Source organism: Centropristis striata, chromosome 5 (assembly GCF_030273125.1).
Source record: "Centropristis striata isolate RG_2023a ecotype Rhode Island chromosome 5, C.striata_1.0, whole genome shotgun sequence".
NCBI classification, from domain to species: domain Eukaryota; kingdom Metazoa; phylum Chordata; class Actinopteri; order Perciformes; family Serranidae; genus Centropristis; species Centropristis striata.
Window position 1 is genome coordinate 22,198,732 of NC_081521.1, and position 69,883 is coordinate 22,268,614.

Below are 69,883 nucleotides of genomic sequence, written 5' to 3' on the forward strand. Positions count from 1 at the left end.
TGGTTTCAGCGGTCCATAGATCGCAGCTGTTGTCCTCTTGAGTTTTTTGCCACCAGTCTGCGCACGCAACTGCCAGTGAAGTAGCCGTGAGGTCGACTCCAAATTGGTCTATTGTATCAAATTGTATCATTGCAGACGTTTCTCCCATTATTTGTAAGACTGAGTCTGCAAATTATTCTAACTTTAGGTTTAATTGTCATTATTTTTGCATGTTTCTCACTACACAATTTAAAACATGATTGATAAGTTAATTGATAATTTAAAAAAAAAGTTCTTATTCGTGTTATACTATACTGTACTGTACTGATTTGACAGAACAATCATATAAGATCTACTAACCAGCTCATTCCATGCTGCAGCTTTTAAATGTGTCACTCTAGAAAAAGCGCCATAGATAATATTTTACAAACTACCCAGATTGCCCATATGGTCATATAGCTGAACAAATCTGTTGATGATCATGTTATACAGTAAAAAGCTCTAAAAAAACGCTGACCTTGATCTGGTATTGTTTCACCATTCCCAGGATCAAATGCACTTTCTTCTTTATCTCTGTTTTTGTGTTGTAGCAAATGATTGCACACAGTTGTCTTTGTATGCAGGTCAATTCTACTCCGTAGTGTTATGTAAACGGTTTATACAATAATCCCTGCATGCATTCTTGTAGCACAGTTTAACTGTAGCTCATGGAAGATTCTGGAGTTGCCACTTGCATGCCTTAACATAATTATTCATTTGTTTGGGTAAGTAGGATTTCTATACAAATTACTCAGCCCTGATGATGAATGTTGTACTCACTTTGTAGTGTTGTAGCAGATGTTGGTGCAGAAGTCAGTAAAGTGACACAAAGCGGTGAAGACATTTACATTGAGGAGTAGAATTTAATTGTTGCAACAACACAAAGCTGATACAACTGACCGTAATGTTTGCATCGGTGTGTGTCTTTTGTTTTAGGAAGCCCACCCTGTTTTTTTAACATGGGTTTGGGTAGAAATATTGTTTTGATACTCAGTGTCCAAGTCAACACCAGGCTTTAAACCATTTCCATCATCATTGTCATAATATCAGTCCCATAATTTAGCTTACAGAAATATACCATAATAGCACAGGGCCCAAAACTATAGTATGGAGTTTTTTCCCCAAACATTTTGGACATCCTATAATATGTTTGTTTTTTGTGGATATTGTGCTATAATATGGATCAACAGACTATTTAGCGCCTTTTTTTTTTTTTTTTGCGTTTTTAGCAATTTAAAACATTGACCCTTTATTGACAGAAATCGACATACTATAGTATAGCTAGTATAGATAGTTTTTTCTTTTGTTTTTCAAATTGTGGACATCCTATATTTTGGGTATTTCTGTAATTTCTTGACACATTATGCTATAATATGTATCAACAGACCATAACAGGGCACCTAGGGTTGTTGTTTTTTTGTGTGTTTCCATTTTGGACAAACTACACAGTGACCGTTTTTTGTTTGTTTGTTGTTTTTTGTGGGGGGCGGTTTTTTCCTTTTTGCAAATTGTTTTTCTATATTTTTGGAAAGTATAATATTACCGTGATCAACTACTAATCCAAAGCGTTTTATTACTTGCATTTGTAATTTAAGATGGATAACTGCCAAGGGTATTCATATTCACACACCTTGAAAAGGTATAGGTGCATCTCAATAAATTAGTATATCATAGAAAAGTTTATTTATGTAAATAATTCAATTCGGAAATAACTTGGAAATAACACATTATATAGATCCATTACACACAGAATGAAACATTTCATGTCTTAATTTATTTAATTTCTTCTAATTATAATGATTATGGATTACATTTAATGAAGACCTAAAATTCAGTGTCTAAAAAAATAATAATATTACAAAAGACTAATTTTAAAAAGTATGATCAAAATGGGAATGTTGGCCTGGTACAACTAAAGGTACATTTGTTTGGACAAATATAATGATAACAAAAAATAGCTCATAAGAGTTTAACTTAAGAGCTGATAGACATTTTCCATGGTTTTCTTAAAATAACCAAAATCATTATCAAGAAAACCATGGAAAATAGCTAGACATCAGCTCTCAAATTAAACTCTTATGAGCTACATGACAGTTTTATTTTTCACATCTCGCACTCAGAGCACTCAAAGGGCTGTGGGAATCTAAGTCTGTTAGGGCAGATTTCCAAGGTTTGAAAAAAATAAAACTTTGTCATAGAGCTAAACCAAATAAATCATCGGAAAGGTCTTGGCCTGGAGAGTAACATATATCAATTTCAAGGTTCTATAATATTCTTGCTTTGAGATATTGACCTTTGAACCTTAACCCTGGGGCATATTTAAATGATTATAACTAAGAGACAAAAAGGGTTACAGACATGAGACCTACTGTTATAGAAAGGTGTTGACATGGAATATAATGTGAGCATAGTCACTAAGGGGTGGGAGTGGGGGGGCTTTAGGATATGCTGAAAAAACAACAAATCCCCCATTGAACAAGACAATATTTAAATTCTGATGCCAAAAATGTGATTGACATCCCCTCAAACCCCTGGAAAGCCACTAATTAAGTATTTCCAACTTCCAATTTGAGGGAAAAACCTGTTTTATTAAAAAAAAACTACAACTCCCTAGACCTCTCGTTTTGTAGTTCTTCCCTATTAGGGCTGTGAAAACCTATTACTACCCAATATATCGAATATCACACACTGTCTAATAAATAATTACACTGTATGTATATTATCTATGCTAAAAAAAAGACAACAATGTTTGTTTAATGAAGATATTTTAACTAAAACAGGAGAGCAGCGTCGGGGCCATTTACAGTGAAGCGCGATTCAATGAGATCGCACAGCACATCCGCGAGGATAGGACCACATCCGCTATGATCACGGTAGATTACAAAATAAAACAGATTTCAAAATAAAACACAGCGGATCGTCTTTTTCTGGCGAGATCTTCGCCACAAAGTGATTATGTACATTCACTGAGTGAATATTAAGAACATAAAACATATATTTCTCGCTAGAAATGTAATCAAAATCCATTTTTATGCAGAAACAAAGTCAAAATATTTATTTTTTTTCACTAAAAATGAGAGAAATGTCCGCCAGTGGAATGCCGTAAAACAAACGAATAAAAGTTTATTTCTCAGAATCGAAGGAGAAAAAAATGATACTGAGAGCCACAACATGAAGCTATTTTATTGTTGAATTATCAGTGAGACTTTGATGTGTTTGTGTTGAGAAATGTTGACGATGTCATTAAAATAAATCCTTAAAATAGGGAGAAAAATACTTCCGTGCACAGGGTCCTCGGTTCTCCATTCAGATTGTCGCTGGCAGCGTCATGGAGGGCCGTGGTCGGGATATTATTGGAGTGAATAGACGGCTGTAAGCCTCTGCTCTAGCGTTTCTCAGCGCCGCGAGCGGGTTTATATTGGAGTCAATTGAGAACCCAGAGCGTTTCACACAGACGTGGAAGGGTACCCTTTGCGCCAGTATGATACGTCTAGGGGTGTGACAAATCGTCGGTATATTACGGTTCAGAGCGACCGCCCACCTCCTCCGCCTGTCCCCTCAGCTAGAAATCAGAAACTTCTCCTCCTCTCTCTCCCTCTTTCTCTCTTCAACCAGCGCTCTGCAGCAGCCGAACATCTAGTCGCCATCAGCCACATTTGGTCTCCGAAAGTGTGTAAAAATGACAATGAAACTGGCTTACTGGGACATCCGCGGGGTGAGTGAATGCAGCAGTCCTTTTTTATAAACTAGCTCCTGTTTGTTATCGGCTGCCGCTGGACATCCACCAGACAGACCGCGGTTTGAAACGTAACACCGCGCCGCTGCTTTCAAACTCTTTGTAGCTAACTTACTACTGAAATTAAAAGTGTACTTCACCTCGTTACATGTGTTTTCACAGTTATCTACGCAGTTCAGGTGTTATGTAAGTGATAAACCCGGGCGGCTGCCCGTGCACGTGCTCAAAATGTTAGAATTGTCGGGGACGTTAAAGACGAACGTTACAGCCGTTAAATCAAACATACTGTTGCTAACGTCAGCTAAACTGTTAGCTAACATGTCCTATTTTTAATTAGAAGCTGGGTTAATTATTAGCCTGCTTACACAACTGCAGCTGCTCTCTGTGCATCAGCAGTGTCGCCAGTGATAATAAAAGGTCTGCAAAGTTTAGTCGGGGGAACAATCTTGTATTAAAATTGACCAGTAGATGTGGTTATGCGAGTAGTTAGCTACTTGCTAATGAGGAGAACACATTTCTTACAGTAGCTAGAATTGTCATAACACTAGGGTTGAACCGCTTCAGTGCTCAGGTATTTGTGCACACCCAGTTTAATTGTGTTCAAAGTGGTGAAAGGACAAGTGTCTTATGACAAGCTGCCAGGTGGGGCTGCAACAAACGACTCCTAGTTTTGAAATATTTATGTATTTCGATTAATCAGAAATTGTTTAAACCCTCCAAGAAAAAAAAAAATTATATGTAATCATAAGTGTGTAAAATATGTGCATTATACTACAATATGTAACAACAATGTTGTGAAAAATGTGATCTATAATTACTATGGTTAAGTGTGTTTAAAGTGCAGGAATAGTATAAATATTACTAAAGATGTACAGTATAAATGCAGTGTTAATGCTAGAGTATTGTGTGGTTGAATCAGTATTTTCCAGAATGAAGATTTAAATAAATGAAAGGAGAAATGGGTCTGATGACTCTAAAGGTGAGTGCACTGTGCTCATCCAGTACGTCATGGAGTGGGTGGGAGACATTGTCCAAGATGTGACATGTGACTTGGACAGCATCCTCCTCTCTGGCACTGACGCAAGTGTCTAGCTCCATCCTAGGGAGTAATATGCAATCACCAGAGTCCAGCTGGTATCTTAAAAGTGCTTTTTTTATGGGACCAAAACCAGTTAGGAGGCAATTGGGAGACATGCACAACCATGTGATTTTTGTAGGTACTGGGTAACTACAGGATGTACTGTAGAACCTAAATGTGATATAAAAGCTGAAAACGAAACCAAAAAAAAAAAACCCATCCTCTCTTCCAGCTCGCCCAGCCTGCCCGCCTGCTACTGGAGTATACCGGCAGCAAGTATGAGGACAAGTTTTACGTCTGTGGTCAAGGTAACTTACTATTTCAGTCAGATCCACAGCTGTCATATTTTTAACCAAAGACTTGTCCATTCAACACCATCCAACCCACATTTCTGTCACACAGCTCCAAACTTTGACAAAAGCTGCTGGTTTGATGAAAAACCCAAACTTGAAATGGACTTCCCCAATGTAAGTGAGTTTAACTTGTGAATATTAATTGCAGTGTAAACTTCAATTACTAATGGAATTACCATCTCACCATAGCTGCCCTACTTGGAGGATGGAGACAGGAAGATAGTGCAGAGCAATGCTATCATGAGATACATTGCTCGTAAGCACAATATGTGTAAGTATTGTGTTTTTATTCGACATATTCATACACCAGACAGGCGTCGTATCTCGTGTGTCTTTATTCCCCGAGAGTCTCACTAAATCTGATGTGGTCATAGGTGGAGAGACGGAGGATGAGAAGGTCCGTGTGGACATCTTGGAGAACCAGGCGATGGACTTCAGAAACGGATTTGTGAGGCTGTGCTACACTGACTTCGTGAGTATTATTTTAATAGTTCAGTTGTTAAATAAATGTCACTTTAAGTCTCTACTAATGCCGACATTGTCTCTCTTGACACCAGGACAAGATGAAGCCAGGGTACCTTCAGACGCTGCAAGGCACACTGAAGCAGTTCTCAGATTTCTTGGGAGACCGGAAGTGGTTCGCTGGTGAAAAGGTATGTCGGCCCTTAATCATGTTAGGCACATAGACTTTAGAAGTGGAGGTAGCCACAGTGATGGCACCCATTGGTGTGTGGACTGTTTTGAAACCTCAGATTTTAGATATTGGTTTTTGTCATTTTGTTAGGGGTTTTTTTGGAGCCAGAGGTGATCATATTTGGATGCAAAGTTGCTGTTAAGAAACTTTGCGTCCATAAACCAGAAACAAGCTCACTGCTATTTAAATGTACAAGGATAAGCGTTGCTACGCCTCCATCCTGATTGACAGGTTGCCATGTAAGCAACTTGTCCCAAGGTAGCACCGCTCTAAAACATACCCTGCTTTGTCTGAACATCATGCTGTATTGAAGAAAACTTGAAACTAACGATGGAGACCATAAATTTATTTAGATAATGTTTGAGGTAATAAATCAGGTGAGAAGTAGGGTTTAGATTTCAATACAGTCTGACTACTTTTTGCAACCAGTGGAGGCGCCCTCACATTTAACATTATGGGCTGATGAAGTAACATTAGCATTAACATTTGAAGTTGCTTTGATGAATATAACTGGGCCTTGAGCTGCTAGATGGTCACTAACTTTGTCTGTAACTTTGGTAGCGTACAGTCGATTTATAAGCTGTTTTGCTGGAAACATTCTTGATTTGAGCTGATGAAGCGAGACAGAACAGTAAATTTGTGGCGTTAAAAACCAAAACAATGAGCTGAGGGCGAACTGTACAGCTGATTGATGCTAATAGTGATGAACACTGATAATTTGTGTTAGTGCAGCTTTAAAGTCTAGTTTAAGCCTTTAAATTTGCTTCCAACATTTGTTAATATAACCTTTTTTACAACAGATCACTTTTGTGGACTTCATAATGTACGAGCTGTTGGATCAACACAGAATGTTTCATCCTACGTGTCTGGATGACTTCAAGAACCTCAAAGATCTTTTAGACCGTTTTGAGGTGAGAACACTCAGATACAAACTGCACATCATACACTCAAGCCAGGAAATGGAAACTCCTTCAGTTTTTACTCGTAATACTGATATTTTTATTGACATCATGTCATTGTAGGCTCTGGAGAAGATTGCTGCCTACATGAAGTCAGACAGATTCATGAAGACTCCTGTCAACAACAAGATGGCCAAGTGGGGAAACAAGAAGGAGTAATAGATGATGCATTTAGATGTAATGAAAATAACAATGTTCACAAGTGCAACTGACTCTAACTCGTTAATCAGGACTGGAAAATCATCTGTAGTATGTCTTTTTTATAAGCTGTATACTAGCTGGCTGTTTAGTTTGTGTCCTCTGATAACGTTACACTTTCCCAAACCATTTTTAGTTGAATCAGAATTATGTAGAAAAAATCCATGTTTGTTTTGATAGTAATGAGTAGAAACTTTAATTTGAGATAAAGCACTTAATTTCTACATTTGAAGAACATTTTCTGACATTAAAGTGGATCTTGTACTGAATTTGTTTCAGCATCACCTTCTGTACAATACATGACATGTATGCATCAATTGACAGAAAAATACGATGGGGGTATAAATTCATGCAGCAGAAGAGAACGTACTGTATGTTTAACAGTCATTTCTAATAATGAGGAACAACTTGATTAACTAGTTAAGAGGCAAACTGTTGGATTGAACATCTGCATACAAAGTTTTTGGCTCAATCAGTTTGGAAAACTATACACAACTTACGTAAAATAACGTAGAAGAAATTGCAGTAAAATGAGTATTGCAATTATTGCTGTTGGTCAAATTAAAATATAGAAGTTTAATTTAGTAAAAGTGCTCTCCCTTAAATAAAGCAAATCAATTATGGCAAAAAGGTGAATTAAACAATAATTCCAGATGTTGATCTGTGGATGAAAGTTCAGGAGGAAACAAACGGAGGTGTAGCAGGTGTTTAGTAGCGGCCATTGTACATGCCTGATGGTTCACTGGCGAGCTGTAGGAACAGGAGGAAGCATTACTGATGGGCTTAAGTTGGATGTCAGACTGTACCACATGAGTTATCACTTACTGCAACGGCTGCTTTAATGGCTTGGAGCTGGAAGAAGACTTTGCCTCCTTCCTCTGGACAGACAATCCGAATCTCATCCTTGCTCATCCCCAGGAGCAGTTTACCATTCAGCACCCCAAGGCTGGTCACAGTGCTGAACAAGAAACACAGAAAATCTGAATTCATCATGCAACACATGTCTTATTATTATACAGTACAGTGTTATTGTAGCTTCCAGTCCCTCTGTGTATTACTTCACTCACATTTTGGAGAAACCTTTGTACTCCAGCCAGGCTCTGACCTCTGAAGAGGAAGAGTTCATGTCCAGATTCACCGGGCCGCGAGTGTCCCGCTGTGAAAAACAGCAAAGGGAATAAAAACGTCACATGAAATATTTTTAACCCTATAAAGCCTGAACCATGAAATAATTTCCAGAAAATTCTAATTTTTTTAAAACTGAGGAGAGAGGTGAATCAGCAGAGGCCCCACAATACGATTTTATCCCAGTGCTTGAGTCACGACACGATATTATTGAAATTTTAAGCATATAGCGATATTGCGATTTAACTGTATTTTGTGTCCACAAAATGAAATGAAATTAAGAATTGTTTTGTCAAATAAGAGAAAATTCTCAGTCTATTGATCTCTCTTCAGTCATTTTATTTCTCCACAATGAGTCAAACACACAGACTGACCAACAACGCAGCATTTTATCAAACTTTACTCAACTTTAACCCGTAAGAACCCACGGTGACACAGGTGTAACAAACACTTTAAATCCAGAATTTAGAATCTCCAATATTCAGCTTTATGCTTCACATTAACTCATTAAGTCCCTAAGCGACACATACTCAACACCCTGGTGTGGTGACAGTCATGTGACTGTGACTAGAAGTGACTTCTCCAAAACGTGGCTGTGACTGGAAACAGACAAACATGGTGCTGATTAGACAAAAGTTTTGTTTCCCTTCAGCTTTTTTTTGTTTTTTAGCACCATGTATGTTTTCTCAAGTCCATAAGTCTGTTGTTCAGTGTTCTACAGCTACAGTAGCTTGTTGAGAAGCCGTCCAGTGAGGCAGTGTTATTTATATTCATATATTATTGATTTATTATTATTTTGTTACTTAAAAACAAATCTGAAATGGAATTTGTTGTTAAACAGCACTATTAAAGTCACAATTATGACATGAAATGGAGATGCAAACAAAAAGGCAAATTTGAGTTTCTGTTAGCAGAAAGTGTCTACTTTATTAATTTCAAAATAAGAAATATAAACATAAATACCATAAATGCCCAATGTATATGTCACATTACAGATCTTTGACACTGATGGTTAGTATTTAAAAAAAACATCATAAATGTTTTCTATGTGGTCCACTTGGTCTCATTTTGTGTCATTTTGTGTCTTTTTTTTACTCAATTTGTGTCTTTTTTTCATCATTTTGTGTCTCTTTTTTTGGTCATTATGTGTCTTTTTCTGTCTCTTTTTTTAGTCATTTTGTGTCTTTTTTTTGGTCTCTGGTATATCCCCCATAATTTTCCTTTAAGGATTACTGGGTCTGGGTTCTTATGGGTTAAGCTTCACTGCTCTGAAGCTTGTTGAATGAAACATAAAGAAAGCCGAACTTTGCAGCATTATTTCAACAACTTCCTGACGCACGTGGTGCCTATAGATTACTTAGATTTTCTAGTTTCATATAATATGTCCAATATATTCCTAAAAGTGAGCCTGCTCAGGCGAAAATACTGCCCGTCCATCAGAACGCTAAGTATTGATACTTGGCAGCCATGAATCAATATAATAGTGCCACGCAAAATATCGCGATACTATGCTGTATTGATTTTTTTCCCCCACCTCTAAAAATTGGAGGGTTTATTGAAACTGCTGACAATTTTTTTTTAAATGCAATATCAATTTGCATATATGGATTCTAATTTGTATCATATTTGATACATCAGGTCTTTTTGTGCAATTCGTTGCTCACAGTTTGTTTTTCTTGAACTAACAAAAACCTAACATTTTTATTCTATGAAGACTTTGACTTTCCTTTTAACATTTTCCTCAAACGTGCAAAATAACACAACATCATACATCTGTTGATATGAAGTTTTCACGCAGCAATGACTGATCCACCAGTGGAACCTGCATATCATTTTTGCTACATCTGGTGTTTTTTGTGCAATTTGTTGCTCAGTTTTTTTTTAATCTTCAACACATGTATACATCAGGTTTTTCAGGAAAAAAATAGCACGCTGATGATGTAGAGGTCTCAAAAACGTGTGTATCAAATATGATACACTTGGCTTTATAGGGTTAAGAGATTACTTTGCGTCTACTCTGTGTCATTTATCTCACCGGTATATCCTCCATTGGCCCGTCGCTCATCGGCTCTAGAACGTTCTGAGGAACGTTGCCTTCCTCATCACGGGCGTTTCGAACAAGCCACCATTGCTTGGTTTTCTGAACTACCTGTAAATAGGCAAAGAACCGAACATTTCAAACCAGTACCACTGAACATTAAATTACAAACAAGTCTGTATCCAGAGTAACGTAGTATAGATTTAGGGGGATCTATTGTTGATTAATTTTTGTTTTAATTAGTATATAATCACATGAAATTTAAGAATATAGCTTAGAATAAGACTTAATATCTACTCTAAGAAGAATTCTGGAAAAACTTTTTCTCGCATGCCTTTATGATGAACAGAAAATCAGAAAACAGTAAATCCTTGATGAATTGAAGTAATCATCAGATGAGTAGTGTCTGTTGAATGCACGTGTTTGGGAAGTAGTCCCATATGGCTGGATAATACTGCACAAGCTGTGTGCAAGAGTTTGTAAGCATTTACTTCAATTCAAAGATTTACTGTTTAAGGATTTATTTATTTTTTGCTTTGAAGCTTTTGAGACAAAGTTTTCTTCTCGGACTGAAGTTTACACAGTCTGAGTCACTGATAAACATATTACCATTCCTTTAAACATCTACGGCAGTCAAATGCAACATACACATTAATGCAGTAATATTAATGGGGAAAAAAAAGGTAAAACACTGACGGGGAACATTTTTCTGCATAATGAGTACTTAAGTGAGATCTTGAATGCAGGAGTTTTACTTGTAGTGGAGTATTTTCACAATGTGGTTTTTAGTACTTTCAATTAAGTAAAGGAACTGAATACTTCTTCTACCACTGGCAACTAATGTGACATCTCTTGTCTATGTTTCTTTCCTCTGATGCCAAAAAGCTTCATTTGCATTTTTGTCATTTGTTTATTAAAGTTTATGTTGAACAAGAACAAGGAAACAAGGCAAATGGACTTGTGGAGGTGGGTTTTTAAATGCCAAATTGAACTCCAGTGCCAGTTACTTTGGTATCTGTTGACACTTAGAAACTTAAATTACAACAGTCCAAAGACGATATTGTTCACTTACTACACAATGGTATTAAAACTTTTTTTTTATACAACTACAGTCTTTGCACTGTTTTGGACACGACGAGAATCAAGAAAGTTATTTTAACATGTCTTTCATCTCACCTGAACAACATCACCCTTCATAACACTGAGCTCCTTGTTGTTCCTGGCCATGAAGTCATAAATGACCTGCATGTACAGAGGCGGCTCACGGGGACGGGGTGCGAATCGTTGTTGGCCCATTGGACTGTTCTGCTGAGGGACTGGGGTCGGCATGCGTGCAGGAGGGGGAGGCGGCTGCCAGCCGTCGTAGAACTCTGGGATGAATAGTGGGATATTATCATCTGGCCATCTGGTTCTACAAGGGGACAAGAGGAAAGGAAACTGTCAACCAGGTTAAAAATAAAAAGGAAGGATTGTAGCACCCTATAATGTAATAATTTATAAGGTAACTCTTCCCTAAACGTACCTCTTCACAGATTTCCAACAAATAACTACCTCATGAAAACCACAACAAAACAACTTCCTGAAAATGTAATAAATAATGTAATAAGGTATTACATTATAGGAAAAAATGTTATAATAATATCAATCAGGATATTTTATTACATTATTGGTGAAGTTATTACATTATTGGGTTTTATTACATTTTTGATCAAGTTAAGTGCAAATTTTATTACATTTTTCAGGCGTTATTACAGGTGCATCTCAATAAATTACAATAACAAAGAAAAGTTTATTTATGTCAGAAATTCAATTCAAAAAGTGGAAATAACACAAAATATAGATCCATCACATTTCATGTCTTAATCTATTTAATTTCTTCTAATTATAATGATTATGGCTTACATTTAATGAAGACCTAAAATTCAGTGTCTCAAAAAATGTGAATATGACAGAAGTCTATGTTGGCCTCTGAAAAGTATGTCCATCTATATGCACTCGAAAATCAGCATTAGAGCGAATCACATGTACCCAGGTGATGAGGATACAAGGGCCTTGACATTGATCAAATAGTGGAAAGACATGATCAACAGCGTTTGACTTGAACTACTGGAAATGTAATTTTCTATGATATTCTAATGTATTGAGATGCACCTTTACATTATCAGGAAATTATTACATTATAGGGTGCTACAAGGATCTAATGCTGAAGTGACCTGTTACCTTCATGGAAAAACAAGAGCAAAACCTCAGGTATTTTAAGCAAGACAAAACACCATAACTTATCTGAGTCAGACGAGATTAATATGACTCATGCCTGCCAATATGAGACAGCAGATGCTTAGCAAAGCATAAAGATAGGGAACAGGAAAACAGCTGGCTTGCACAAAAAGGTAAATAAAAAAATAATTAGATTAAAATAATTCCCCTATAAATGTTGATATGATTTAGGTGTACAAGCAGGCCATAAAAGTGTTTGTAGAACTAATGAAGAACCAATGATACAAACTAAGTGGAGGAAGTTATACACCAGCCAAAGGGATTTTTCAAAACCAGGCAACCCTAAAGTTGTCCTTGTTCGTTTTTTATAACTGATCAGTAAAGGATTAGTAAATTAATACATGTGTGTCCTTCACTTATTGTCTGTGGCCAAACATGTTATTTTCTGATTTTCCCAGTTAGGATTCCTGCAGTGTTCTTCGTTCAGGAGGATTGTACCAGGTTTGTAGCCATATTATCCTCTCCAAAACAAACTGAATAAAGCAGTTCTACTTTAAAATCAAGGTTTCTCAGATGCAGTTTGGCAGCCAAAGGATGTCCTGGAGGGGCTGTGTCGACCTGCTGTCACAATTTGCTCAGCTTGTTTCTCTGATAAGCTTAAGATCCGGACAGCTGATGTCAGAATCCTTCATCAGTTAAAATATATAGGTAAAAAATGACTAAGATTGTAAGTGTATCATATTATGTGGGTTAAAACCGAATAAAAAATATATGCTGATGAATGTGTAAATCGGATATGACGCCAATTTCAGACCATTACCTTCATTACAGATTTCTATGGGTTTAAAAATAATTGAAAATATTTGGGATAATACAAGTACACAAAAATATATTGCATTTTAATGCAGAAATGTTAGATACAGTCATGGAAAAAAATATTAGACCATTGTTTTCTTCAATTTCTTGTTCATTTTAACACCTGGTACAACTAAAGGTACATTTGTTTGGACAAATATAACGATAACAACAAAAGTAGCTCATAAGAGTTTAATTTAAGAGCTGATATATATGGTTTTCTCGATAATAACCAAAATTATTCTCAAGAAAACCATGGAAAATGGCTAGCTATCAGCTCTTAAATTAAACTCTTATGAGCCATTGTTGTTGTTATCATTATATTTGTCCAAACAAATGTATCTTTAGTTGTACCAGGCATTAAAATGAACAAGAAACTGAAGAAAACAAGGGTGGTCTAATATTTTTTTTCATGACTGTATTATTCCCATATATTACAATATACTTAAGATCTTCAAAATGAAACTGGCAGTCATTTCCTATTCAAACACTACACTGTTTCATATATTTTCTATAGTACCTGTATGCAGAATTAACTTTGACCTATTTTTTTTACATATCAGCAAACATATACACTACACCTCAGGTTAGGGTGTGTCAGGGCACTTACAATCCCAGGACTATATATGAAACGTAAGAAGCTCAATAAAAAGACTTGTGTAAGTCTGTGAGGGTTATAAAAGTTGCCCTACCTGGGCACGTTCCAGCAATCTCCCAGAGACCTCCACAGGAAGTCTTCCTCTGCATCGACGACCTGACTGAGCAGCCGCACGGCCGCCTCCGTCAGCAGGGGTGACAGCACAGTGGGAGGCAGGTCTTCAGGATACTGGGGCAGTATCTGCAGAAAAATGAAGGAAGTATCAACTGTTAAGGTAAAGAAAAAGACACATACACACAAAGTGAGGTGTCATGATAGTCACTGTAAATCAATGGTGCGATGAAAGTAGATTCATCCAGTCGAAAACAAATTCAGTAGAACTCACCATGCCTAAACTATTGAAGAAAATGTGGACAAAGTCAGCAGCAGTGGGGCTGGTCAGTGTGCCGTCAAGCTGGCCCTGTAACACAAAGAGATATTCAGTCACACTTCACTGCTTCCTGATGCAATCACACAGTCACTGAGCCATGAGAGCACACCTGACTCAACTCTGTCAATCACCTGAACTCCTGCACTCAGTGGATTTGTTGCTCCTGTTTGGTTTGAACAGAAACCTGCAGCCACACCGGCCCTTTCATGGATCGGTTTGACACCCCCTTCATTGAAGCGTTCAACCAAAAACTTTCCAGAAAACCACAATTTATAATCTGTGGAGTTTTTCCACCGGTTTTGAAACAGTTTAACACCGATGCCTTGTAGCACCCTATAATGTAATAATTTCCTGATAATGTAATAACTCCTGAAAATGCGATAAAACTTGCACTTAACTCGATCGAAAATGTCATAAAACCCAATAATGTAATAACTTCACCAATAATGTAATAAAATATCCTGACTGATAGAAATCTCTATCACTCCAGGTAACTCTTCCCTAAACGTACCTCTTCACAGATTTCCAGCAAAACACTACCTCATGAAAACAACCACAAAACAACAAAACAAACTCCCAATAATGTAATAAGGTATTACATTATCGGTAAAAATGTTATTACAATATCAGTTAGGATATTTTTATTATTACTGGGTTTTTGTTATATTTTTAGTCGAGTGCAAATTTTATTACATTTTCAGTCGTTATTACATTATAGGGTGCTACATGCTACATTCTATATGACCTTCATGAAAAAACAAGCTATCAACTTTCTATCAACTAGAAAGATTGGCTATTTCTACATAATTATTCGTAATGCCTGCCACTGGGTCAGATTCCCCACAAAATCAGAAGAAATTATTTACAGCATGTGAAGAGTAAAATTCATGATTATGATTGATAATCATTCCTTGTATCAGTTATCTTTGTGTCAAACATTTATTATGTTTCAGTTAGCTTCACGTATTAATCATTTATTGAATATAAATCACCCTGCTAGTGTCAGCACGCGCTGTGCGTGTGCGGAAAACTCAGTAACCCCTTTGAGACGTGTGTGTCTCATGTGCCTGTGAGACAAGACAGAGATTGTGTGTGTGTGTGTGTGTGTGTGTGTGTGTGTGTGTGTGTGTGTGTGTGTGTGAGTGTGTGTGTTCAGGCTCTGGACAGTCTTTTGAGAAAAGAGGACTAATGGTCAGCTGCCTACTAAGACCTTGAGAAGGTGCCCATCAGATAAGCCAGCTGCACCTCTGTATGCATGCACACAACTCTAATAGTCTCAGACAGGTCAGCAATATAAACAAGTACATTAGTTGTTAAGAAGTGTCTGAGGATCAGAAAAGGATGAGCAAAAGTGTATCTAAGAGGGAGACCTTTCCCTGGGAACTGTGTCAGGGGTTTTTTTGGGTCTTAAACTTAGCAAGAAACTTTGTTGCCAGTGAATTTTTGAGTATCCCGTGGGGACTCTTTCAGCATCCAAAAAAGTGAATTTTTGTTACTTGTTGGGACAATATCTTATCCTAATTTGGCCCATGGTCGAGAAAAATTTGCCTCTACAACACAGGCCGGACAGGAAGAGCCTACAGTCATGGAAAAAATGACCCTCGTTTTTGGCAACTAAAACAAAGCTGCTAAAATCAACACAAAATGAAAGTTCCTTGTCATTGTTTTCATGAAGAGCAACCAAAGAAAATATCTGAAGAAGCATTTACCAGCAGATTGAATCCATATTTGATTTTCTGAAGACAGGAGACATATTCCTCCCAAGGTGGCAGACTGACATCTGGGGCTGCAAGTGGACAGGCACAAACATCAGTGCAAATATCATGTCAGCAACTATAGGAGGTCACTAAATTACATCCTGACTTATTATCATTATATGTGCTGTTGGAAAGATCAACTACAAAAAAGAAATATTACCATTTTTCTTTGATTTTTTCTTCTTAAATGCTTTTTTCTTCTTGCCCTTGTCTTCTTCTGGTAAAATAGGTGCATTTGCTGCAGCAGACACTTTGCCCATGAAGACCTCCATATCATTTAAAATATGGTTTAAAATGTCCTGTAAAAAGGAGCACACATATGAAGCAAAACATATTCAGCAACATGTGAACTGTTTTTAAAAACTGTCAATATAAGGATGTTTTTTCCTTAAGCTAAACTGGCGTTACGGACCGTGTTCCTCGCTTCGTCCGTCTGCTCTGCGACCTCTGGGCCAATTTGTAATTCATAAACCTCATGATGTTGCATCGGTGGTTCTTGTGGGGTGTAGAACTGTGGAGGCGGCGTATTTTCTACAAGGCAACAAAATGAATTGTTTGGTGACAAATATCAATGTTAACACAGTATTAAAATGTAATGAAGCCATCTTATTTGCACAGAACACATCCATAAACCTCTGAGAGTTGTGAGGAAATTGAGGAACTGTTTTCAGTAGAGGTGGGAATCAGCAGAGGCCCCACAATATGATTCAATCAAGATACTTGAGTCACGATACGATATACAGGTGCATCTCAATAAATTAGAATATCATGGAAAAGTCAATTTCCAGTAGTTCAAGTCAAATAGCCCCAACCAAGTATTGAGTGCATAGATGGACATACTTTTAAGAGGCCAACATTTCCATATTAAACATACTTTTAAAAATTGGTCTTTTGTAAAATTCAATTTTTTTGAGAGACTGAATTTGAGGTCTTCATTAAATGTAAGCCATAATAATTATAACTGGAAGAAATTAAATAAATTAAGACATGAAATGTTTCACTCTGTGTGTAATGGATCTATAAATACAAATATTTTTAACTGTTTAACTGCATTTTGTGTCCAAATCAATCAAGAATTGTTTTATCAAATAAGAGAACATTTTCAGTTCTGAATTGGGAAGCAGCCATGTATGTAAAGAGGAGACTTGTGGGAACCCAGAGAGCCTGATTTCATTGAGACAGCATGTCAGAGGTCACATGATCGCTTTGACAATCACCATGAAACATCATAAAGCAGCCTAATTGTGCAGCATTATCTCGAAAACTTCCCGACACGATATCGTGACATGGTGCCTATAGATTCCTTAGATCTTCTAGTTTCATCTGATACCATATTATCTCCAGTATATTAGTAAAAGTGATTCAGCTTCGGCCTCCGGAACGGCAAAAACGGTGGGCTGTCAGAACGCTTCATATCAATCCATGAAGCCATGAATCAATATAATATTGCCAAGAAAAATATTTCGATACTATGATGTAGGCTATGGATTATTTCAGTGGATTTGATCAGGCTGTACCTGGTTCTCGATTCCTCCACTGAGGGGGCGGCTGCTCCGGCGGTGCTGGCGGCGTTGGGCTCCATTCCTGTTGCACAGGACGAGGCCCAGCCTGCCGGAAACTTCCCGGCACATGTTGCCCAATGATGTTCTCAAGATTACTCCTGAGAAGAATGTCACCGACAGACAGCAATGCACTTTACTGTACAGTTTCTATCTCATTAATGTGTTGGGTTTTTTTTTAAAGCTTCTACCTCATTTTCATTGAGATTCTGATTCTCTTCTGATTCTGATTTTATCTCATTTTATAATAATATTAATAACTTTATTTATATAGCACCTTTTAAAAACAGCAGCTTACAAAGTGCTTCGACAGAGAGCAGTTAATTACACCGAGAATGATGCCATAAGGCTTCAAAAAAAAAAAAAAACAATTCATACGTTAAAAGAAAACAATAAGAGACAGAGCAGGAACAATCACAATACATTCTCAGATACACAGAAAAGGTAAAAGGAATAAAAAAAAAAGTACAAAGTGAAGAAATAAAAAGGAGCGGTGAGATAGTAAGCATTACATAAAGACAAGTCTATAAAAGTGGGTTTTAAGAAGTGATTTAAAAGAAGTTACTGACTCTGCGCGCCTTATCTCCTCGGGCAGCTCGTTCCAAAGTCGGGGCGCTCTGGTGCAGAAAGCCCGGTCAACTTTGGTTTTCAGTTTTGACTTTGGAACAGTCAGAAGGACGCCACCCGAGGATCTAAGGACGCGGGTCGGCTCGTATGGAGTTTATAATTCTCTTAACCCTATAAAGCCAAGTGTATCATATTTGATACACACGTTTTTGAGACCTCTACATCATCAGCGTGATATTTCCTTCCTGAAAAACCTGATGTATACATGTGTTTAAGATTTAAAAAAAACCTGAGCAACAAATTGCACAAAAAAACCCAGATGTAGCTAAAATGATACGCAGGTTCCACTGGTGGATCAGTCATTGCTGCGTGAAAACTTCATATCAACAGATGTATATGTTGTGTTATTTTGCATGTTTGAGAAAAATGTTAAAAGGAAAGTCAAAGTCTTCATAGAATAAAAATGTTAGGTTTTTTGTTAGTTCAAGAAAAACAAACTGTGAGCAACGAATTGCACAAAAAGACCTGATGTATCAAATATAATACAAATTAGAACCCATATATGCAAATTTATATTGAATTTTCTTTTTTTACTTGTCAGCAGGTTCAATAAACCGTTTTTTTAAAATATAATTTTCTGCCAATTATTTCATGGTTCAGGCTTTATAGGGTTAAATAGCTAGGAGCCAGATCTAAAAGACTTTTAAAAGTGATCAGTAAAATCTTAAAATCAATCCTAAAACGAACAGGGAGCCAGTGCAAAGAAGCCAAAATTGGGGTGATGTGATGTCATCTGTTACAACCGGTAAGAAGCCGAGCTGTAGTTTAGACTGTATTCATGTGATGTGCCATTGTACCTGATGTCAGACTGCTCTCTGCGTGGTTCCACAACATCACCTCCTTTTTGGACGGCCCTATCCAGATCACTCTTGACGAGCTTTGCCTGGTAAGACAAACTTGCTTTGAATCAAACTCCTACATGACACTGACAAAGAAGCAATTGTTGTGAAAGAACGATATAATTAATATTTTGACATATCTGGTGAAACGTGACTCACCCCAGTCTCCTCACACTGGAACATGTAGACCTGAGGGACGCGTTTATTGCGTTCCTGCACAGTTAATGCCAGCAGAGAGTTGTAGGCGCAGCTGTCCAGCACAGCTTTGGTTTTCAGGATGCTGCTCAGAGGCAGCGCCTCCAGCTCTGCCTGGAGAATCAGAATGAACAGGACAAATGTTTTGACTACAGGTTTATGGAATACAAATAATGGTCACAAAACTGAATTGTGTTAATAAGGGCCCGAGCACTCACAGTGATCCGTTTATGATAATGGCAAGTGAATTACGATTTTTGGGGCTTTATCATTTTCAAAAACTCACCAAACTAGAGACACGAAATTTGGTACATACATGTTTAATGGGAAGATGCACCAAAAAGTCTCAAGAAGCCATACCCAAAAATGAACAGGAATTGAAAATGGCATTTTAGACGTTTTCGCTATTTCCAAGCCACATACTTTAGCAAACTCCTCCTACAGATTTAATCCACTTCAGACTTGGTCAGTACCATCATAAGGCCTTTGAGGTCAAAAGTTATCAAAGGCTCTACCAACCATTCACACGACGTGGGCGTGGAATGGCGGCAAAATATGGCTGTATAACTTGACAATTCATTTTCCAATACGCCCTAAACTTGTCATGCATGATGATGGTTCATCACTGAAGAGTTCTACATGACAATATTTCATAAAGTCCCGCCCCTTATGCTTTGACCACGCCCCCTTTTCATAACTATTGAACCGTTTGTTGTAGAAACTTGTATGAGGTGTCACTGTACTCAGCAGAGACTGCCTAATTTGTTTGCACCGCTCATTGGCCGTTTATCGGACTTCCTAGTTCTTTGTTTACTTTTGCTCAACAAGGGGAGGTGATGTTTTCGGTGCATTTTGTCCGTTGATCAGCAGAATAACAGAAAAAGTACTGGCCCAATTGTCATGAATCTTGGTAGAAGGGTGTAGCATTGCCCGAAAGAGAACCAAATAAATTTCGGAGAAGATTTGTAATTTGTTATTTGTATTGAGAGATAGGACATTTAGTCCTGGCAGAGGTCTACAATCTCCATTCTAGATATCATCATTTCTGAATGTTGTTAATAAACCAATCACAGTTACTTAGATTTACTCCATCCTCAATGGAAAGTGAATATTAATGCATATATGCTTGCACAAATTTAAATAAAAATGTAAGCTTTGATCTCTTGCTTTTGCCAACTGTTACACTGTCTAAACTCATTAGAGATCTTGAATATTTTTCCTTCTTTAAGACATTTCCTCCAGCTAGACACTAAATATAACTGCACTTTTATGTGTCTACTGTGTCATTTACAGGTTTTCTTACACCTTTTCCAGTCAAGCCAAATTCAAGCACTTTTCCAGCATTAAGGAGCATTTTCAAGCTTTTCCAGCACATTACAGCTGTGGTAAATTACATATTCAAATACAGTACATACAATATAATAGCTATTTCCCTTCTTCAACGCATTCAATTAGATGTCATGTGCTGTAAACACCCACAACTGTGTTTTATGAAAGCCTTCTATAGAAGAGTGAAACCTCTTCCTTGGCTTTTTTAAAAAAAAATTTTTTAATTATTACTCTATAATTTCCTTTTTAACTCTAACTCTGTTTTTAAATTGAGTTTTTATTACTATTTAATTGTGTTATTGTTTTCGTATTATTTTATTGTATTCATTGTTTTTCATTTATTACTATATCTGTGTATGATTTTATTGTATTTCAATAACTGTACAGGACTTTGGTCAACTGAGGTCGTTTTTAAATGTGCTCTGTAAATAAACTTTGACTTTAATTGACTAAATTAATTAAAATAAAATAAATAAATATGATTCAAGCACTTTATTTAACATCCAAGCACTTATCAAACCTTGAAGACACCACATTAAAGTGTTTTCAAGGATTTCCAGCACCTGCAGGAACCCTGCATAAACAAACATATGGCACTTCAAACTTTCGGCTGAAGTGCTGTATTTTTAAATTTGTCTCATAACTTTATCGAAAGTTTGTATCGACCGACCTTGGTCTCGATGTCGCTGAGCAGCAGATATCCCCTCTGAACCTCCATGATCATGTCCTGAGGCCACAGACGACCTTTAGCGTCGAGCCTCTTGAGCTTAGCCAAGCAGTCATCTAACGTCTTCACCTCCTGGCCGTCCAGCTCACAGGTGAACAGGTGCTGCGGAGTCAATGTGGAGAACACACGGATGAATAGAGCTAAAGGTTTAACCCTCAGGGCCTGTTCAATTTTATGCACACACAAAAATATTATACATTATGATATTCTACTTTCATTGTACTGATTTTTTCCTTCTACATCTGCCCTAATTTTTTATATCAAACACCTATTGGTTTTTTAATAATATAACCCTTTATATGCCAGGTTTGTGTCATGATGCCACCATTTTTATAGACCTGGCTGCAATCACAGCTGTGTAAATATTTTTTTTTGTTATGAGATTGATACCAAGATTTGATAAAATGCATGTATTATGATTTATCGTAAGTGAGATCAAAACTTGCATTTAGAATGGGTTTCAATGGGGCATTTTACGCGCTCAACCTTAAGATTGTAACTATTGTTTGTAAACAGTGTATTTTAGCCTTATTGCAGGAGCTGAACTGGGAATAACAAGATCAAATAAAAATACACAATCTTGCCAAAATTCATGTCAAATGCATGAACACAGCCCAAACTATTAACAAATGATGAATGAAAAGCGGGTAAAATGCGTTCGATCTGCATATGAGGTTAATGTCTCTATATCTATACTGATGCAGATTTCACACTTACTTACCTCCACTCTGACGTTAAAGTTGTCAGGGTGTCTGTTCAGTGTCTCCGAGTACTCCTTTCTCTGCACTGATACAAAGAAAGTTCTGTTAAAAACATTATTTTTCCCATAAAACTGAAAACATTATCAAATGATAGGTTTTATTTATGTCTGAGCGTACTGTATATTGATTTTCCACTGGGTCTGGACATGTTGTTTCTCTGTAGTGGAGGACCCCTGAGATCATCTTGTTGTAAAGCTCGCCTCAGCTGAGGGAAGTCGTCCTGAGAGAAACCCCTGAGGTGTAATAAACAGAAACACAGTCATTCAAAGATAAACCACCTGCTGCACAGATAGTTGCCACAACATATCAGTGTTTTATCATGAAAGGGTGTGAGCAAGTGTGCAGTGTTGTAAAGAATCTTATTAGTGCTCCAAGGATGATGATTATAATACATCATGGTCAGATCAAGTATTCGTTTTTATCTTCCATCACAGCTGCTGCATTCCACAAAACAAAACAAGAATACATTCAACATAATGGTAATTAGTAATATATATGATCTGGGATCAAGCTCCATATTTAATTTAAGTATTGACTGGTGCACAAAATAGTGCTCCAATCTAACCTTATTAAAACATGGAACCCTGAATCAAGATCTGATCTTAACAATTTGTATTCACTGTTCGGGACATGGTTTGGTTCAGAGACAAAAGGCCTCTCCTTGCTTATTAGCCCATACCAAGGGACATACAGTCATGGGAAAAATGATAAGACCATTTTCCCTTTAATTTCTTGTTCATTTTAATGACAACTGAAGGTACATTTGTTTGGACAAATATAATGATAACAAAAATAGCTCATAAGAATTTAATTTATGAGGTGATAGCTAGCCTTTTCTATTGTTTTCTTGGTGATTTTGGTTATTATCAAGAAAACCATGGAAAATGGCTACATATCAGCTCTTAAATTAAACTCTTATGAGCTATTTTTGTTGTTATCATTATATTTGTCCAAACAAATGTACCTTTAGTTGTACCAGGCATTAAAACAAACATGAAACTGAAGAAAACAATGGTCTGATAATTTTTTTGATACATGACTGTATACTGAAAGACATTTGTGTACTCTCTCCAATAGACCTTAGGATTAATTTTGTTGTAAACAGATTCAGTGTGGTCTTTACAGGACACCAGTTGGTCATATCACACATATTTGTATAAAAACAGCTGCTAGATTTTATCATTATGAACAAGAGGAACTTTATGAGAGACTGGAAGTAAGCCAAATGTAATTTATTGTATTAAGGACAGAAGACATAACTAAGTTATTTCCAGTGAACCTGAAAGTGAAATGAAACTTACTTGGGGGAATATGAGAAAGCTCCAGTGTTTCCAAACATTTTCAAACTGCGTCTGTCTTTTTTGGAGAGTTAAAACGTCCAATTCCCTTAAGAGCCACTGCAACCTGTAAGAAGAGAAATATTAACATGCTGCACGAGTTCCTAAAAAAAACATCTGATTAATGTAAAACCAGGACAAACACTCTCACACAACATACAAAGGATTTGTTTAGCCAGTTGGGATATTTAGAGAATTTGACAGCTTTTAGTGAGACTACTTAGAGAACTTTAAATTTCTGATTAAACTGCATCTATCAGTACCTGGTGATAGTCACTTGTTGCCAAATCGACTTATATTCAGCTAAACTTGCATATCTTTGCTTTAAAACTTAAAAATGCAAACATAAGGTATAATAATTAACTTTAGGGGATTTCCCAGTTAGGCAATAGTTATAAATTCAGGGTTAAAATGAACAAATATTCAGTAATTATCACTCTATCTTGAAGACAGATCAGCTCCTGACAGGTCTAAGATCAGAATAAATGAGAGATCATCAAAAAAGGGTATTTTAAAGCAAATAAAAAACAAACACCTGCTCAGTCATAAACTGGATTGTATGCAGGCTGCAAGATGAGTTTCCTGTCAACAACGCACTTTCTGAAAAAAACACATTTCCATTTTTACACAGGATGTAATGCCACCATCAGTCAAGATTTATTTAACATCCCTTCATTATAGCCTCTAATCACATCATTACCTGTCAACTCTGCTCCGGTGCCATCTTTCCCTTCTTTCGAACAGATTTTCCACCAAGAATGAAGCATCTGCTCCTCACAGTCTGCCGAGAAAATTTCCTTGACTTCCTGCTAGAAGGCACCTGGTTCAAAGTGCAACGATCTGACGGGGAGTGACGGATCAGGAGGCTTGGCCCGATTTGTCATTCAAGGTTAAGCATTTGAGCTTGGTGAAAGGCAGCACATCTGTGGCTCATTATGAGTCCAAAGGTTTGGAAAAGCTTCAGTATCGCCTTCAGGATGATCAGAGGTCTGAAGTGCGCCACAAAATGCAATTATGTTGCTGCTGCGCAATTTATTACTGCTATAAAAATGCAAGTATGTTCCACATTCATACCTGACGTCACTGACAACACGCATAAGCAAAGGTTAAACTACATGCTGAATGAAAAAAATTAACATTGCTTTAAATGGAAAAACACAAACTCGCCAGTTGAATAAGAGAACCATTTATTTTTTATCATCAGCTGACGTGTAAATACTGTACACACCCATGACACAAGACAATCTTTAAAGAGGGAATAGTTTATTCTGCAAAGGAAAAAGAATGTCTCCTCTTGGGACCATGAGTCAGGGATTAGAGAAGTCTTCTCTGAAGACTTGACAGTTTAGGCTGTAGCTTTGGCCTGAGTGGCCTTGGCCAGAGCGTTCAGGTCTGAGATGCACTTGGCGATGCTCTCCTTCTCCTAAAAACAAACAAACAAACAGATATAAAGTTGACATACGTACAAGACTGTAAGATGATGTAAGAAGTCAGTAAATTCATCAAATAACTTTTTCATAAAGACAATTGGGATTATTGTGCATGAAAAATGAAAACATTTTAATGATTCTCTTTTGTTGGAAATAAAGCTGAAATGAAACTATTGCTGCGTTCCAAAAATTTTTATTTGGTGTATGTGCTGCAGCTGCCCTTACAACGTATGAACACCTTCTTAATTATACATGGTTCAGAATAGCCAGAACAACATGCTGGCTTGCATACAACAAAATGTGACCTGATGCAGTAAGTCATCCTGGTATTTTTTGGCATACTGCATTTCACATACTATGCATTGGGATGAACTAAATCGTTTGAGCTATACTAAATATTATGGTAGTAAGGGGCTTTAATAAATAGAGTGGGGAAGGTTTCTTTACTAGGGACGATACAAGTCCAAACTATTCTTTATAATGTTTATCTGTACATCCTCCCACTGGTTTAGTGGCCCAGAAAACTTTGCAACTCAAGTCGGTGAGCGACAAACAACGTGAGAGACGAGATGAAACACAGCAGTCGGAGAAATTACTCTAGCCAGTAAAGTAATTTAACATGGCTTGCTCTAAAAAGAGGAATGTTAGAGGAACTTTCCTCAAGCAAACATCCACAACAACATACGCTCCAACTTGATTTAGTGCCACATAAATGCCTAATTTAAAGGCAATTCAGCACTTCAGAACTAGTCATCACACAACTATGGTGCTCCCACTGGGCCATCCCGCAGTGTTTCCCCAATATTCTCCGGCAGTGCACCGCCATGAACGAGTGTCCGTGGTTAGCTCACGTCTGTAATAACAGCAGCAGAGTTGAGTTTCTGTTGTTTAAACTACTAAAGTCAGTTGAAATATTGAGTCCCGCCACATTTTACCAAAAGCCCCCTCTCGATGAGGACTTGGTGCTGGGCTCTGCCCTCTTCACTCGCTGAATGAGGGAATACTGGTTAGTTTCTTTTCCTCCTTGATAATATGCAGCACTGTCGTGAAGCATGCAGTTAACACTCTCGTGGGGTGAAGTGCAGACATGTCGGTACAGTGAGCCCAACATTTATTGGCTGCAAAACAGGCTTGATAGTGGGGTTTTTTGTGTATGTAGGGCAAGTCTTTTAAATGTTGCATTGCTTTTGCTGCAATTAGTCATATGGGTAACACATTTTCTTTCCAAATACAGGTGCATCTCAATAAATAAGAATATCATAGGAAGTTTATTTATGTCAGTAGTTCAATTCAAAAAGTGGAATAACACATAAAGATCCATTACACAGATTGAAACATTTCATGTCTTAATGCATTTAATTTTTTTAATGATTATGGCTTACATTTAATGAAGACCTAAAATTCAGTGTCTCAAAAAAAATGTATATTACAAAAGACCAATTTTTTAAAGGTATGTTTAATATGGAAATGTTAGCCTCTGAAAAGTATGTCCATCTATATGCACTCAATACTTGGTTGGGGCTGTTTGACTTGAACTACTGGAAATGGACTTTTCCATGATATTCTAATTTATTGAGATGCAGCTGTAAATGCTGTCAGGAGGATCTTATCTATGCTGATGTAAAGAGTGGTTCATCTGGAAAGGAACAGAATAATATTGGAAGTAACTGATAAAGTAAATTTAAAGTGTAAAATCTGACAATGGAATTTGGTGCCATAGAAAAATACCACATTCTTACAAAAATGGATGGTGGAAAAAGTCATCTTTTAATTGTCTTATACTTGGTCTAGTATGGTACGATTCTAAAATTGCAAACCTAATTTCTCCAAAAAGCTGATTAAACAGTATCTATAAACACCTAAACGGAGAATCATCGCCAGTGGAGGCTTTAGACAGTTCCATAAAGACTGACCTGCTGAGGTGTGATGCTGCTGGCGACACTCTTCTCCACCCAGTTGACCATGTGCTCCTTCTCCATACGGGTGTGCAGATGCTGCAGGGCAACCTGGTAGTCCAAGCGCCTCTTCACCTCATTGGTCACCATATGTAGCCGCTCTCTGTAGTTGGTCTCCAACAGCATGGCCACATTGTTCTGAGAGGAAAAGAAGAGTGCATGTAACCACACTGTAGAAATATGTGAGATCTTTGAGTTCTCCCTACTTCTATTGATTGTGCCGTTACCCGAGAGAAGCAGGGCTGACATAATGCAGTGAATAACGAGGCCACAGTGAATAAAACATGACGGGGGGAAAAATGTGTTGCGTCTCCCTTATGATAGCAATTATTGAAGGCAAGAGGAAACACAACATAACAGCGGATACCAAACTTTTGAGCAGTAGTGTACCTTTGAAGAAAACAATTTTCATATACACACCCAGAATTTAGTTACAAAATGTAATAACGAGAAGCAAATACAGTAATGGAAAAAAATATTAGACCACCCTTTTTCTTTAATTTCTTGCTCATTTTAATGCCTGGTACAACTAATGGTACATTTGTTTGGACAAATACAATGATAAACAAAAATAGCTCATAAGAGTTTAGTTTAAGAGCTGATATCTCGCCATTTTCCATGGTTTTCTTGATAATAACCAAAATCATTATTAAGAAAACCATGGAAAATGGCTAGATGTCAGTTCTTAAATTAAACTCTTATGAGCCATTCGTGTTATTATTTCATTTGTCCAAATAGAACTACATTTAGTTGTACCAGAAATTAAAAATAACAATAAATTGAATTAATTAATTTTTTCCATGACTGTATCTCACTGCAGGTCAGTGAGACAGCTGGCTGGTGTGTTGCATAGATCAGTGTTGACTAATTATTTATGGACTTTATTTTTGTATGATATTAATATTTTTTTTCTCCTAGTACTGCAGCTCCATACATTCACAGTGGCCACTGCAGGTTATTTTGGGCTCTCTGTGATGTTGTTGCAATTTCTCCTTTTTGCCAGCAGAGGTCGATAAATGTCTACAATCACATAATGATGCTGGGAAGCCTCCAGCAGTCAATATGAAGCTGTACATTATGAACAATATATGAAGATATTAGAAAAAATAAAAAAAGGACAAGTCGATGCTGCTTACCCTCTTAGCTTCAAAGAGCAGTGATCTTCCCTCTGCTCTCCACTGTTCCTTCTTCTCATCCTCAATAGCCTTAGCCAGACTTGCCATAGCAAGGTCTTTTACCTCCTGAGCCTTGGCCACTTTATCCTACAAACACAAACACACACAACAGCATCACAAGGGTGCCGGCAAAGGCCATGCACAAGAGAAGGCTAATGATCTTTGAACAGTGCTTTAAACTTGAATTTCTGAACAAAAACACACAATCTAATCTGAAATCTTAAAGTATCCACTTATTTGCCATGTCAGTTTACCTCACTGAGTTTGTCAGCAAAAGCTGCAACACCTGGGCCGAATTTCTTGACACCATAGACGATGACGCCACCAATGGAGACGGCAGCAAGGGTCTCATGATTGATGACATAGATTTCCTTGGAAAGCAAGTAGACGAGGAGGCCAGTACCCAGCATGTAGGGTCCTAGTGAGGGGGGAAAAAATCAATTAAATTTGTTTCATTTCTGATGAGAATTTACACATTTGCAGAGGTAAACAGCATTAAGGCATGTAAAACAACAATACTGTTGTGGGACACAGTACTAATCCATGGTCAGCTTTGTCTCACAGTGTCAACATGTTGCACCAATTTTTTTTTTACATTACTATAATGTCTAATGTCTCATGTGAGTCCAAGCCTGTTTTACATTACACCAATATTCAAAGAGTCAAAACTAGAAACAGACAAGCAGCACTTAGTTTGTATCGTCACATATGTGAACAAATTCAGACGTATTTAAGGTCATCTTCAACTCCAAATTCTTTTAAATCAGGGATCAAAACTTTTGTTTGCCAGTGCATTTTTATAATGAAATCTGGGACTATTTATTTAGAACTTACACATAAAATGAAGAAAAAAAAATTTGATTCTAGAATTTGAATTCGATAGCATGATGCTGCATTATTAAACTTAAGTTAGAAATCTACTCTGCTTACATGTTTGTTTTTCTAATGAGAATGAATAGATATTCTAGTTTTGGTAGCTAATAATATAATAATGGCTGTTCGTTATTTTAGGGGATAAAGAGGAATTTAAGTACTCTTCATTGCACTGACCGGTGACTCCAGTTTTGGGGTACAGGAGCTGGAAAAGCTCCTCTGGGAAAATGCCATGACGGACTTGGCCTCCCTTCTCTGGCAGAGGGGGCAATGGGGCCAGACTCTGGGACGTTGTGTGCAGGGAACGGGATGCCTGGACCAGACTGTGGGGGACAATGATATCAACTTCTAGTAAAACATCGGATTTACAATTGTTTCTGTTAAAATATATCACGTCAGTAGCAAATGCAATAAATAAAAGTACTTCTACAGACACATACCCAGCTCCTAGGGGGCCGCTGCTCTTCAGGCCATTGGCTGCAAACAGAGGAAACAATGAGTTAAATTAATGGCTGTAACTAATGCTTGTTTTCATTCTTGTTTAATCTGTTAGTTCTTTTCTTGACTAAGCAACAATTATCAACAAAGGCTGACCATAATAACCTTCATGAAGGTTGAATTTATTTCAGGATTGTTGCATTAGCCAAGCGCAGCCAATAAACTGGCAACCAAATGAATATAACTTAACTGTAAAGTGACAAAAGACAGTTACAGAAACACAGTTGCAGGATTTCATGATAGCATAATATCAACTCATATAAACGAGTGTTCGCAGCTGGGCTTTAAATCTATAAACAAACAACCTGTGAAAGCATTAAAAAAAACAACTTTTAATGGATTTGCATTATGAAGCAGGTCAAGTTTATCCTTATTACGTAAAAAGCACAAAACCCACAAACGCTAGCTGTCAAAAAGGTGACATTTACAGGCGTGCAAAGCTAACGCTAGCTAGAATAGCTTAAGTTTGCTACCGGTTGCTATCTCCATCCAACTAAGCTGCAACTAACTGGTAGTAATGTCTGCTAGAAATACAGTCAAAGGCATTACCATTACCTGTCGACACAAATATATGTATATAAGCAATAAACTAGCTACAGTTTCAGAGCTAATACATTGTATGCGTTAGCTACTTAAAGCTAGCATTAGCATGTCTCTCATTCAATGTGCGGCCTTCACTTTACCCTTCAGCTTCACTCTAAACTTTTATTCCTCCTGATTGACAGTTTGGTTATGCCACAGCTAAGTCAGTTTCATTAATCAATAGAAGCAAGATCAATGCATACCCGACAAAATCACGATCCTGGACAGCATATCTGAAGGATGATGTGCCAAGTTCTTGCTACACTGGGCACCTTGTTTCGGCCTCTTCGTGCCCTTCTGCAAAGAGCCACAAGGATGGCGGAAACACGAGATAACCGCCTGAAGTATCGCGAGAGTAGAGAAGAGCTTCTATTTTTAAGCGCTGTTAGAGAAAGCGGCCACAAGATGGCGCTGCACGCAAAATATATGTATCACTATCCAATTTTCATTAGACTAATTGTAGTAATAAAGGCATTAATGGAGAGATTATATTTCGTCACCCTGTTAAAATAATCGCCTAACTCATTTTTCAAGTTTTGCAGGAAACACAAAAAACTTCACCAAAAGTGTAACATATGACATTTATTGATCATTTCACTCAAAAAGGTTGGAACAAAGGATGGCTATTGGCATCGTAATAACACTGTGTGTGGATTATGTAACTTAAGAGAAATAAATGACTTAGGCAATTTTGTGAACATGCCTTTGTGACTTAAACAAGATATGGTAACACTTTATTTTGAAAGTGTCTACATAAGAGGCACACAAGCCTGTCAGAAACATGACATGACAAGTATCATGAGCATTAATGTTACTTTAAAGCGTCATTAATGTCCATGACACATCCCATGTCATGTTTATGACATGCTCATGTGACTCTTATGTAGACACCTTCAAAATAAAGTGTTACCATATATTGCTTAAGTCACAAAGGCATGTTCAAAAATTGTCTAAGTCACATTTTATTTTGACTTAGGCATAATAAATCTGCTTAAGTCACACACTTGACATAGGCCATTATCTTAAAGGGGTAAAATCACATGATCTGATCAACTGAGGATGTAAGCGATTTTACCATCGGTGGCCGGCGTCATCAGGAGATGATTTAGGCAACAAAAAAAAAACTATTTTGACAAAAAATTACTTAGGCCAATATTTTAATAGTGTGACGATATGATGCTAAGATCCGGTTTTGTTTTGAGTTAATTAATTAATTGCTTTGAGTTCATTAATCAATAATTAATCTTGAAAACCCTCATATTAATATACATTCATGGAAAAAAATATTAGACCATCCTTGTTTTCTTCAATTTCTTGTTCATTTTAATGCCTGGTACAACTAAAGGTAGATAAAGGTAGCCATTTTCCATGGTATTCTTGATAATAACCAAAAACTTTATCATGGAAATTGGCTAGATATCAGCTCTTAACTTAAACTCTTAGGGGCTGTTTTTGTTGTTATCATTATATTTGTCCAAACAAATGTACCTTTAGTTGTACCAGGCATTAAAATGAACATGATTTTTTCCATGACTGTATTTAACACAGCCTTCAAGGAATAAACTACTGTAAGAAACAACCATCATAGCAAAATGTTAACTTATTTGGCTGCAATTGGGTGTTTTTGACTGAGACAAGACATTGGCATTTTTAAAAAGCACGACCTAAAACAAAATAGGAAACAATGAAACAATAAAGTGAATGGTAAATACAAATAGTGAAAGTAAAAGACCTAACTTATAAAAGAAAAAATTAAAGACAAAGTCTGGAGGTAAGGTGACACAGTATGATTAATAGCAGCATACACTAGAATAATGTGTGATTAAGTAATGATACTTCTTGACTGTATTAATATAGCAAAATTTGAGTTTGTCTATGATGTGATAAGACAGTGACATATTAACATGGTACAGCCTCATATGGTACAGTATAGAATGAGGTAGAAAACATACTATGAGATACAATGTAATAGTAGTAATAATAAAAAACAGATTATCAGAATATGGTATAGTATAGCAGTATGTGCATAATGTGTTATTGTAGGCCTATACTGTGGTACAATAAAGCTGATATAATTTACAGCTTCATCATATCTAAATCTTTCGCCAAATATGAGGAAAAATTACACTGTTTTAAATAAAAATGTCCAAGAAGCAAGCACATACACCGTGCTCAGCTCTCGGTCCCATGTGGCGTGTGTCTGTGTGCAGGGGGAATAGTCGAGGTCTGTGTGTAATCTTGGGGCCCACCCGTGTATGGCATCAGTTTGATGCGAGTGGCTGGTGAGATAGAGGAACATATGACGCTGTGGTTCTCTCCACTTCCTGTAAAATTATGCTCAACAGAAAGAGCTACATGTGAAACACAGACGAAAAGCCCCGGACACCGTTTCAGAAGAGTGAGGAAATGGATGACTTCTCAGTCACCTCATGAAGACTTTTCCCGACTGAATGAGATGGCGTTGTAGGTAAGGTTTCTCTCATGGTTTTCTGCTTATTAAGCAACATTTTGTATTTGCATTATCTTATACATTTCTCTTTCCTGAACACTTGCTGGGGCCTAGTCTATTTTAAGTAACTCTTATACTTAAAGGAGCTTTCTGACAAAATACAACAACAGTGCAACCACTGCAACTATTACCTTAACTTCACTATTACGACTACTAAAAGTGCTACTATACAAGCTACTACTACTACAACTGCAGCTGCTTCTAGTACACCTTACCAGCATGGTTTACAAAGAAAATGCATTTCTGTGCAACACAGAGCATCCTAAATTTAGGAGATACTAATGTTAAGGCTTTGCATTTTGCCATATTTTATGCAAACTGCTCACAAACGTTTGGAGCACAAGCACTAACTTTTCCACGTTCCTTTGTTTAAGTAGGTAAAAGTCTCTGTCTATGTGTTTTCTGTCTATGAAAAAAAGAAAACTATACTGTTATATACAGTTTCATCTTTTTGTGTAAAGTCTATACCATCATTTTGCACCTTGCAACGCTTAAAAATAATATTTTCAAGCTACCTGTAACATTTTATACACTTCTGTAATTGGTATGATAACAGCTCTATTGTTTATGTACTGTATATTTCATCATTGTTTGTAGTTACTATCCTTTTTCGCATGCATTGTCATTTTAGGCTCGAGGCACTGTAACAGCCAGAGGAGCTGCCATGGACGCCCTGGCTTTCAGTGGAATACAGCTCTCCCCAGTGAAACCCTTTGACCAAATAGTGGATTATAGAGCAGTGAAACGTGAACACCTTCGAGGACGTAACAACGTGACTTCGTGTCGCAGCCCCACAAGAGAGTTTGACACAAGACAGATAAAGAACGACCTGAAGGAAAAGAGGCATCTTGAATTTCTGAGGAGGAGATCAGTGAGCCCAGAGCCGTGTGGTTTGAATACCGCAAACTATTCCTCGAGGAGAACTCCCTCACCAAAGACATTTTCAATGAAACATCACAGTTCAATCATCAACTCAGAGACATTGCATACACGTATTCAGAATACTCCCACAGCAAATGGGAAGCATCCAATAATGACTTTAACACCAAACAGCAGTAAAGCTGAGGGCCCAAGCACCAGCAACTGGGTAAATATCCTTTGACGATATGTGTTATTTCACCAGATCTACATCCAGAGTAAATAATACCTGCATCTTCTTCTTTCTCCTCATGGCAGGCCGCATTATGGTCTGGCCAGGTAACACTGATGAGGCAGGAGAAAGGCCATGCAAGGAAGCAAGCATCTACCTCCACACCAACGACGAAGGAATCAAACCAGCAAAGGACGAAAAGCACAGACAAAAGAGAGAATAGTGTTCATGGTAAAACTAAGACTTTCTCAGCTGTATAAAATTTCCACCACAGATTATCTTTCATTCTAATAATGCCTTTTATTTTTAACTGTCTCTCAAAGCTCAAAAGACAAGCATGAAGAAAACCACCCTAACAGAAAATATTCACCAAAAAGTCACCATCAAAAAGATACTACAAGAGACCAGTATGCAAACAGAGTGAGTTGAATTTAAATCTGAAAATTTGATACCAGACCCAGCTGTGATCAATATTTTATATTTCTATAATGAGATGTTTTCTTCTGTCCAGGCCTGGTTATGTCAGTATCAAGGAGTCGGTAAGTTTCAAACGGTTTATTCTCTGGGGGGTTAAATCTAAATAGTAAGAAAAAAAAGATGAAACTATACAACTAACAACTGTTTTAATGTCTCTTCTCTCTCACATAATAGGATCTTCAGATGTTGACTGACTACTTGGAGGTAAACTCACACAATTTCTGTTATAAATGAAAAGTTAAGATACTGTTTCTCAGGTGAACACACACTGACACAGCCTCACCTGGTCTGGTGCCTGCAGCATATGGACAGCAGCTAGATTATCTGTTTAAGTGACATAACTGAAATAACTTTGTGACTCTTCACTTCTTGTCCTACTGTAACACTACATTTTACAATTTACCATCACAGTGTCAGTTGTTGCTAGCGGCTGTAAATAACCAAAAGTACAGTCATGGAAAAAATATTAGACCATTGTTTTCTTCAATTTCTTGTTCATTTTAATGCCTGGTACAACTAAAGCTACATTTGTTTGGACAAATATAATGATAACAACAAAAATAGCTCATAAGAGCTCATGTAGCAGTCAGCCACTGCTACAGTGGCGGTAAATAACCAAAAGTAGGTTTTCCTCTACAATTTTTGTGGCCTGAAGCTTCTGTATCTGGTTAATTCTGAAATAACTATGCCCTTTTTTCTACTTGTGCTACTGCTACACAACATTTTACCCTTGAACATTATCCAATAAGTATCACTTGTTGCTACAGTGGCTGAAAATAACTATAATTAGCTGTGTAACTGACATTACTGAAATAAGTTTGTGACTTTTCTCTTCTTTTTCTACTGTTACACAACATTTACTTCTATCCTACTAGTGGCTAAAGTGGCCATTAAATAAGCAAAAGTTGTATAGTTTTTGCTTTGTTTTTTATCTTAAATTACTGTATGACCTGTAGCTAATAGTTGCTAACGTTAGCTAGATTTTGCTGTGTAACTTTAACTGACATAATTTAAATAAGTTTGACTTAATTAGTTTGCTGAAGTTTGATTATATTTCCTACAGGTACTGTAAGCACCATAGTGTGTTCAGTAAATAGCCTGCCTTTTAATGTTTGACACACACAAAAAAAGTGTTAGTTTTATTTTCAAAGGATATATACAATAAGGATGTGATAACCATTTAAATACAGTGAAGGAAAGTCATTATGAAGGTACTTTTACTCTACTACAATACAGAGGGAAACATTGTACTTACTTACCCTGTATCATGTATTTTATAACTTTAAATACTAGTTACTTTACAGATTCAGATCAATACACAATTTTATCAACAAATAATATATTGTATAGTTATAAATTAAGCTACAAAGCAGTAATATTAATTATTTTAAATCACTTCTTAAAACCCACTTTTATAGTCTTGCTTTTATGTAATGCTTTCTATCTTACTACTCCTTTTACTTCTTCACTTTTTACTTCTTTACTCCTTTTACCTTTATTTTCTGTGTATCTGAGAATGTTGTGATTGTTCCTGTCTCTTATTGTTTTTCTTTTAACATAAGAATTGTTTTTATCCTTATGGCGTCATTCTCTGTGTAATTCACTGCTCTCTGTTGAAGCACTTTGTAAACTGCTGTTTTTAAAATGTGTTATATTATTATTATTATTATTATTATTATTATAAACTTTATTTGTATAGCACCTTTCATACATGAAATTCAGCACAAAGTGCTTTACAACAAAGAAATTAAAGGCACCATGTGCTTCACATTGAACGGACATACAAATGAATTAGAAGCATTACATATATCAATGGAAGTTAAAAATTTAGATAATAAAAAGTGCAGCAGAGCAATTTAATAAGAATTGTGTGTGTTGGGTCTCTACCATGTGCCACCTTTTTTTTCTTTTTTCGCTCTGAAGCCTCTGACTAAGGCGTCTTACTCTCCAGACAAACATTTATTACTTTAAATAAATAAAGTAATAAAGTAAGTGTAGAAGTACTCTGTTAGAAGTATTCAAAATGTTATTCACTGTAAATGTCAGACACTGTGGTATTACTACTTTTACTTCTTTCACCACTGTTTAAATATCAGGTTACAACATAATATGCTAACTGGCTTTAGTTACACTTAGTATTTGCATGTTGTTTTTATCTTATTCTCTTCTGCCGTGTGTTTTCTGCCAGGAAGCCCTGTGGAGGGAGGAGGCCGTGAGGAAGAAGCTGGCCGCCCTCCAGGAGGGTACGTCAAACCTCATGAACTCCTCGAGCAAAATATGGACGGTAAGAAAGACTCCTCATCACTATACACAGGCTATCATCAAACACATCCGCAGTGTTTCACAGTTACAGTTTCCAAATACCAAACACATATCTCATGTTTTATGAGGTTCTGCTGTTTCTTTAGTTGATCTTGTACTGCAAATGTCACAGTCGTGTGCACAGCATTGTATGGCTGCTGCGTCAGGAAGCCCTGTGGTTTGGAGCTTCCTGCTTCCGCTCTAACTTATACTGCATAGGACGACTGCAAGCTGTCATTCTTATACAGGAAGGGCGTGACAGTCCGCAGATGTTAAAGGTGCTATGCATCCTCATTAGCTCTCTTTTTGATACTCTGGCTGTAATGAATGAATGTAAATATTGGTGTTTCCCGATTTGCTTTATTGTGTTTAAATTGTAATTTGAACAGCTGAGAATCTAGACGTTTATCTTATTTAATTTGTGCTTTTTCATTCTCACTCAGGTATGTTATTATCAAGCAATTTATATGTTATTTTCCACACTCAGTGCAAAAAGTGCACAAATTGTGATCTTTCCTGAGGCTCACTGATGCTGCAAGTTCCTTTTGTGCACCAGTGAGTGCCGCAGACAGTGAAAGAACAGACTGTCACAGATTCTGGTAGTTGAACCATTAATTTTCCATCTGCAGCCTACAGCGTGACAGTCAGTCATTTCCTTTCTAACCCACACAGGCTCGCTGCAAAGAAGACCTACTGAGAAACAAGATCAAGGCTCTAGAGGCGCAGCTGCAAGTCTGCCTGCAGGTAAGAACAGCAGCTGGTGGTAAAGACACACCACTGAAAGTTTTTTTTTTTTTAATGTTCTTCATATTATTTGAATGCAACAACCCAAATGTTTTGTACTTCCTAAAACTGCTAACCTGCTCTACACCTTCACACTTTGATGCAGTGATAGTGCAGTGTCTACTCTGTGGTTTTGGTTTGCATCTCACCCCGTGAAGAAGAATATTTAGGTTTAACTGAGCAGTGCTGTGTCCCTACAGAAGATTCCCAAAGATGGAGTGAAGAAACTGGTGGTACAGATGGAGAAGCAGAAGCTGGTGTATGAGGAGAGGGCTCTGATCGCCCTGCAGCAGGTCACACAGGAGAAAACTGAGGCGCTCAGCAGGGCTGAGACAATGCAGGTCAGATATCTAACTTTTACCCCCAAAAATAAACAGCAACACAGTTTCTATATGACTCTGCTGAAAGACACATCGGTGTCACTGACTTACTTGGGGTTTTCCGGTGATGAATGTGTTCTGTTGAAAATATTTCAGCTGCATATTGAAGATACTTTATATTTTTTGCCACCAGGAAGCACTAATAACAGCAAAGGCAGAGGCCATGAGGTGGCAGAGCCTTTATGAGGAGTTAAAGCTGAGCTCTGGACAGCTCAGGGAGAACCAGCACCTCAGTAATGAACAGCTGCAACAGCTGCACAGCCAAGTGGAGGTACGATATAGTGTGTGACCATGTGGATAGCCAGAAGTTTCAGGGAAAATTGAATTGAAAAACGTGTTTGTTTTGTGCAGCTGTGCAGAAGCAGAGAGGCAGAGCTGAGGGAGGAGGTGGTGTCACTGAGACAAGAGAAGCAGGAGCTACAGTACAACGTCTGCCTGCTGGAAGAGGACAACCAGATTTTAAGAGAGGAAATACAGCAGCTCACAGGCAAGACGCTTATACCTTAGAGTCATGTTTTTACACATGTTTGTACCCTTTGTAATATTTAGAATACTGCAGGCAGCATGGATCATACATTTAAACTGTTTTGTGTTGCCTAGATGGCAGCAATGAGAGCCATGACTTCACGACGCAGGGGCGTCTGACGTCAGAGGAAGCAGAGCCACAACTGACAGCGAGGAGAGACTGTCAGGTGGAGGAGCAGCTCCGTCACACTCAGGAGAAACTCCAACTCAAAGAGAGAGAGGTACAGTGGAGATATCACAGCGTACTGTGGCACATTCACGCTTTGTTTGATTTCAAAATGCCACAGAAGTGATAATTACAGTTAAGTGTTTCACATAATAAGATATTGATAAAGATAATACCCCCCTCATTTACAGATGATTTATTAATGCATAGTCTTAATTTACTTTTAATTTCATATTACTTACCCTTGTTTCTGAAAAACATTTTAGAAATGTACACACATATTTCTAAAAATCACATGCACTGTGAATGTATTTTAAGTAAGTTGCAGCCAAAAAATAATGAACATATGCATACCTTCCATGTGGCGTGTGTGTGTGTGTGTGTGTGTGTGTGTGTGTGTACAGTGCGAGGAACTGCAGACAGAGCTGCATGCCATGGAGCAGGAGTGTCAGTCCAGCCAGGCCAGGCTGTCGCAGTGCAGGGACGAGCTCCGGCAACTCAGCCACCGCCGCAGGACACCTGTGAGCTCTGTGTGTGTGTGTGTGTGTGTGTGCGTGTGTGCATTTATGGGAATGTGAAACTATATGTCCTTGCTATACTCAAATGCTTTAATTCGCCCTCACATTGTCATTGTCACATTTTTGTACCAATTTATTTGGCTAAAATGAGCTACAACATCCGCAATAACGACTATTATTGTCTACTCAAATGTACATTACTGTGACAGCTGCACCTTCTTCCTCTTCCCGGGCCATTTTGGTCTTTAGTCGACTGATATTCTTTAGTTAGTCATTCTTTATGTTTTTTCATGCTGAGTTATTATTCCAAGAAACCTATGAGCACATGTCTGGTAAACACAAGATTTAAATTGTTACTTTTGTACGAATATTTTTTGGAGAACCTCAGTTTTACAGATCTGTCAATTAAATCAACTCATCCCTAATTACTGTATCTAACTTTGACATTTCTTCCCTCTTTATTTAGACGCCATGTGGCTCCTGGTGGAAGGTGTGTATGTTCGTCCTTCTCCTCCTCGCTGTGGCGGGGGTTACCATGCTGTGGCTGTGGCATCCTCCTTTCAGGGAGCAAGCTGAAGACCTCTACTCAGACATAGAAACACGTATTGAAGACTATCTCATGGAAATGGCCTCTCCTCAAAACTTAGGCTGTTTTAGACCGATATGATGATGTCACTGCTCAGGAACATTATCATTTGCTTCTTTTGTTTTTAATTTTTTTCCCCCTAAGATGTAGTTTGTTTCTATTTTTGTATTTCACACAGTTTTACACCTGGAACTCAAAATGTGTGAGAAAATGTTATGTTGACACAGAAAATTCACATTTAGCTGACATTATTGATATTTTAAGGAACTGTGAGTTGATAATATCAACAAAATAGGAGAAAGACAATAGGAAGTATCCTTTGTACTGTAAACAGCGTATTTAATCAAAAGCACAACCTTGAATCATTAAAAATCCATTAAAATAAAAACTAAACATAACTATTTAATCTGCTTCTCCCAGTTTAAGATAGAAGGGAGAGTAAGCATGCAATAAATGAGCCATTAGAGTTTTACATAATAAAAACTGAATATAACAATTATAAATGTTTGTGAAGTTTTCTTGAAAAACAGCAACCTGGGTTCAATTTGGACCCACTGCCCGTTGCTGCATGTCGTTCTGTCTCTCTGTCCTGTTTCCTGTCCGTCTTTGGCTATACTATCACATAGAAATGCAAAAAAAAATCCAATATCAATTTTGGGGAGTTGAAATGAAATAAAGTGTCTCTGGTTAGAGGCTTGAATTCACAATGTTTTGGGTCAAGTTAAATGCAAAATATGTGAGATCTGCAAAGTTGGTGGTCAAGGAAACGCAAAACAGGATGTTATTTGCGGTCTCACCTTTAGAATTGTACCACAGATTAGTGAGGAACTATCCCTCTAACATCCACTGAACAACATTTATTCACAAAATGTCATATCAATATATTTTTGATAATAAAAGTAAAATGTGTTCAATTAAAACTAACCGCCTGAGACACAAAAAGTTATTTATGGGGAGGGGTTAGTGTCTGACCTGCTTCAAATGCTTTTAACAAGTAACCAAGCAATAACTAACAGTATACAATGCCTATAAAAAAGTATTCAGCCCCTTGATGTTTCACCCTTTTGTTGCTTTTACACATGTAATAATGGTCAATATAATTTGGCTTTTTGACAAAGAATTTGAAAAAAAAACCCCTCTTTAATATCAAAGTGAAAACAGATTTTTACAAATGAATGTCAATTAATTAAAAATATATAAGGTAAAGTAAATGATTGCACAAATATTCCCCCCCTTTAAAGTAACTGACCTAATTCAACAGAGGTCCAGTTGATGCCAGCAGTGTCACATAGTGAAATGGGCATCACCTGAGTGCAGTTCATGTGTGTCAAGTAAATATAGTATAAAAAAAGCATGTGTCTGGGAGGTCCAGTCTCTGGTTCATCACTATTCCTGCTACAATTGCTACATGAAGACAAAAGAACACTCCAAGCAACTCAGAGAAAAGATCATTGAAAAGTAGAAGTCAGGAGATGGCTACAAAAATGTCCAACTCATTGGACATCCCACAGAATTCAGTTAAATCCACCATTAAGAAATGGAAGGTGTATGGTACAGATCCTAAAAGCGGCAGTAAGCAGTACACTATGAGAATGCCCAATTATAGTAAAAGTATATGAAACACATCACTGTGAGAACCATCCATATCCTACAGTCATGAAAAAAAAATATTAGACCACCCTTTTCTTTATAATGATTTTGGTTATTATCATGAAAACCATGGAAAATGGCTAGATATCAGCTCTTAAATTAAACTCTTATGAGCTATTTTTGTTGTTATCATTATATTTGTCCAAACAAATGTACCTTTAGTTGTACCAGGCATTAAAATGAACAAGAAATTGAAGAAAACAATGGTCTAATATTTTTCCATGACTGTACATTATAAATAAAAACACATATTTGAGAGATATTTATGTCAGGTTCAGGGTATAGATAAAAATGATTGTCAAGGCAAATATGAAATGCATCACACTGTGAGAAGCATCCCTATCATAGTTCAGATCACTCCAGTGCTCAGCCTGAGTGATGTGATGGCACTGTGTGGTAACTACCAGCTGCTCATGTCAGTGGCAGAGTGATATGTTGTAACTTCTACACAAATGTTCATGAAACTGGCAGACATGACACACGGCATCGTCCATTGTCTGATTACACTCAAACTCCGTGACAAAACACACTATTGTTCATTGTATTCAGTGGTTTTAACTGTTCCAGATAAAGCTCCATTCTCAACAGCCACTGACACAGCACATCCACCACACTGATCTTTCACCTGCATGTTCCCCAAATATACCGTGGCTCACTGAAGAGATGGATCTTTACTGGACCCAGGTCAAACTGGCACTGAAGGTAAGAGGCTGCAGGGTGAGTGCAGATGGGAGAGGATGTTTTTGTAACATATTTCACCATATGACAAAGAGGATCTTGCTAAACTTTTTCTCTTTAACTCACAGAGTGAAAATCCTCTGCAAGATGAGGACCACGGTTCTGCTGTTTGTTGTGGGGTTGAGTGTGCTGAGCGCCACATCTTCCCTGAAAATCTGCGCTTTCAATGTCCAGAGCTTCGGTGAAGCAAAGGCGAACAACAAGAAGGTTATGGCGATTCTGCTGAAGGTATTTTACTGTTTATGTGTAAACAATACCTAAAGCAACATGGACTCCAAACTTGTCTGAAAAAGACTGATCCTCTGTTTTTGTCTTGAAAATGACACTGAAAAAATATATACATATCAAAAACGTTTTTTATTGAATAAACTTGATTTTGTCTTCAACTTTAGTCATTATCTACAGGATCCTAATTTATTAAATATGATGTCAACATGATCCATAACTTTATTCAGAATCTTGTTTTCTTCAGTTTATTGTTCATTTAAATACCTGGTACAACTAAAGGTAGATTTGTTCGGACAAATATAATGATATCAACAAAAATAGCTGATAATATTTTAATTTAAGAGCTGATAGACATTTTCCATGGCTTTCTTGATAATGATTTTGGTTATTATCAAGAAAACCATGGACTTTTCCATGACTGTAGAAGTGAATTGTTTGATTTGTTCTTAACATAGCTCTGTTCTTTAGTTAGCAGCTAATCATAATTTTCAGCATTATTAGTAAAACATATGCATGTTAAGTGACATTTTATTTTGCATCATCATTTTTTTATTGATTTTTCTGTCTCTGAGGTAAGGTTTTTAGATGAAATCTGCCCATGTTTTATTTTTCTCTGTCATTAACCACAAACACACACAAAACAAGGCAACTGATAATGTTTTTCTTTTCTTTGCTCCCAAGATCCTCTCCCGGTGTGACTTGTGTCTAATTCAGGAGGTCCGAGACTCCAAAGGAGTAGCAATACAAGCTTTGGTGAAGAATCTGAACAGGTAGGAGCTTTCTTTGGGTCAAAAACTGCAGATTTAAAAAGATCGAGTGAAGCTTCTGTCACACCTCCAACTTCCCATTTATGATGCCGTCTGCAGGTTTGACAACTCCAACTCATACTCTTATGTGGAGAGTGAACGGCTGGGGAGGAAGACCTACAAGGAGCAGTATGTCTACATGTACAGGTGACTCATCAAACATGACCTGCTGCTGTTTATGGTCAATTTAACATGACATAATGCTTAATGTCGTCTTTTTGCTCTCTCATCTGCTCCAGGAACAATGTGCTGACGGTCAAAGAACATTATCAGTATCCCAAACTAGAAGCAGAAGGGTCCAATGAAACGGATGTTTTCTCCAGAGAGCCTTTCATCGTTCGCTTTCACTCCCCGACAACATGTACGGTGACGCTATCAGTATATCATAATTATGTATGTTATGATTCAAACCAGACAAAGACTGACCTCTGGGTGTAAACACAATCATTGAAGTTGTGTCATAATGTATTTTGTCTTGTTTTGCAGTGGTGAAGGACATTGTTCTGATTGGACAGCACACCTGTCCCAGGAACGCCATGAAGGAGATGAACGAACTGTACACTGTCTTCAAAGGAATTTACAAAAAGTGGAACACTGATGTAGGTTGACCCACAAAGCATCATTTCACTATACTACATTCATATTTATTTATTTATTTACTAATTTTTTTCACTTGCTACCTACATGTGCATCTCAATAAATCAGAATATCATGGAAAAGTCCATTTCCAATAGTTCAAGTCAAATAGCCCCAACCAAGTATTGAGTGCATATAGATGGACAGACTTTTCAGAGGCCAACATTTCCAAATTAAACATACTTTTTAAAATTGGTCTTTTGTAATATTCAAATTTTTTGAGACACTGAATTTTATGTCTTCATTAAATGTAAGCCATAATCATTATAATTAGAGGAAATTAGATAAACTAAGACATGAAATGTTTCATTCTGTGTGTTATTGATGTATATATAATGTGTTATTTCCACTTTTTGAATTAAATTACTGACATAAATAAACTTTTCTGTGATATTCTAATTTATTGAGATGCACCTGTATGTCTTGGTCAGAGTTCCTCAGCTGAGCCCAATATCGGTTTCTCTCTTCTGCATAAAATTTATTTGTGATTTCATTGTGTTTAACTTCCTCTTTTTGCTTCCTTTCGTTCACCCAGAATGTGATCATCTTAGGTGACCTCAACGCCGGTTGCAGCTACGTCACCATCAAGGGATGGAGAGCTGTGCGCTTGAGGAGTGACCCCAAATTTCGCTGGCTAATTGGAGATGAGCAAGACACTACAGTCCGTCAGAAGACACACTGTGCCTATGACAGGTCAGTGACTGTCTGTACTGAACAATCTATACACTCCATAAAGAGGACACATGATTTCACATGATGTTTAAGGGATAGTTCGGGTTTATTGAAGTGGGATTTTTTGAGGTGCTTATCAATAGTCCGTGTATTACCTATGGTGGCTAATAGGGATGGGCGTTTGGGAGAAACCTGCCGACTTGAACATCTGTAACGTTAACGATCAATGAATCGATTAATCGCTATGCATACATGAGTACAATAAAAGATATTAGATAATACTGTGCAAAAGCCTATTTTGATAACAGGCGCTTTTATTTTGAAAGGACGAAAAGAGACTTGATCCTGTTGATCTTTAAACTAAAACAAGTGAGATTAAACTGTAAAGATAATGTCAAGGAGTTCAATGTTTTATGTTTTAGCCCCCGAAGAGTCATGAGGTTGGTTTTCACAGAAATCTTGCATATTTAAGTGTGTTTTGTGTTCAAATAAGATTTGGATCAAATTATACCTAGTAATTCATGCTAGCAAGGTTTGATACAGTAAGCTAGTTTTGCTCAAATTAATACTCTTGTATTTCTGTGTGTTTTATAATTGTTATTGCAACTTTTAGTTTGCAAACTGTAGCTTTATCCAATTTAATTCTCAGCTCATTGGCTTATTGACGTACGGCCACAAAACTGAACGATCGGCAGTCAGTACTGATAGGCAGTCATAGATAAAATAAAAATAAAAAAAATACACAGATCAATTAAAAATTCCACTGATCGACCAAAATCTTAACGACTATTAATCGATTAATTATTCCCATCCTTAGTGGCTAAGCAATGTACTGCTGTGGCCAGGGGCAGCAGTTAAATGTATTTTTGCCACCTGTCTACCACATTATTATTATAAGGGCTTTCTGCTGCAAAGCAATGCTTCACAATCTATTTATTTTACATTTCCAAACAGGATCATTGTTCATGGACTTGAGCTTATTTCCAGCATAGTGCCAGGTTCAGCTCAACCGTTCAACTTTAAAGAGAATTTCCATCTCACAGAGGAAGAGGTAAACAAAAATTGCTTTCTTTAGTTCAGTTATACTTAAAATGATCATTTTCAAATTCTGTTCTTCTAATGGTACATTTAGGCTCTTGAAGTGAGCGATCACTTTCCTGTAGAAGTTGACCTGAAGCCCAACCACCGCTACCTCCTCCGCAATGAGCTGTAGGACAACCACCAACAAACCAGGACGTCTTGATTTTAAGTGTCATTTTACTTGAATTTACTTGGCAAAATAAAGTTCCCAACTATATATTCACTGATCACACTTGTTCTTTTGAAATGAGTCTAACTCTTCATCAGAGTGGCACAGCACTCATCTAAGTTACATAAGACACCAAACTGTTTCAGCGTGAAGGAACAGCGTGTTCAGCTGCTGGAGTTTATATTGTGCATCTGAAACCAAAACCACATCAAAGCTGACATCATTTCATGAGCTCATGAAGGTAAGATCCTGCAGCAACACAAAACATGACTTTTGTGATTTAGAGAGACTTTTCTTCACATTTTGATGATTATAATGTTTGTGGTAAGGCTTACATAATGTAAAATTTGTAGTTGTTGTATATTTAAACACATTTATTGGTTTTAATATGTAATTTATGCACCGTGTGTTTGACAGGAAGCCACTTGAAGCAACAACGGACGAGAGTTGCTTGCCGCTCTCTTCCTTTCTGAGAAGACATTATCTTTCGGCAATGCAGTAATGTTTGTCTTCATATGACTTCTTCTATATAAACTATTGTTTCCCCTTTTTTTGAAAAGATGGAGCAAAGTATTGCTGATCTTCTTAGTGATGCTTTTTCAGGTAAGAAATAAGTCTTGTGGTATTTATTACTTTTTTTCTTTTTTACCTCTTTATAAGTATTCAATTTTCTCATGATAATGTTGTTACAGAAACAGCTGCTCCATCATTCCCTGATGGAGATTTGGATTTTGAGAATTTAAATTTTGATGAAAGATTTGACATCTCTCAAGAAAACTTTCTAACAAAAGAAGACGAGGCTCTGCAACAGGAAGCGGCTGCTCAATCTGCAGTTTTGTCTAGCATGAAAGATGATACAGAAATGAGTGAAAGTGTGACTGAAGAGCAGTGTGATGATACAAGCGACGACAAGGATTTTGAAGGTTTAGTGGCCGTGAGCAGGGCCAAAACACTGGAGGAGGATTACACAAGCTCAGAGTCTGAAGAGGAAGGCTCTGTCTCTGGAGAAGATGACGATGAAGAGGATACAGGGACAGGAGAGAAACCGGGGGATTTGTTGAGGTCAGTTTGCTGCGGTGATGAGTTTTGCGATTGTAATAAAGAGGACAGGATTTTTGCTGAGGGACAACCTCTGGCCCCGCAGGGTGCTGAAAACCCTCAAGTTAGAAATGAGGAGCAAGGTGAGAGTGACAGCGACGAGGAGGCGTCCTACTTTGAGAGAGTCCCTGAACATGGCAGTGAAATGATGATAAAAGGTGACGGAATTGAAGAGAATGAGCAAGACAGGGAAGAAGAAGAAAAAGCAGAGGACTCTTGTGATTCTGAATGTGAGGGCATGAAAATCGAACAAGAAGAAAATGTTCTGTGCTTCGAGCAGGAGCTTGAGAATCCTTGCAGAGACAGTCCGACGAAGGCCAGTTTAGAGTTTCCGGAAATATCGGTGCAGAATCTGCAGGATCTCGTTGCTGAGGTTGATAATGAAGAATGTGAAGAGAAAATGAAGGATTTCTCAGGGGAGGAGCACCAAGACGCAGGTGAGAGCTTTGCAGATTATCCCTCAGACTTTTCCTCGTGTGAATATGTAGAAGATGGAGGGAAAAGTCAAGAGAGTAATCAGCTGGAGAGAGCTGTGACAGATGTAAGATCGGTGGGAAAAGCTGAGGACACTGAAGAGGAGGGGGATGGCTATCTGGGCAGCAGAGATGCAGCTTTAACAGGGTCTGATGACGGAGGTGAGACAGGTGAGAGTGATTCCTACAGCTCCAGTGATGATGAAGTCCAAGAAAAGAAGAGCTATAAGGACCTCTTTGATGGTATGTGTGCACAAGATCTTGAAAGCATCAACAAGGGGAGTCTCGATGGGAGCAGAGAAGCGTTTTTTGACAACTACAACAGTGTCGATCCAGCAGATTTTAACATAATCTGGAATCCAGATTTGTTAACAACTGGCACCCTTCTGTCTGAAGACCTGTTAACCACAGAGGACGCAGACAAGGCGGAAACACCACTTTCAGAAATGAATCAGCATCCTGCAGACGACATCAACAGCTACTCTGTGGACACAAAAGCAACAAGCCCCTCTAACCAGGGATCCCTGGATGACGACTTCTTCTTCACATCTGAACCAGAAGCCTCAGCGAGCAGCGAGCTGGGACAGCTGGGAGACGACGAGTACGAAGAGGAGAGGAACTGGGAGCAAGAAAAGGAGAGGATCAAGGCTTTCTACAAGTTTTATGATGACAGCGATAAAGAGAATGAAAGAGAAGGTGAGTGAAGGTGATGAAAGGTGTTGTCTTTATATGGAATAGCATTTTTAATTATTCATCAATTCCATTTGATTTTATAGAGAGGCAGATAAAAGTCCAGTTTTGTGCTGATCCACTTTCTCAAGTAATTCGCTATGAAACTGACAGGTGAGCAGAATTACTAAACCTTTTATTATATTTACAGTCATGGAAAAAATTATTAGACCACCATAGACCACAAAAAGCTCATAAGAGTAAATCAATTAATAAAATTAATTTATGAGCTGATATCTAGCCATGTTCCATGGTTTTCTTGATAACCAAAATCATTATTATTAAACAAGGGTGGTCTAATAGTTTTTTCCATGACTTTCCATATATATATATGTATATATGTATATATATATATATATATATATATATATATATACATATTACAATGTCTAATAAACTGATTCTGCTTGCTTGTTTCTCAGCAGTGACAGAGATTCACTTAGCAGCTCCACAGAAGGGGAGGAGGACCTGAGCTCTGCAGAAACCTCTGAGGTTTGCATGTGGACACAAACGAGCACAAAAAAACATATGTACATGAACACATATGGTAGGAAAAAATGTTTTAAACTGATTTTACTTTGTCCAGGAACTTAGAGAGCCAGACGACACCACACAAATAACACCGGCTTGTGATCCCCCGATCACTCAGGTCCCAGAGAACGTGCCAGACCTCAGCAACACACACATTTGTACCAGGAAACACAAAGTGTGTACTCACTGGCCTTTACTGAACATTTACTTTGTTCATTTGTTCCTGAGTTGTTTGGTTAATTTCCCTCTCTGTCCTTTGTTTCTGCAGTGTTTCAGCATGTTGAAGCTGACACTGAAGATGGGTCTGGTGATCCTGGCAGGACTGCTGATGTTCTGGTTTGCCACAGACCAAGAGGGCTGGTTCAGCCATGTGTCATTCTCCTAGGGCAAACATTAATTTTCAGGCTTAAAAAACTTGTTCACATGCTTCCGGGTAATAAAAGTAAAATCCAAAATGACATGAAAAATATCTTCTTGTAAAAATGCGATGTAAAGTGCTAACATTCAAGCTTGTGTTGTTATCTGTAATATGCAATTTTGTGCTTAATAAAGATCTATCTTGTTGGTATAAACTGTACATGAGTCGTGTTCTCAAGTAATGAACATTCAATAATGATTGGCTTATTTAAACTGCAAAATCTTATCTAAAAGTATCTGTTATATTTACACACAAAATTGATCTTAAAAAAGAAATACATTCATACAGATTAAACTATCCAACAGGATGTTAAGTGGTTGAATTAATTGCACTTTTCTATCTGTAATACAACAGTAATAATATAAATAGATGTGACTTTTACGTGTAATATAGTATTTTACATATACATTTTGATATTACTACTTTTAACTTAGGAATACTTCTTTGTTGTATTCCAACATTAAAAATATTTATTTAATTATTTAATTTATTTAATTATTTAATTTTATTTAATTTTATTTATTTATATTTTTTTTATTTAGCATTAGCTTCACTACTACCATTAGAATAAGCATTAGCGTTAATAAATACAGACGTTTTCCATGTTTTTCTTGATCATGATTTTGGTTATTATCAAGAAAACCATGGAAAATGGCTATATATCAGCTCTTGAATAAAACTCTTATGAGCTAATTTTGTTGTTATCATTATATTTGTCCAATATAATATTTGTCCAATATAATAATTTAGTTGTACCAGGCATTAAAATTAACAAGAAATTGAAGAAAACAAGGGTGGTCTAATAATTTCTTCCATGACTGTATAAATATAATTTTACAGCAGGTGGCGCTGCTTCGTTTCTGAGAATAAACCAGACAAAAATTAAGAAACCATAGAAGAAGAATGTGTCGAACGGATATTATGCAACGTTTGACGGGAAACGCGTTTGTTTTCTTTACGTGGATCAACAAAAGAGGGCGGGGTTTAATTCTCTCTCCGTAATTTTAAGGTGCCGTTCGACTCCACAGAGAATCATCCCCGTCACCCCGGGCAACAAAACGAGCTCCCTATCGGTGGGAGGAGCTACCGTTGTCCGTCTTTGGCTTAATCGAAACAAGAACACACAAAAACTACACTACACAAGAATCCTAACTGACAAATCAAGTCACAAAAATGTCTTCGCTTAGCAATAAATCTGCGCAGGAGATCAGCGAGCTGCTGGATGAGTATGGGATCAAACACGGGCCTGTGGTCGGTGAGTGTCTCACGTTCAACGGCTACTTTGCGCCCGATTTTGATTCAACGTTCACAGCAGCTAACTTCTCAGGCCTCCACTGCCTGTGTGAACTTAATAACTCCAGAGGGGTGTTCCATCAACGCGGCTAAACAAACCGCGGCTTCACTGAAAAAGCCTGGTTAGAATTAACACCAACTTTCACTTCAGGCCAAATCCGTTCCACTAACAGCTCAGTGAGTCTAGTCAACGTTAACTCAGGCTATACAGCATTGTGCGCCAGCGCGCAGTATATAAGCAGCCCGTATTAATCGATCGTGGAACAGCCGGGATCAGCCAATAAAATGTCTCAAAAAGTGGTGAAAAGCAGCGCTGATTTTTCTTCGGCAGCCGAGTAAACGATACTGTTGGAGCATTATGAAGAATATAAAGTGACGGTCACAATAACAGACTATACTACTGCCATTAACAGAGCCAGGGAGATGGCATGGCAAAAAACTTGCAGACTGATAAAGTGCACGAGTAATTCAATCCTACTTATTGTGTTATTTGTAGTTGTTAAAAAATATCAATTAGATCACTAGATACAATAAGAGTGGTTATATTATCAGTAGGCTGGATAGTAACAGCTCTATGTTCACAGTTAGCTGTAGGCTAAGTTGGGAGAACTCGCACCTAAAATTAATTTACTGTAAACTGGCCTAACTTGGCGAAGTAACCTTGTCATATATTAATTATTGTTACATCTCAACATGAGGGATCTGAACAGCCAAAAAACGACTTGTACAAGTGAAAACGTAATAATAGTTGGGTTGTATCTTCATTCTTCAGATTGTGTATAACCATGCACCGTGCTGCAGGACACAGCTGGAACAACTACTCCAGCAAGCGACGATGAAACTGAGAAATTAAATAATTGGCAACTACATAATCAGCGTTTTCTTTTACAGGATGTCAGCGCGATCTGCAAGCGTCATATGTTTATGGGAACTGAAAACCAAAAACTCGATCTGGAGACAAAAAGCTAAAAATGTAATAATTAAATTGGAGATAAAGTAACTAGATAATGATGTAAGTATACATTTTACCATAGCAGAAGGTCCTGGTTTAGACTGCACTTAATCCATTTTTTTGTCTTAACAGCTAGGACAAATTGAATTAATAATGGACTACTAAAAAACTTTTACACATTTTTCTTAAATTGTACATGTTTAGCTTTCAAATAAAGGGTTCATTCCAAAACAAAAGTTGTATGAATTAAACAATAGACTGACTGAAATAGGTATATCAATTCATGCCTTGTCACATTGTAAGAAGAAAGGTCTAAACCAGACTGTAACATAAAAAAACTAAGTCTAAACTTTCTTCACGGACATGACAGAAGTGACGCGCGCGCGAACAGAAACGTGGCGGAACTTACATTTGGGATTTTGTTTCCGTCCGTCGGGAATTATTTGACACAGCTAAAGTCATAGATATATATAAGAAAGTGTTTATATATATATATCTATGGCTAAAGTAAGCTCGACAGTTAGCCTGCCCCGGAGCAGGCTAGTTCAGTGGTGTAAGTTACCATGGTTACTGAGCGGGGAGTCACACAAACCACTTTGATGGAACGAATCTCTCACTTAAATTAGCCTGGCTTATCATAATAAGCCAGGCTTCTCCCCTCTGTAGGAGTAGCTGAATTTCTGTGTGTATACTTGTTTATCATGTCTCAAATGTACGTTGACAGACTTTTTTTTGTCCTCAAGACTCCACCAGAAGTCTGTATGAAAGGAAACTGAAAGAAGCCATGGCCAAAGGGAGAAAAACAAAACCATCACCTGACAAAACCTTCTACAGAGAAGAGGGTAACTAACTGGGATTTGTACTTTTATCTATCATTTACACTCCCAATAGCACTGAATACTCAAGCTTTAAAGGCAGGGAAAACCTGGGAAATCTACATTCATAACTGGAATATTTAGCCGTGCTGTTACAAACTAATTCTGAGGTTTATCAGTTACAGTCATGGAAAAAAAATATTAGACCACCTTTGTTTTCTTCAATGTATTGTTCATTTTAATGCCTGGTACAACTAAAGGTACATTTGTTTGGTCAAATATAACAACAACAAAAATGTTTCATAAGAGTTTAATTTAAGAGCTGATATCAAGCCATTTTCCATGGTTTTCTTGATTATAACCAAAATCATATAAATAATGTGCAACAAACAGTTGCAAAAAGCAATAACAACAAAAATGGCTCATAAGAGTTTAATTTATGAGCTGATATACATTACTTACTTAGCTTACTTAAGTAAAAGTACTTATACCACACTGTGAATTTACTTCACTACAAGTAAAAGTCCTGCATTCAAAACGTACTTAAGTAAAAGTACAAAAGTACCAGCATCAAAATGTACTTAAAGTATCAAAAGTAAAAATACTCATTATGCAGAATGGGCCAACTCGTATTGTTATATATGTCCCAAATAAATTATTGGATTATTATTATTATTTATGCAAATGTGTAAGCAGCATTTTAATTTTCTCAAGGATTAACTTTATCTTCTCAGCAAAATGTAATGAGGTTTAAGGTTTAATTTCAACGTGAAATTTCAAAATGTCAAATCACTTTAAATTGATCAGGTTTATGTTAAATCTCGACCTGAAAAGTAACTAAAGCTGTCAGCTAAATGTAGTGAAGTAAAAAGTACAATATTCACCTAAAAATGTAGTGGATTACAAGTATAAGGTTACATAAAATGGAAATATTCAAGTAAAACTACATCACAACTGTGCTCAAGTACAGTACATGAGTAAATGTAATTAGTTACTTTCAACCACTGGCAACAAAACAAGTGGTAACTTCTGTGCTCTTACTGTGTTTAAATTAAAAAGAGAGGATGTTGATCAGGTGGTTCAGCACTAACTGGACTGTACTTGTGTGAACCACAAATATCACAAATGTCTAGGTAAGAGTGTAAAGGAAAAGTACACTTATGTTGACATTGAACCTTATTGTTTTGTTTGATTTCAGAGCAGGAGGAAGTCGTCTATGAATACAGGACCCCTGTAAGTATCTCTGTCCACACCGTTTTTTCATTACTTGCCTAATAAATAATAAATGCAATGAAAACTATTGGTAAAAAATGCACAAAAATGTTTTCTTTTCACAAAAATGGTATCAAGTGTTAAAATCAACAGGACATTATAAAAACCTGTCAGTAATATTGTTAAGTTCGTATAAGTTCACTAATGCTATGAGCTCCTAACCTTGTGATTTGAGCTGCCAGTGTCAAGATTTTTCCACCTGATTTTAACAACAAAATAATTTTCAATGATATGTATATAGCACAAATTTACATATTTGTCAATAAAACAGGACTTAATACTCATTTGTTTTGTAATTGACTGAGTAGGGGCGTCCCATGGAAGGCCAGAGATACAAAAAAAATTAAATGGTAATTAATTCTAGCAGCTGTTAGACACAGTTTCATTTGTTTTTAACATTTTTGTAAAACAGCATTATTTATTATTACTGCTTCCAATTTTGCAGGTGAGGAGTGAAGGGGCAGGAGACAGGTCAGTTAACTTACAAATCTGTTTATTATCAGCTCCAAACATTGCCTCTTCTTTTTCAGTAAATCAAATAAGAAAATATAAATAAGTCTAATTCCATAATCATTTTTTTTCTTGTCCATCTAGTGGGGCTTACATGAGGTCCAGACCAGAGTGGAATGAGAGGGAATATGAACAAGAGTAAGTTATAATCATACAAGTCTTGAGTTGATGTCGTTTTGGTCCCAGTTGGTGAGGGGTATAAACACACACAAATGTCCTCTTTTATGTGTCTCTGCAGAGCATCCTACTCAACCTACTCAAAGTCAAAGCCTGAATACAGAGGAAGAGACTTTGCTGATGGGTAAGTGTATTTATAGTCAAATAGTGTCATAATTTTTTCTCTAAATGTATAGGTGAAAAAATATTTTGTTTGTGTGAGAATTATAATTCTTCACTGAAGCAAACATCATTTAATTCCCTTTCAGGCCCTCCATGTACGACTCACCGTCCACTTACAGAAACTCCTACCTGCAATCGACACCAATGAAATCTCAAGAAGCTCCAAAGGCACAAAACTCATCTCGCCTCGTCCCGCTCTGGATTCAGTTTGTGATCTTCCTGGCTATTGCAGTCTTCCTCTACTTAGTTTTTTCCAATATGGAGGAAAATGAATCCCTTAAAGGAATAGAATGATTTTTACTTTGTTGTGCATTTTAAATCGGGTGAATGTATTTTGGTTGATGCCTTTATTTTTGACATTGCTGAAATTGGGCTTTATGCAATATTTTTATGCTTTATAATTGCAGTTTACTTGCTTGCTTGCTTATGTTTATAGTTGAACTTCTCACCCAGCTTCACTACAGCAGAACTACTAAAATAGTTGAAGATGCCACATTTTAAAAGGAGATACCACTCAAAAATACACAATCCCTCTTCCTCTTACCTGTGCAGTTCTAGAGATAGTCATCCACCGCACGTTGCACCCACTGGTGTTTGACTTGTATGTCATATTGTGCCACAGATTTTGATGCCAGCAATTAAATATCAGCTGATTATCATAATAAGATGTTTCCTGTTTAGAAAGAGACATTTTTATGTTGATTGTGAGTTTTGTTTGGTACAGAAAGCATCACAAACTGCCTGTCAACTCCATTTTATTGTGATGAGCCTTGTTGCCCGTTTGCCTCTGCAATTCACAATAAGATGTGGACACTTTTTAAAATTATTCACATCATTCAACTCTTGACAGCGATAGACAAAGATTAGACACAAATCTGTCGTTATACTTCATAGAACATGGTTTAAAATTCAGATTTCTTCAAGAAAAGAAGTCATCTCACCAGATTTTTACCACATTGAGTTATTTTTCTTAGCACTAGAATAAACTGGATAGAATGAGTCCATGTTTCAAAACCAAACACCTGAACTTGTGTTACAGTGTATTAATTAATCTAAAGTTCAGTATCAGAAGTCTCCTACCAGATCTATTGAGCGTCCCAAAATGATCCTTTTTCAGTATTGCAGTACTTGGTGCTAAGGGTGTCTAATGGTCCACGATTCTGTGTATATTACTAATAAGGAGACCAAATCCTTTATATACTCTTGAGGTATAACAATGCTTCCTTTTTGACAGTTATAATAATAAATTATAATGAAGTACAGCTGGGATTGTTTCCAGACCAACTGTAATGCAAGTGCCTCAGTGGTTTTGTAGGAATAATTGGGATATAATTATTGATTTTGTTCAGTGTTTCATAAGTAGTTGGGAAACGTTAACGTTTTTGAATGGTTTATACGACCTATAAAGCCATGTTTTTGCTTTGTTTCAGTAAACATACATCACATATTTGTAGAACATAATCAAACTTTTACATCCTGTACATTTTGATGTGATGTGTTTTGTATTGCTGTCACTATTAAAGAGCTTGTATATGAACATTTGATGCGCAGCAGTTTGTTAAAGTGCAACAATACATTAGAAATGTTTTAATAATAGAGGGTATAAAATAAATCAATTATAATACACATAATGCTTAAAGCTCTTTCCTCTTCAGTAGTTTGATGTGATGTTGCATATGAAGCTACAGTTCATGCAGTAATATTTGACTCAAACAAAACACATTACCCAGAAGCTCCAACAACAGCAGCATTTTAATCATCTACAGGTTCTATTCACCAACTTTAAGTGCAGTTATGTACATATTGTAAATGACGTAAGATGCATAGTAGGGTTAGACTTAAAATACAAAAACATCTAATCCTTTAAGGATCATTGATCTGTAGAAGCAAGTACATAATAAGCGAGTGGAGCCTGTCAGTGTTACCTGGTAATAAATACAAAACAATATTTTTAAACTGCATTTACACAGACCTGAGGGACACCTTTCAGTTTCCCCAGTTTAGCTTGTAGTTGCAGTTTTCCACTCCATACATCTGGCGTCATGGCAGTAGCCGAGTCTGAGTGAATCTGACTTTGAACTGGAAATTGTTTCTACTTTGTCTTCTGTGGCCGTTAGCTCACATCTATACATAATACAAGGCTTAAACACTACTTATATCCATTGTTTCCCAGAAGTTACACCTGTCTGAAGTATGGTGTAATGTAGTCTGTGTTAGAGTCCATTAAAAACTGCCTCATCCAACCTGTACTGGACTTTCCCAAACGTGTGGTGGATGACTGACCAAGCAATTTGGTTCTGTTTTACATCTGCTGACTGAATCCATGATGGATGCAGTATGAGCCCTCTGACTGTCCAGCCACTCGTGACACTGCTGGAAAGAAGAAACACAAAATGCTTCACTTTCATTTACTAGTGTGGCACAATCAACAAACATGGACACAGATGATGATAAACAACAACAAAAAGTGCCTATAAATAAATATTCACCCCTCAGAAGTTTTCATGTTTTATTCTTTTTAATGCTTTTACAATATGATTTATTAATTACCCAAATAAAAACCATGTGTCAAGTATTCAGCTCCTTTAATAGGGCACACCTGAACAGATAAGCATGTTAATGCAGATTCTGTATGCAACGGGACACGTTTCTGGTATTGCAAGCGTTTCCGTTAGTAGGGCTGGGCGATATAAAAAATATAGCGATATATTTTTAAATGTCGTATGTAAGTAGGCCATATCGCATATATATCGAAATAGTTTAAAAAAAAAAAATATATATATATATATATAAAATAAATAAATGCTGCCCTTACTAGGGTTTGGCTTAAAAGATTGGCTTATATTTCATATGCTATTTTTTTTATTTTTTTTTATTTAAATGTGCGCTTTATGGAGCTTTGATTTTAAGAAAAGGTACTCCTGTTATACAGTATTTATGTTCACTTAAATAAATGGTTTCAATTAAACTAATTGTGACATGCCATATTTAACTTTGACTGAAAATCTGCTCTCAGTTTGAGTTAAAAATATCAAGATAAATATCTTCAGCCTTAACATATCGGGATATGACTTTTGGTCCATCTCGCTCAGCCCTATCCATTAGTAGTATTGTATAGTAGTTCCATTAGTATTAACCAATCATGTTTGGGTGGACTTTGGTTGCATTCAGGTAAATTTACCATCTAGCTTTTGAGACATTTTTTTAATCTGCATTAATATGGACAGAAACAATCCAGTTGAAGATTTAATTGATCACACACATAATTACTTACATGGAGTTCACCCATGTGTGATTTCAGTCGTTTTTTTTTTTTGCTTTATTTTAACTCTTGCAGGCAATGTCTTTTAACCCTTTTTGTTTCTTTCACCTTTGTAAATCCTGTATTTTATTGCACTTTATGCACTTTTATGTGAAGCACTTTGGTGCAGCTCAGCCGTCTGTAAATGCGCTATAGCAATAAAATTTAGTAACGGCTAACCTCCTTGATTCACTGCTGTAAAATAACAAAACATGAAACTTCCCAGGGTAAATATTATTTTCTAAGCACCATATCAAGAATTATGGCTTTTAATACCTTTAGTGTGTTTTCTGTTGCCTGCATACCCCATCATAGCTTGTTAATTGATAAGGCAACATAAGTGTTGTCAACACCTGTAGAAGGAAACACATTCATTACTCGGTTTCGTAAAAATCAACAACACATTTCTGTTTAAAGCTCAAAGGCTTTCTCTGATGGAAAAGGAACTTACAGGTTCTAGTCTCTCGCTCCAGTTCAGTGGGCTTCTTCTCCTTGTTACACAGCACCTTGGCCACAATGACTATAACGATAACAGCTACAACGAATGTGAGGCCAGACACAAGCCAGCTGATTACCATTGGACTCAGCACTGGAGCTGGATCTGAGGGCGAGAGGAGTTATCTGTAAGTTACGCACAGGGTTGGTTTTCATCTACTGAAAAACATTGTATTAGGTCAGGAATATCTATGGATAGGCCTGTCACTATAACACATTTTTAGAACAATATATTTTCCCAGAAACTATCACGATAAACAATAGCATTGTTGTATTCTTTTTATAATGATATTAGAGCATAATAAGTACATCCTTTTCCACAGCAATGAATTTTTAAATCTCGAGAATATTAAACATTGAAATTGAAATGTTGAAAAGACATTATAAAATATCATAGATAAATAAAACATAAATAAATAAACTCCAACCAAAACAAATAAAATAGACTTTCAGGCTCTGTTAACAAAAAAATTGCACTGAGATAAATATTATGTATTATATTATTTTATCATTAAAATAACATAAACAGCTGGAATGGCAGCTTGGCAATAATAGGGTATTTTTTTGCCAATTGGTACTGTGTGTCAAAAATTTGCAGCATTATTTTAAATACAACACAAAAAAGCACAAGAAGTCACGCATGTGAACGACAATATATTGAGTCCAGAAAAAAAATATTATGTTCATTTTTATATATCGAATGATAAGTCAATATAGTAATTATCGTGACAGGCCTATATATCGAATCTTATGAATTAATAGGAATATTTTGGAATCCTGTTTTTCTTCATCACATATGATGTGTATGTGTATGATACATATGCTATTCTTTAGTACCTACAGTCATGGATAAAAATATTAGACCATTGTTCTCTTCAATTTCTTGTTCATTTTAATGCCTGGTACAACTAAAGGAACATTTGTTTGGACAATTAAAATGATAATTTTTTTCCCATGGTTTTCATGATAATAACCAAAATGGCTAGATATCAGCTGTAAAATTAAACTGTTTCTGATCTATTTTTGTTGTTACCATTATATTTGTCCAAACAAATGTACCTTTAGTTGTACCAGGCATTGAATGAACAATAAAGCAAGGAGAAAACAAGGGTGGTCTAATATTTTTTTTCCATGACTGAATATTACTGATCTGTCTTCATGATATTATTAGTGTCACCTCTGATGGCTATAGGCAGGGGCTGGCTCTCTCTGGAGACAAAGGTGCGTCCACCCATCTGGACCCGATACAGGCAGTAGTAGTAGCCCTCGTTGGAGCTCTGTGCATTGGGAAAAGTGAAAGTGACCGACGGGGTGAGGGCAGGCAGGGACTGGCGCACTGTGCCGTTGGAGCGTATCAGACGCAGCTGGAAGGAACCTCCAGGGTACTGCTGCGGGGTGGAGCAGGTGATGTTAAAATTGTGGCCTTTAATGACGGAACCAGCCGGGGCCTCAGTGGACGTGTTGTACCAGTGTTGTGGAGTCAGGAGTTCCACTGTGATCAGCCAAAGAGAAATTAAATAGGTTATTTTAGGGTTATGCAGATGTTTGATCAGGAAACAAAAAATAATTCAACCTCTTTTGAAAAGATGTGGATTTTTTTCAAACCCAACTTGGGCCTGAAATGTACCAGTACAATGATTATTGTAAATCTTAAATGTTTTCAGAAACTATTCTAAAATAAAATGTGGGGTTACCTTCTAGATTTTTGCTTAATAAGAAACAGCACCATTTATATTACCAACAAACTAAAAAAATCTGAACATTGAATTATTGTCAATTGCCAATATATATTATACATATATGGACAACTGAAATAAATAAATGAAAGTCAATTACATGCAACATAGCTACAATTAAACAAAGAATGACAATACAGAGTAGCAGTGAGAATAAATAACCTAAACTCAAAGGTCCACTGATCTAGCTTTTTTTCCTGACTGCATGTCTCAGCAAATAAAGCTTTAAAGGTAAAGTGACTTTTGTGCTTGTATTTTAATTTTATTATATGTTGTAAAGTAAATATCTCACATGCTGCAAGTCAGCAGTAAAGAAATGTAATAAACTGTAAACCTAATTTGAGTATGATTTCCCTAAAAACGTTGAATGCTGTGTTCACTATCCATAATGTTCAAATCCAACTTGTGCCTTAAGAGAATTAAAACACACACACGCGCACACGAATTAGATAATGCGGTACTGACTCACCAACACTGATATTGATGGAGTTGCTGGGTGGAGAGCTGAGCAGCTGAGAAGGGAAGCCGGTTTTGATCCTGTACCGACAACTGTAGCTGCCCTGGTGGAAAGTCTCCATGTCGGACAGTGTAAGCTCCACCCTGGTCTGCGTCTGATCCGCCCTTTGTGTGACCAGCGGTGTTGACACTCCATGCTTGTACAGATGGAAGTCACTGAGGTGGTGGCCCAGCAGAACACTGCAGCCGAAGCGAACAGCCTCACCAGAAGAGAACACAGTGTGAGGTGACAGCAGGGTGAGGGTGGGTGTTAAAAGGGTACCTGTGAGTAAAAACAGGTTAATCACTAAATGTGCATGATATTATGAAATGTGAACAAAGTAAGTACTCTCGGAAAAGTGGATTAAGTGGATTTGTGCAGAGGTCTGTGACTCGTTTCCAGCACTGCTACCTTGAAAGATAAAATGTACCAACAAAGTGGAGTCTCACCTGAGCATTTCACCCCTGCATCATTCTCATGGGTGCAGTAGGCGTTACTGTGGAGGACAACAGCACATCGTGTCAAACTTGACTCATGCCCGGTGCACTGGACATGCCGCAGCCAGATCTCTCCACTGCCTGCACCAAATGTTGCACCATGAAGGGCAGATTCAGCTAAGCCACAGCCCAGCTCCAGGCACACCACATCAGCCTCCCGGTAGTCCCAGCCATGATCGCAAACTGTCCCCCACTGGTCATGGCGGAGTACCTCAACTCTGCCAGAACACTTGTTCTCCCCATCCACTAGTCGAACACCACCTGCGCATCAGACAAAAATTACTCAGAGACGTAAAGTGTGGGGATGGCTATGGATGAAAGCAGATTTATATAATTCCCAGGCTTACCAAAAGCATTAACTCCATCCCACAGAGCACCTAACAGGCCTGGGAGGAAATGACAAAACATGGAATTATTGTCAGAAAAATTCAGATCCAATTCTATTAGAAATGGCAACAACAGCACCTACTTACACTCATGTTTATTAGGTACACCATACACAAGCCAAATCAATATGGTCAAGTTCAACAGTCCTGCAATGAATCCCCCATTTACCAGGGTAGTTTGCTGTAGTTTGAAATGTTTTAACACCTTGTTCATTGCATATAGGTATAGCATATATATAAGTCAACAGCCTATTCAAGATGAAATCATGGCTAAAATTAAATTATCGTGTACCCAATATGCATAAAAGCAAACAACTGTGTTAATGTTGTGTAATTCTTGTTGTTGTTGCTAGTGCTGTGGTGTCTTTATGCGTTGAATTATTGTTTTGCTGGTCGTGGTGTTGCTGTTGTTGTCGTTGTACAGTGAATGTGTATTATGTTGTAATTGTATTTAGCAGATATGTTGCTTGAATGTTCTCAAGGGAGGGCTCATTTAAACTACTGAATATACTGTTAGGAGGTTACATTTTTTTAAAATGTCTCGCTTTAAATGTATCATGTTTTTCATGATTTGACTTGAAAAGTAACCAAAGCTGTCTGCTGAATGTAGTGGAGTAATATGTACAATATTTGCCTCAAAATGAAGTGGAGTAAAAGTATAAAGTTACCTAAAATGGATATACTCAAGCACAGTACAAGAAGAGTACTTGAGTAAAGGTAGGCTACTTAGTTACATTCCACCACTGATTACAGGACTGTTGTATCAGACTGCTTTAATTTGAGCTAGGCATACCCGGTAAACTGAGTGTAAATTATACTGGTTATATTTTGGAGGTTCATAATTAATGTTAGCAAAGCTATGAGAATTGATTTACATTATAAAAGTTCAGGTAAGGTAACGAGATGCTTGTGTTAGTGTCGTAATTCAAATAACGTTTCTGGAGTCATATGAGAAAGAACTTTTCTTTCTTTGTAATGTAACGTTAACCCTACGGAGACTTGGGCTGTTCAGTCAGTTTTTGAATATTTTTCATTCAGCCAATTTACTAATGTTCACCATGCCATGTTGATATCTATTTTTTTCAGCACAACCTCACCTATATGACCTGATAACTATTCTTTTTTACTTAAATTTACTGGATCAACATTTTGAGCCCAAAAGAAACACACAAAAAAGCCATAAAATTGGATATCTGAAATGTTTTGGTTTGTTTTACTTTCAAAACATAATCACGCTCAAGTAAGAATTTTTAATGTTGCAAATGTGAATACAGGTTGCAAATATAACATATAAGATACAAAATTAGGATAATATGTAGTTCTATAGTTTTATACTAAATAGGTTTGACATTATTTCTGGTTTTACTTATTATCATCAAACATTTAGTTGTGACATCATGAAGAAATTATGCTTTGCTGCTTTTGTGGACTCCAGAGGGTTAAACCTCTGAAGTCCAGGAGATTTTGGTTGAAATTTGTCAACTTCCTATGCATTCATTTCTGTCTCTGTTTAGCATCTTTCAGTCTGTACTTACATCACATGTATGGCTCCTTTTTCTGAACACAAACTTGGCTATCAGTCAGATTTTTCATTTTATTTTAATTAACAAAGTATAAAGCTGCCAGGAACCCAAAATACAAACAAAAGACACAGGTGTCTTTGGAACAGTACCTTTTTTTTTTTACCATGTATACACACAAAACCAGCAGAAATAATAAATAATAAAACTACAACATAGTCTATTTGCATGTAAATGAAATAGTAATAGTTTCATTGTAGAAAGAATATTCACATTTTAAAAAATGATCTAGAAACAAATGACACACTGTGAAAGCTATGATTGCACTTTCAACTCGCTTTCTCAGCTTGTCTACATATCATATAAAAATAAAGTTATTACTGTAAATAAAACATGTGTATTTTCAATAAATAGATGGACTCCAGAGGGTTAAGTAACCAAAGCAATCTGTGCTAAGTGAAGTCAATTGATGCTTAGGTTAAATCCCGTTGCATAATCACATAAAGCTACCTAAGTTAGCTGTCCTGCTTTAGAGTTAGCAGGCAGATCTATAGCTGAGCTAACCATGATTAGCAGCCTGGGCTCACCTGTTAGCAGGATGTGGAGGAGTCTCAGCATCATTCCCCTCACCCTTCCATCACACGGCCGGGGGGGAAGGATGCCCGTTGTCGTGGTGATGATGCGGACAACCGTTGAAAGCTAGTGACCGCACAAGACATCAGCTAGCTTGTGTGCTAACGGCTCACAACGGCTCACTGAAACACGAGCTAACGGCTAAGCAACTGCAACCAACCGACACTTAACGGCGCGGCTGTGAAGACATGATCCGAGAGCTGAGCGGTGCTAACAAAAAATTATTATTGATGTCCCGAGATAATGAGCCGAGGAGTCCGAGTGACTGTCACCACAACATGATGTCCATGAGCTCGTAGGTCCAGGTAATGAAAACTACATACCGTCAGGCCGCCATACTCACGTCAGCGGTCAGGGTGTTTATCCCGGTGTGAGCCGTTCTCCCTGCGGCAGACAGAGGTCACCACCGCCGCAGCGCTGCATTTAAACCCATTAGCTTTCTCCTGATGGAGGGTCACTGCTACAGAGCCGGAGCTGCAGATACCCACAGAGTCATAAGTTAACTTAAACACTTGATTTTTATCCCCCAAACAGACCAACTTCTTTATTATACTAAAACACATACAAAGCCAACGCTCAGAGACTGCTTCCACAGAGTTTATGTTGCACAAAATAAGGTGCATACTAGAATATATTTTTTCTATACTTTTTATTTTTTTTATTTTTTATTTTCAATTGCATGGAGAATCTTTTTGATTGTATAGAAATATAGGGCCACGGCTGCTTTGCCCGGACTGAAAAAAAAAAACACTTTTTTTTTTTCATTTTTATTTTCTCTTTGAAATTAATTTTGAGTTTGTTGAATTATAATTTTTTTAGTAGTTATAATTTGATTTCTCTCTATTTTTTATTGTGAACTATTTTGCCAGCCATGAAATATACATATATATATAATAGAAAAGAAAAATCCATTCTAAGCTGAAGCTTGTTCGCCTTCACCATCACTGAGTAAATGTACTTAGTTTAAGTCCTGCTTTTTTCCCATCACTGTGGCTCAGCCAGGAAACACTGGAATTATATACTACAAAGACAGATAGATTTATTGAAATAAAATCTGGTAACCTTCCTTATAAGGAAGAGAAAGAACAGCAGAGGGAAATTTTTACAACTTGGCAAGTTGTTACCCTATTGTATACATTTCAGAGTGGCAATAGCGCACCAGCACCTCCGTCACTATTTTAGACACAAATATCAAACCATTCAGAGATTTAACACCAACACTATTCTACTGATGCAGTCCTCCCACTTCCTCACACCATTGAGTCATGAGTCTTTTGTTCCCACCCATGGAACCGCGTGGATGAATCAACTCAAAACCACATCAGGAAGAAAACATATTTGCTGACTTGTGTCTTTCTTGTGAAATGATTTCACAAGTGACTAACCCGATGAATGCACTGAAGCATTTTTCCCCCTCATTTTAACTTTTTCCCGTCAGAGATGACTGGGCATTCCTTTGTTCTTTTTTGTATTCTTACCAAATGTATTTGCATTTTAAGTACCTCATTTGTGTCCACGGTGGATCATGAGTCATCCAGAGCAGAGGCACTTCCTCTGCGGCACACTCTGGCAGGGAGAAATGAAATAAATCCCCTAAAAAAGCTTCGCTCTGCAACGTGGGAGAAGATTTATTTTCCATTCAATCACTGAGGCTCCATAGCAACAATGTTAAGAGTCCTGAAAATGGATATATCCGAGTCTAGGCCTCTATCTAATCCAGAAGTATGGCAGAACTTGGACATTTAATGAACAAGCTCAAATGGGACGCATAGGAAATATAAAAAAATGTTATTGTAATGGCTAAATTATTAAAAACGGCAACATGGTCTGATCACTGTAGATCTCTGTGAGACACGGTCAAATCACACTTATTTTTTATGATTAAGCCACTACAATAAAGCTCTTTTTTATATTTCCTTCATCAATGCAATCTTTTTTTATATTTTTGAATGCCTGCATGGCCTTCCTGTTTATTCTGTTATCTAAGGGCACAGTATTGATCTATGGTTGAATATAAAGGTCAACTAGTCATCTTTTTTATGATGTACGATATGAGTGTCGATAACTTGTTATGCCCATGTAACTAAACTGACTGGTCACTTGTACAAATGGGGACAACTTTTGTAGATGTGTAAAATAACATACCAGTTTAACACACTGGCTTAAGGCTACAATGGCTGCCACATCCAATTTATATTTGTAATTCATTTACATCAAAAGGTACATATTTCCTTTCACTTTGGCATCAAGTCTTTTCTTGTGCAATAATGTGCTCAACTTTATAATAGCTGAGCTCTACTAATATTCTATGTTGTAAAACAATAAAGCATGAAAAAGTCCAAGGGTGTGAGTACTTTTTATAAGCACATGTGGAAGACTTGCTTGAGTCTTTAACTGAATGTGAAGAATTACTGAAAAATATAGTAACACATTACAGGAAGGGGATGAAAATGATCAGAAAATCAAAAACAAAAAAAAATCTTGATGTTCAGTCATGGCATAAACAGACTACCCTGTACCAAAGTAGTACAGTGGGATAAACTTAAATTCAGGGTTCCCACAGTTTTTTAAGAGTACAATTCAAGCATTTTTCAAGCACTTTCAAGGAATCTACCTACATAATTTTTACCAGCCGTTTATATTAAACGTGTTTTGATCAGGATTACTTAAAGATAAACAGAGGACTTATCAAGCTATTAATGCTTTGCATGACAGTTTTGTAAAGATCAAACACAAGGATTATATTCAAATTCATGCATTTTCTATCTTAACCTTGAAAACACAATTGCTAAAATTAAGCATGCCAAATTTCCAAAGACTCTGTAAGAACCCTGTAAATTCTCTGACAGAAGACACTTATTTTGTTCCCAGATGTTTTTCACCTAAATCTTTACAATCATCACAAGGTAGAAAATTATGATGAAATGAATCCAACAGGACATTTATACTTCAGAACAAAAGCAGCCAACTAGTCTCGCATATATTCAGATTTTGTCATCATGTTTGTATGAGCTGAATAATTCCTTCAGTGGTATCGCGGTCGGGTCAGACACCAACTGATATATGTTCTTGATGCATTTTTTTGAGCCATTGGTCAAATGAGCATCTAAATGGTCATTCTATTGTAAAATCTTTTTTCCCCACAAAGAAAACATACAGATAAGCCTGTATATAATATATGTTTATATATTATATTAATGAAAAATATGATACATTTCTCTGTAATTCAAACTTCAAAACCAGCACATTGTATTTGTGAAACAGAAAATCTCAAAAATGATCAGTGTGGTCATTACATTGCAAGGAACAGCACTATTACCAGCACTTCATCTGAATTACTTCCCTTCATTAACTAAAAGAGTCAACCTGCGCAGTCATGTGTGTCTGTGGGTACATTTACCACTGATAAGAGGAAACAAACACCGTCATAAAATAACAAAACATAAATTAATTTAGTTTAACTTAACACTAGTCCTCTAAGAAGATGACCTTTTTCACAGGTTTGGAGTTTTAATCAGTACCACATCCTCTTCAGTTATTTCGATAAACTCCTAAAGACAAGCTTTCAATAAAATAATGTGTTTAGCTCTTTGGATAAAAGTACAAGCTGCTTTAGTTCCACCAGAAAAGTCTCTGGAGCACCACATTAACAAAATGCGTGTGCTTCATTTTCACAAGTCTTTTGCCCAGCCTGTCTTGGGTTTCATGTGGCATTCAGTGTTTGTCAGGAAGATCCCAACTTTCAAGCATCTTCACTTAGACTCTCCCAGTAGATGGACAATGAGTTCGTATGTGGAGAGGACGATAGCCGTGTTAGGGATTTGTCTAATTAGCTGTGGAATGAGTCCTCTATAAAAAGCTGCATAGCCTTCCTCCACAGCTATTAACCTCCCCGTCTGGAAGAAATACTTGTACTTGCTGCCTTCCTCACGCAGCCTTGTCCGTATGACCTCTGTGGAGACAAAAATAACACATTTAAATAAATACTTTTCTCTGACATTAGGCGTTGCAATAGCAAATAGCAAACGATGTCTTCAAGTGTTTACCGTGTGGATAAGCTATGCAGGACGCACAGCCCTTTGAAAAAGCGGCTGCCAACATGAGACGCAGGAAGTCTGACGCTCCTTTCTCCTGTTCACCGTTCGGGGAGGCGTACTGGCTCTTGGCGAGCTGTTTCTTCAGTGTCTCGTAGATGAGGAAGCAGATCATGGTCTCAGAGATGCCGGCATAAGATGCAGTCAAGCCTCTGTAGAAGCCCCGGATCCCTTCCGTTCTGTAAACATAGCGGGCACACTGCAGTGCATTCATCTTCTTCTCTCCTCTGGCTCTGAAAAGTCAAACAGGTCGGGCTTATTAGTTGTGGAGCGAGTGAAACTAAAAATTATTTCCATTATTGATGAATCAATCATTTTCTTGATAATTGTTTCATCTATAAAACATCAGAGAATTAGCAAAGAAAGCCCAAAGTGATGTGTTAAAATGTCTTATTTTTGTTGAAAAATTCAAAAGCTATTTAGAAAACTGAGGCAGAAAACAGCATTTTCTGTAAAAAGAAAAAAAAAAAAGTGCATAAAAATTACTTCAACAATTAATCGCCTATAAAAATAATTTGCAATTATCTTTCTGTAGATCGACTATTTTAACTGTTGGTGATCATCTTATCTTTTTTTTTTATACAGCATACAGTCTAAAAAAACACCAAAAATCCCATCCTAAGTTGCCAGAGCCTTACAACTCCCACAAACAGTTCAATTCACAATACCATATTTTAAGACAAGGAAGCAGTTTCTATTATTGGTGAGTTATATAACAATTGGAAGATGTTAATTTCCTGTTTAATTTGAAGCCATGAGTCAATATTCAACGCTATGAGGAAGTATGCAAAATCTCAGTGTTTCCTTATCAGGATGAATGAGTGACTCGTATAATGTAACTGGACTCCTTCTTCCTCTACATTCATTTTGTCCTGCAGGACAGGCAGGTTCACTTTGAAGACAGAGTGGACAGACCAGTCCCTGCGTCCTCACATGATACTACTGCCCCGTACTCGGTAATGTAAATATAGACTCTTCTTCAGCACGCAGGACAGTGCGTCAGCAGCAGTGTGTATTTATGGAGCTGGGTCACACGCTCGGCCTCCCAAAGTGCAAAACCCAAGGACACTGACGCGAAGGCGCGCTTTTAAAGGTTTCGGCTAAAGGTCACATTTTATAGATCGCCGTCCCACCCGCAAAACCCCTAAAATAAGTCAGATTGTTTTACATAGATCTCAAAGGGGAACACGACAGTTTATAGCTAAAAATGTAAGTACACACGGTATAGGTGACATTAAAAGGGTACACACTTTTTCTCCAGCTGCATCCTGGTCTTGACCATCCAGATGGGGTTCATCAGAGAGTTAGTAACAAAAGCTGAGGAAAGGGGACAAAAGAAGCAGATTCACTTTTAGACTGCAGTGTAGCATAATCTCCATAAACAAATCTCTTAATATGAAATCTGCAAGCAACCGGACAAGATTTTGGTTTTGGAAGTGTTCTGGTTTCCGTTTGTAGTTTTCGTCTGAGCAGAATTGACCAATCACATGAGTTTGCTTCAATGTAGGTTAGAGGTTAGCCGAAAAGTCACCTTGACCTCAAAAAGTATTGATAAGGTTGGTAATTCAATAGCAAACACTGATTGGCAAATGAAAAAGAAGTCCCAGATGCTGGCAGTACCAGAACCCTAGAAATACTGTCCAGAGGCTAAAAGATCATCAGATGGATAGTTGATGGGTTCAGAGATTGTAAAAACACGAGATTCATTACAACCAATTTAACTCCTCGAAAAGTATTATAACACACTCAATACACTTTAAGAATACTGAAGTCAGATATGCTTGTTGTGGGATGATAAATTACCTTTTTTAAAGCCTATAATTATTTATATAGACTTCAAAAAATGGTTAATGTGGGCATTCTGTTATTTCATCTACATGGTAGACAAAACAAATATAAGAAATATTTTTGCCGGGCACTGGATCGCATTACTTACAGCTGTTTTACATTTATGAATCAAAGGCTAACATGCAAAGTGCTCACCTGCAACACCAGCAGACGACATGTGCACCAGTCCACTGTTAGGCACAAACAGCCCATTGAACGCCTCTTTAGATTTCGAGTATGCAGCAAAGTAAATGGCTCTGAAACACAGAGAACAAACTGGTAAGAACTCGTCACAGAAGCAGCTGTAAAGATTGACACACAGCAATTAAATATGAATGCATTTTCAATATGTGAATTTGGCTTTATAACAGCTGGGCAATTATGTAACCGATTACATTTGGACTTGTGTTGGCCTTTGACTGACTGTATCCAGAGCAGTCTGCCCCAGTGCCTGCTCTCTCTGCTTGGCTTCTGGAACAAACTGACACTGCACCAGAATGGGCTGAATAAGCACTGGACAGCACCATGGGTGCCCACAGAGCTACTCTGAAAGCCTGTCCAAGTTGGCTAGTGAAATGGAGGGACGGTGGAATTACTGGGCAAAGGATCATACTGCGGCTACTCATTAACCATGGGGAAAGTATGCGTAACCGATGACCTTTTTCTGTTTGAGAGTCTCAAAGTCTAAATCAACATTTTGTGGCAAATGTTTCAGGACTTTACACTTATTGTATCATTGTTTAGAAGAGTTTAATTCCAAGATTATCAACCCTGAGGAAATTGGGCAAAGTGCTGACTATTTGTTGACACTGATAATAAAACAAAAGGTGAAACCGAAACATTACACAATGTACGAAGACTGGACTGGACTTTTGTTTTGTCTCAAGCTAAATCAATTATTATCCAGCCTTCGTTATCACTGTAACTGTCAAACTCTGACACTAACAGCTCAAACATTGTTATTTGTTCTTCATCTTAAGAATAACAAGTCCAACTGCCTTGTGTTCACAGACTCTTCAGTCTACAAAAAACTAAACAGCTGACTCAAAGAAGGAAGTCACTGCTATGACAACAGCTTCCGTTTATACGGTCCGTTTAGCTTTAAGCCATTAAAGTCAGAGATATAAACACAGCCTCCTTTTTTGTTTTCTGTATTTTAGCGACTGTGGGATAATACACTCTATACCCAAGTGCCCTGACACATGAAAACA

At 37.2% G+C, this 69,883-nt stretch overlaps 8 protein-coding genes and 1 long non-coding RNA gene across 11 annotated transcripts in view; 5 read left to right on the forward strand and 4 right to left on the reverse strand.

Moving 5' to 3' along the window:
* The first annotated feature begins 3,576 nt into the window (after positions 1-3,576).
* LOC131971654 (glutathione S-transferase Mu 3-like) lies at positions 3,577-7,305 on the forward strand. Its single transcript, XM_059333186.1, has 8 exons — positions 3,577-3,733; positions 5,065-5,140; positions 5,235-5,299; positions 5,375-5,456; positions 5,560-5,657; positions 5,743-5,838; positions 6,680-6,790; positions 6,902-7,305. Exons 1-8 carry the CDS (start codon positions 3,698-3,700, stop codon positions 6,995-6,997), a joined length of 660 nt encoding a protein of 219 aa, XP_059189169.1. The 5' UTR covers positions 3,577-3,697; the 3' UTR covers positions 6,998-7,305.
* Positions 6,850-23,432, reverse strand: eps8l3b (EPS8-like 3b). Its single transcript, XM_059333182.1, has 17 exons — positions 23,395-23,432; positions 22,211-22,326; positions 22,054-22,118; positions 21,276-21,434; positions 19,241-19,390; positions 19,040-19,125; positions 17,574-17,716; positions 16,469-16,587; positions 16,217-16,355; positions 16,009-16,085; positions 14,255-14,329; positions 13,964-14,109; positions 11,376-11,610; positions 10,197-10,310; positions 8,104-8,192; positions 7,862-7,994; positions 6,850-7,786 (listed from the first exon to the last, which is right to left on the reverse strand). Exons 1-17 carry the CDS (start codon positions 23,430-23,432, stop codon positions 7,745-7,747), a joined length of 1,926 nt encoding a protein of 641 aa, XP_059189165.1. The 3' UTR covers positions 6,850-7,744.
* Positions 23,433-24,600: 1,168 nt separating this feature from the next.
* atp5pb (ATP synthase peripheral stalk-membrane subunit b) lies at positions 24,601-30,269 on the reverse strand. Its single transcript, XM_059333185.1, has 7 exons — positions 30,147-30,269; positions 29,304-29,340; positions 29,041-29,186; positions 28,245-28,408; positions 27,952-28,077; positions 26,774-26,953; positions 24,601-24,853 (listed from the first exon to the last, which is right to left on the reverse strand). Exons 1-7 carry the CDS (start codon positions 30,172-30,174, stop codon positions 24,776-24,778), a joined length of 759 nt encoding a protein of 252 aa, XP_059189168.1. The 5' UTR covers positions 30,175-30,269; the 3' UTR covers positions 24,601-24,775.
* A 2,020-nt stretch (positions 30,270-32,289) lies between these two features.
* On the forward strand, positions 32,290-39,955 carry LOC131971651 (TRAF3-interacting JNK-activating modulator). 2 transcript variants are annotated; one of them, XM_059333183.1, is made up of 14 exons: positions 32,290-32,410; positions 33,084-33,539; positions 33,629-33,773; positions 33,866-33,962; positions 34,054-34,081; positions 34,194-34,223; positions 36,208-36,303; positions 36,993-37,064; positions 37,304-37,444; positions 37,617-37,754; positions 37,835-37,970; positions 38,084-38,229; positions 38,579-38,704; positions 39,159-39,955. In XM_059333183.1, exons 2-14 carry the CDS (start codon positions 33,117-33,119, stop codon positions 39,357-39,359), a joined length of 1,779 nt encoding a protein of 592 aa, XP_059189166.1. In that variant the 5' UTR covers positions 32,290-32,410; positions 33,084-33,116; the 3' UTR covers positions 39,360-39,955. The 2 variants fall into 2 exon arrangements, with proteins under 2 accessions (XP_059189166.1, XP_059189167.1); XM_059333184.1 differs by having other exon boundaries at positions 38,579-38,695.
* A 4,375-nt stretch (positions 39,956-44,330) lies between these two features.
* On the forward strand, positions 44,331-45,170 carry LOC131971626 (uncharacterized). Its single transcript, XR_009394395.1, has 3 exons — positions 44,331-44,448; positions 44,963-45,059; positions 45,141-45,170. It is a non-coding gene; the product is annotated as an uncharacterized LOC131971626 (long non-coding RNA).
* A 58-nt stretch (positions 45,171-45,228) lies between these two features.
* Positions 45,229-48,649, forward strand: si:dkey-183p4.10 (uncharacterized). The gene is made up of 7 exons (XM_059333148.1): positions 45,229-45,498; positions 45,675-45,860; positions 45,950-47,524; positions 47,605-47,671; positions 47,980-48,049; positions 48,144-48,263; positions 48,357-48,649. The coding sequence occupies exons 2-7, from the start codon at positions 45,818-45,820 to the stop codon at positions 48,471-48,473; spliced, it is 1,992 nt and encodes a 663-aa protein (XP_059189131.1). The 5' UTR covers positions 45,229-45,498; positions 45,675-45,817; the 3' UTR covers positions 48,474-48,649.
* An 827-nt stretch (positions 48,650-49,476) lies between these two features.
* LOC131971625 (emerin-like) lies at positions 49,477-55,226 on the forward strand. The gene is made up of 7 exons (XM_059333151.1): positions 49,477-49,761; positions 51,495-51,593; positions 52,765-52,799; positions 53,284-53,309; positions 53,433-53,486; positions 53,587-53,649; positions 53,774-55,226. Exons 1-7 carry the CDS (start codon positions 49,680-49,682, stop codon positions 53,979-53,981), a joined length of 567 nt encoding a protein of 188 aa, XP_059189134.1. The 5' UTR covers positions 49,477-49,679; the 3' UTR covers positions 53,982-55,226.
* A 195-nt stretch (positions 55,227-55,421) lies between these two features.
* On the reverse strand, positions 55,422-63,225 carry si:ch211-150o23.3 (deleted in malignant brain tumors 1 protein). Of its 2 annotated transcripts, none has more exons than XM_059333150.1 (8): positions 62,706-63,225; positions 60,560-60,598; positions 60,165-60,473; positions 59,689-59,997; positions 58,661-58,975; positions 57,440-57,589; positions 57,265-57,341; positions 55,422-56,057 (listed from the first exon to the last, which is right to left on the reverse strand). In XM_059333150.1, the coding sequence occupies exons 1-7, from the start codon at positions 62,737-62,739 to the stop codon at positions 57,298-57,300; spliced, it is 1,200 nt and encodes a 399-aa protein (XP_059189133.1). In that variant the 5' UTR covers positions 62,740-63,225; the 3' UTR covers positions 55,422-56,057; positions 57,265-57,297. The 2 variants fall into 2 exon arrangements, with proteins under 2 accessions (XP_059189133.1, XP_059189132.1); XM_059333149.1 differs by having other exon boundaries at positions 55,422-56,060; positions 62,706-63,224.
* Positions 63,226-64,971: 1,746 nt separating this feature from the next.
* Positions 64,972-69,883, reverse strand: part of slc25a33 (solute carrier family 25 member 33) — a 9,184-nt gene continuing 4,272 nt past the window's right edge. The window contains exons 4-7 of the mRNA XM_059333965.1: positions 68,829-68,929; positions 68,096-68,162; positions 66,798-67,078; positions 64,972-66,703 (exon numbers count right to left, since the gene is read on the reverse strand). Coding sequence (XP_059189948.1) covers positions 66,504-66,703; positions 66,798-67,078; positions 68,096-68,162; positions 68,829-68,929 — 649 coding nt within the window. The 3' untranslated portion in view covers positions 64,972-66,503. The remainder of the gene's footprint in view (positions 66,704-66,797; positions 67,079-68,095; positions 68,163-68,828; positions 68,930-69,883) is intronic.

Coding starts and splice junctions, on each gene's coding strand:
- si:dkey-183p4.10 (XM_059333148.1), top strand. CDS start 45,818: ATGGAGCAAAGTATTGCTGATCTTCTTAGTGATGCTTTTTCAG. Junction 45,861..45,949: donor TCTTAGTGATGCTTTTTCAG/GTAAGAAATAAG, acceptor ATGTTGTTACAG/AAACAGCTGCTCCATCATTC. Junction 47,525..47,604: donor TAAAGAGAATGAAAGAGAAG/GTGAGTGAAGGT, acceptor TTGATTTTATAG/AGAGGCAGATAAAAGTCCAG.
- eps8l3b (XM_059333182.1), bottom strand. CDS start 23,432: ATGTTTGGAAACACTGGAGCTTTCTCATATTCCCCCAA. Junction 8,193..10,196: donor GGCCAATGGAGGATATACCG/GTGAGATAAATG, acceptor TGTTTTTCACAG/CGGGACACTCGCGGCCCGGT. Junction 7,787..7,861: donor CCATTAAAGCAGCCGTTGCA/GTAAGTGATAAC, acceptor CTGTTCCTACAG/CTCGCCAGTGAACCATCAGG.
- atp5pb (XM_059333185.1), bottom strand. CDS start 30,174: ATGCTGTCCAGGATCGTGATTTTGTCGG. Junction 29,187..29,303: donor AGCGGCCCCCTAGGAGCTGG/GTATGTGTCTGT, acceptor TGTCCCCCACAG/TCTGGTCCAGGCATCCCGTT. Junction 28,409..29,040: donor CCCCAAAACTGGAGTCACCG/GTCAGTGCAATG, acceptor CCCCCTCACTAG/GACCCTACATGCTGGGTACT.
- LOC131971625 (XM_059333151.1), top strand. CDS start 49,680: ATGTCTTCGCTTAGCAATAAATCTGCGCAGGAGATCAGCGAGCTGCTG. Junction 49,762..51,494: donor CAAACACGGGCCTGTGGTCG/GTGAGTGTCTCA, acceptor TTTGTCCTCAAG/ACTCCACCAGAAGTCTGTAT. Junction 51,594..52,764: donor AACCTTCTACAGAGAAGAGG/GTAACTAACTGG, acceptor GTTTGATTTCAG/AGCAGGAGGAAGTCGTCTAT.
- si:ch211-150o23.3 (XM_059333150.1), bottom strand. CDS start 62,739: ATGATGCTGAGACTCCTCCACATCCTGCTAACAG. Junction 59,998..60,164: donor TGCAGGGGTGAAATGCTCAG/GTGAGACTCCAC, acceptor TTTTACTCACAG/GTACCCTTTTAACACCCACC. Junction 57,590..58,660: donor CCTGCCTATAGCCATCAGAG/GTGACACTAATA, acceptor TCTCGCCCTCAG/ATCCAGCTCCAGTGCTGAGT.
- LOC131971651 (XM_059333183.1), top strand. CDS start 33,117: ATGGACGCCCTGGCTTTCAGTGGAATACAGCTCTCCCCAGTGAAACCC. Junction 36,304..36,992: donor CCTCGAGCAAAATATGGACG/GTAAGAAAGACT, acceptor TAACCCACACAG/GCTCGCTGCAAAGAAGACCT. Junction 37,755..37,834: donor AGCTGCACAGCCAAGTGGAG/GTACGATATAGT, acceptor TGTTTTGTGCAG/CTGTGCAGAAGCAGAGAGGC.
- LOC131971654 (XM_059333186.1), top strand. CDS start 3,698: ATGACAATGAAACTGGCTTACTGGGACATCCGCGGG. Junction 5,658..5,742: donor GGCTGTGCTACACTGACTTC/GTGAGTATTATT, acceptor TCTTGACACCAG/GACAAGATGAAGCCAGGGTA. Junction 6,791..6,901: donor ATCTTTTAGACCGTTTTGAG/GTGAGAACACTC, acceptor ATGTCATTGTAG/GCTCTGGAGAAGATTGCTGC.